The sequence below is a fragment of the Bidens hawaiensis genome, unplaced genomic scaffold, assembly GCF_021521415.1.
Source record: "Bidens hawaiensis isolate Kalapana, Puna unplaced genomic scaffold, B.hawaiensis_p1.1 tig00027518_1, whole genome shotgun sequence".
Classification (NCBI taxonomy): domain Eukaryota; kingdom Viridiplantae; phylum Streptophyta; class Magnoliopsida; order Asterales; family Asteraceae; genus Bidens; species Bidens hawaiensis.
The window spans coordinates 211,375-283,463 of record NW_027494448.1 but is presented as its reverse complement, the minus strand read 5'-3'; the positions used below and the strand labels follow the sequence as shown (position 1 = coordinate 283,463).

General features: G+C 35.7%; 3 protein-coding genes across 4 annotated transcripts; 2 read left to right on the top strand and 1 right to left on the bottom strand.

The window, feature by feature from the left end:
• Positions 1–20,888: 20,888 nt before the first annotated feature.
• Positions 20,889–25,519, top strand: LOC143575463 (putative LRR receptor-like serine/threonine-protein kinase At1g63430; the record flags this gene model as incomplete). The annotated part of the gene is made up of 10 exons (XM_077059839.1): positions 20,889–21,076; positions 21,148–21,219; positions 21,305–21,448; positions 21,526–21,762; positions 22,467–22,531; positions 22,609–23,069; positions 23,531–23,663; positions 23,806–23,963; positions 24,043–24,258; positions 25,114–25,519. Coding segments are annotated over 10 exons (1,920 nt in total), but the record flags the coding sequence as incomplete, so codon positions are not given.
• Positions 25,520–25,555: 36 nt separating this feature from the next.
• On the bottom strand, positions 25,556–27,150 carry LOC143575467 ((+)-neomenthol dehydrogenase-like). The gene is made up of 5 exons (XM_077059844.1): positions 27,137–27,150; positions 26,761–27,016; positions 26,601–26,675; positions 26,053–26,235; positions 25,556–25,978 (listed from the first exon to the last, which is right to left on the bottom strand). The coding sequence occupies exons 1-5, from the start codon at positions 27,148–27,150 to the stop codon at positions 25,601–25,603; spliced, it is 906 nt and encodes a 301-aa protein (XP_076915959.1). The 3' UTR covers positions 25,556–25,600.
• Positions 27,151–37,755: 10,605 nt separating this feature from the next.
• On the top strand, positions 37,756–39,892 carry LOC143575466 (uncharacterized). Of its 2 annotated transcripts, XR_013142762.1 has the most exons (3): positions 37,756–39,189; positions 39,555–39,624; positions 39,655–39,892. XR_013142762.1 is itself a non-coding variant. In XM_077059843.1 (2 exons), the coding sequence occupies exons 1-2, from the start codon at positions 38,690–38,692 to the stop codon at positions 39,670–39,672; spliced, it is 618 nt and encodes a 205-aa protein (XP_076915958.1). In that variant the 5' UTR covers positions 37,756–38,689; the 3' UTR covers positions 39,673–39,892. The 2 variants fall into 2 exon arrangements, 1 of the variants encoding a protein (XP_076915958.1); XM_077059843.1 differs by having other exon boundaries at positions 39,555–39,892.
• The last annotated feature ends 32,197 nt before the right edge of the window (positions 39,893–72,089 follow it).

Sequence of the window (72,089 nt, the reverse complement as noted above, 5' to 3'; positions counted from 1 at the left end):
CTCATCATCTCCCTCAGCATCTGGCGCGGCCCGCTCCTCATCTCCGAACTGACCATAGTCAAGTTCTTCCTCCTCAATGGAGTCTTCTATCACGACGGTCTCAGGAGCAGATTCTTTCGCCGCGCCAGAGCCGCTGGCAGGGGCAACATCCCCCGCGCCACCATCATCGCCACCAGCCCTCTCGCATTCATCGAGTAACTTCTTTAGTGCGCCGAGGTCGGGGCTGGTCAGCAAGCGCAGCTATCTGCAAATCATTAGAAAAGTATTGAGTACAAAACACTTGGAAAATTAATCAAGAAAAACTCATTAAGGTCGAGGGTACCTGCATAAGGATGGGGATGGGAGTATTCATATACTTCTCCCCCACCGCGGCCATGTCCGCGCAGGCCGCGTCGCTCTTGTAAGGGTACTCGGATGGGTTCTTCTTCAACATGCAATATTCATACCCATCCGTAAACCCTTCAGCTCGACCCACCAAGCGCGCGGCAGCATTGCAGTCCATCACAAGGGCCTGAAACTCGGCGGAATATTTCATCGCCAAAGCGCAACGAGTCATGCCCTGTGACACCAGCCATTGGCGATCCTGCGCGAGGCCAGCAACAGACGTCTCGAGGGCAGGAACCTGGGAGTTTAATAACTCAACAGTTTCCTTGGTCTTTTTTAGCTCCTCTTTATCAGAAGCTGCTGCCGCCAAAATTTTTTCTTTCTCCGCCTGCGCAGCATCAAGTGCTTCCTGGCTGGACGCTGCCGTCGCCAAGGCCTCATCTCTATCGGCCTGCGCGGCCGCCAACTCCTTCTTCAGGCGCACAACCTCGCTCTCCAGTGATGATTTCTCAGTGATACTCTGGACGATAGCTTGGTCACGCGCCTCCGCCTGCTGTTCCAAGACACGCACTCTCCGCGCGTACTTGGCAACTTCGGCCTCCGCCACCTGCTGCTTCTCCCGCGCAGCTTGGAGCTCATGCCCGCGCTTAATAAAGGCGGTGTTGGCACTTGCTCGGTTTTCGCTGAGCTCCGCCTGGAGTTTCTCAGCTCGGGCGCGAGCATCAGAAAGGTTCCAGGCGGCCACCTTAGCCTCTCGCTGGGCTTCCACAAGAGCATCGCGTACTTTAATATAATCACGACGAAGCTCCTGGGAGGCAGCAAAGAAAGCCGACCCAGCGAAAATATGGTCATTCAGCAAGTCCGCGCGGGTGTGCTCCTCCTGATACCTCCTTTCAGTAGGAGGCACGGCATGAGCCCAGAAGTCCTCGCATACGCCCATGGATTGGAAGGAACTGTCTTCATTAATATTCCATCTCGGACGGTAAACGTGGTCACCTCCCTGCAAAACACAAGAAATGTTCTAAGTCATAAAACATACTTATATGGAGGTATGCGCAGCGGAGCAACAAATTAAAACATACCTGCGGGGATGAAGCAGAAAAGTCAGCGCCAGCCCCACCTGAAGTCTGCGCTGCGAAGTCTTGTGGCATCGCAGGGCTGGCGTGGTCTCCCAAGGAGTCCTCAGCTTGAGCCCCCTCATCCTCCTCATCTTCTTCAATAGGCCTCTTCTCCTGCGACCTGGAGGGCTCCAAACCAGTTTCGCGGGGAGGGCTGCGTGTAGGAGGAGGCGAGGGAGGTCTCGGCGTCGCCATTTCGGCGCGCAATACGGCTTCCTGCTCCTTTGTAATCCCAATAAGGGGAGACTCAGCACTAGCAGGAGCAGGAGCAGAACCAGCGGCGCCGGCAACGGCGCCAGGAGTGTCACCAGCAACTTGTACGCCAGCTACAACTCCTATGAACAAATCAACAAGGAAAATTGGTTTATGACTGGATCCAAAAGAAAAAATTCAGAAGACAATGTGCAAAACATACCTTGGCGCAATTCTGTTCGCGCAGCGAACATCGCCATAAAGTTCATTCTACCCTTTTCAGAGGGTAGAACAGGGGACTCCGAAGCAGCCCCGGCGCAGCCTCAGCACCTTGTGGCGCCTGCGGCTGATCTGCGACCGTCGCCGGTCCTGCAAACATTCAAAGGAGCAAAGGTTTAATAATAATTCAATCAGATGAAGATAAGCAAAGTATACCGGTCGCAGGCGCGGCACTGCTTCTCTCTTCAGCCGCGCGAACGGAGGAGGTGACGCCACCATACCTCAAGTGGACAGGAGGTCTGCCCACTTTCACAGGCAAGGAAGCTAAAGAAACCTTGGTGTAAACACTTGGGTTTCCTTAGGTCCCTTCGTTTGAGCATGGGGATGAGCGACAGGGGTGTCATCTTTCTTCTGTTTCTTACTGCCCCCTGCGCCAGATTTCCCCTTAGCTTTGCGCTTTAGTAGGGGCGCCTCCTCTTCCTCCTCCTCCTCTTCCGCGAGCTCCAGCTCGTAGTTTTCGAGCGCATCTGCAAATACAAGCAACAGAACTGTTAATAAACTTTGGTATTCTAAAGGAATAAGCATAAGTGCGAAGGCTTACCAGGCGCGTCACTATCGAAGTCAAATTCCAGATCCACTGGGATGAACATGTCATCGAAGCGATCTGGGAAACCAACCTCTCCAGCGCCAAGCGCGACGGAGCCACCCTCCACTTGATCATCATAAGCGGCGTGGATATAATCCTTGGTGACTGCGCAAAAACAAGTCAAGTGATATCAGCCAAAGAATTATGTTCGCGCAAGAAAAGAAATAAAGCAATGAAATAAACTTACACAACTCGTCGACTTGGATAACGGGCTCAAGCGCGCTGTCGGCCCACAGCCTACTCATGCCGACCCCCACCAGCGCCTCCTCGCGAATTTTCTTGGCGGGGGATGGTTCGGCGGTCAGTTTTCTTAACCCAGGCGCCGGTTGGGTTCTTAATAACATCCGCATCCGTGGGCGCAGAATCGATCGCGCGCATCGTCATGCGGATGGGGATTACACCAGCCCTGATGTAGAAGAACCTCTCAGACCAGTCATGAAGGCTCTTGAATGATACGGTGCTGCATTTAACCTTCTGACTGCGAGGAATAAAGGAGATCCAAGAATCTTGGATCTTGGGCTTCTAAAAAAATTGAAAGCGACGAGGGGTGGGCTCCTCGCGCTGTGATTTGCACATGAACTCGAAATGAGTCATGCGCACAAGTCCAAACGGATGGACTTGGGATATATGAATCCCGAAAAAACGTAACACCGCGCCTACAAACCTTGTCATCGGAAGACGAAGGTTGCAGTGGGTGAAAAAATGGGTGTACAGTGAAATATAGCCGGCAGGCGGGTCCGCCGCCGTTTGCCCGGCCCCAGGCAACATGCAGCCAAACAGGGTGGGAAAGCCCTGAGAGGCGATGAGGCTGTCGAGATCGGCCTGCCTCAATTTGCAGGGGATTTCATTCCACCTTTTTGTGGCCTTGGTCCTCCCTACTTCCTCCGATGTGGTCTCAACAACCCTCTTCCCCTTACCCTTTTGCTTCAATGTCGACATCACCACAGATTTCACACGGCGTCTTCGAGAGGCAATAGAGGTGATTGAGGGGCTAGACGAGTCTGAACTATCAGACATACAACTGCAGCAGCAGATAATCGAAGATTCGAAACGATGAATACACTCAAATCAGAATATGAAAGGCAGAAATTCGAAAATTAACAACAATGAAGATGAAGATAAAAAATTTCCTAAGGGCCTGCTTTTATAGGCCCAGGAGAGAGAAATGTGGCAACTGATCGGATTTCACGCGCCCCCACTCGCAGGTGCAAGCCAACGAGGGCGCGACACGTGTCCCTAACACTGTTGAGGGGACATAAAAATGTAACCGACCTGCCACGGAGCAGAGACGCGCCCCCACTCGCAGGTGCAAACCAATGCTGAGCGCGACACGTGTTCCAGACAGCTTGTGCGAGGGGACATGAAAGGCAACTGTAGCACCTCGAGCACACGAAACGTCTGACACGTTTACGGCGCACGTCACCACCAACCAACCACGTGTTTGGACCCTTCGTTTCAACCAAATGGATAGAACTTCGCGCAACGATGGAAACAACCAAGAAAACGACAACACATTAAAAAGACCAAATCAGTAAGTCTAATATCTATCTTACCGCGCTAGAGCGAGATAAGATACACATTAGACTGGGGGGGCTTGAAGAGGTATGTACCCGCCTCAACACCGAGCAAGGCGGGTCAACCCACAAGATAAAGACATTATGAAGGCACAAAGCCAAAACCTTATGCGCATGGCGCATACAAAACATGCTCAGGCATCATATGCCCAGGCACACATATGCTCGCGCATCACATATGCGCGCGGCGCATATCACATGCTCGTGCATACCACATCTGCCCAGGCACACATATGCTCGCGCGTCACATATGCGCGCGGCGCATATCACATGCTCGTGCATATCACATCTGCGCATGAAATATCTGCGCGTGAGAATAAAGAGAAGACCTCACGCATCCTCAGGATTGGCGCATATCACACATGCACATAATCGACCTCGTCCTTATCCAAATGAGGATTAGGGCAACCTTGATTGTGCACGTCAGACAACCTTCCAGAAGGCATCTTTTTAAGGAGTAAGAATATGCTAATGTTGACAGCTGCCAAATGAAAGGTCGACAACTCAGCATGACGCATGTGCTACCACGTGATTACAACCAACGAGAAAGCGCCAGGTGTCGTAGCGCAGTGCGATTGGAGGAGGCCAACAAGGTTGAGCCCAACCAGTGGAAACCCTAGCACTATAAATACAGCATCAACTCCACTTTGATGACACATTCATACTCAATCATTAACAGTTACAGGCAGTGATATCACATTCAATCATATTGAATTACATTCACTCACAGTCAGTTACATACAAACACAGTCTCACAATCATAGAGTATTCAGCTATTAAGCAATACTCTTGAGATTCCCTGACTCACACATTATTATCTTCTCCACCATATACTGATTCTCACGCCGGAGGGTTACCCCAAAGAGGACCCCTCTGTCCCTTTCTGAGGGGTAAGTAGCGGCGCTGTTCATTTTGTAGGTGGAAGAACACAGATCCAGAAGAATCATCGGTGAAATAGTATAATCACACCCGAGGAAAGTAGATCTGCTACCAGTGAGTAGATCCACGTTTCTTCAGGTATTGTCCCAAGTTCATCCATATATATGTACGTAGTTGTTAAAAAAATCTATCAAGAACTATCTTTGTAAGATTATATTTAAAAATATACCTTTTTTTTATTTAAGAGATTCCTCCATATAATAGTAACCAAGTTTGAAAGTTGTTTCAATCAGGTTACTGATAAAAAGTTTTGTTCCAATCAGGTCATTGATGTTATTTTCGTTCCAGTCCTATATATTTTACCTAAATAGCATATAATCTAGGTTTTTTTTATTTTTTAATGTTTTGACTATGCATAATAACTTTTAAAGGTCGCGAAAATTAATAAAAATTGCGAAATATAATTTTAAATTACCGAAATTTACAAAACAAAGTTCAAAAAATTGCAATAAATTGCGAAAATTTAAAACAAAATGCAAAAAGTTCAGTTTTATATAAAAAAATGCAAAAAGGATTGTAACTTTTCAATTTTTTGTTAAATAATTGATATTATTTATAAAGGTTGTAATATTTATAAAGAAAGTGGTGTTTTTTGCAAATTTTTTTATAAAAAACAAAACATTTTCGCATTTTTTTTAAAAATTTTCGCAATTTTTTGAACTTTTTTTGTAAATTTTCGGAATTTTTAAATTATATTTCGCAATTTTCACTATTCGCGACCTTTAAAAGTTATTATGCAAAGTAAAAAATAAATAAAAAACCTAGATTACCTGCTATTCAGGTAAAATATCTAGGATTGGACCAAAGATGAAACTTCAATGACCTGATTGAAACAAAAGTTTTTATCAGTGATCTGATTGGACCAACTTTCAAATTTGGTTACTATTATATGGATTAATCTCTTTATTTAATCATGAGAACTATTATAAGATATTCAAGAAATGCCATGGTCATTAATCAGATTAGGTAAATAGCCGTTTGTGTTGGACATACAAGGTTATAGGGGTGTTCATCGGATCGGATAACGGGTTATTCGTGTTATTCAGTCCGGGTTATTCGGATTTGAAAATTTTTGGACCCTATTCGAAATCCGATCCGATTCGATTTAGGAATATTCCTATCCGATCCGAATCTAAACAAATTCAATTCGGATCGAATTCGGATAATATCCGAAATTATCCGAATAATCCGAAATAAACCTAAATATATTTCCTATTTTTTTTTGTTCATAACATTTAATTGTTTTGAATCACAATAAACATACAAATCGAAAAATACAAATCACTCTTAACACAAATTTAAAGTTTAAACTTCAAATAATAGTCTAATAAATATACCAAATCGGAAAATACCACTAAAAACATGTTTTTTATTCGGATTAAACGGATATCCGAATAATTCGAACAATCCAAATTTTTTAAAATTCCATATCCGAATCCGATCTGAATCCGAATTAGTTATTCGGATATTCAGATTGATCCGATTCGAATATCCAAATAAGAATTCGGATCTGTTTATTTGGGTTTCGATTTAGGTTTTTTTGGATTTCGGATTTCTTGAACACCCCTACAAGAGCTTTGAATCATGAGAACTGTTATAAGAAATTCACGAAATACCATCTTGATAAACGAGACTTATTAAGAGGTAGCATATGAATCATCGAGTATGTCTTTGAAACTTAATCATTAAAGACTTTACAACTATTAAAATGTGTTTTTTTAATGAATCAATCACACTCTACCTCTGACCGGTTTAGAGATAGTCTTTTAATGAAATTATTAACATGATACCAAACAAGCCCGCAACCTATAATAGGTTACGAAAAAAACAAATTTTGATTTGCTATAGGAAGTAATGCTTACAACTACAAAACGATATCACATTCTCTCCTTCACCTTTAACAATGTATTATTCTATTGTATTTATTGTATATATTTGTTTTTCAACGTCAAAGTTCCCTTTTGAAAAGAAAGAAATAAAAAAAAAGAATGAAAATGACGCACAAAGACAAGACAAGATATTTGTCACATATGATATTCGGTATATAAAAATGGTTCTATGGTTATACCCTCTTATCTTTAATTAATTAATGATTAAAAATAAATTATTTATTATTTTGAAACATGTACGCCTTTAATACCCTACAATTTTATTGAATCTTATGGTGATAATTTAATTTAAAAATATATAAAATTTAAAATGTTACCTTACTATTTGAAAATTATCAGAATATATATTTTTTAACACAAATTTATCAAATAATATATGCGATTGCAGTCGTATTAACATTTATTTATTGAACAAAAGTAGATTTTCTGACATATTTTGAAACGACGGTTTAATAAAACAAACGGGCGAAAGCCCAAAACACACCACAAACAATTTACATAGGCAAACTGAATCTATACATAAATATTACCATGTTTGGATCTATGTTGCAACCAAAACGAGACATACTCATTGATCAATTAAACAACTTGGAAGTAATAATCCTTAAAGTATAAAATATAAAACTATTTCATCTTTTTCAAAGATTCCAATGAGTTGACATAACAACGGCCGTGATCACCTTCTTCTTTTCTGTATTTGCACATTGGTCGTTCCCAAAGTCAAGCATTTGCCTAACCATCACGATATCGAGTGGTATTGGGATATTTAACCACAAACAAACTTGCCATGACACCTGTTTTTGCAAACATACAAGAAACCAACAAGTGCATGTTAAGATACCATATAAACTCCTATTTTTCATAAAGTTGAAAAAAAAAACAATTAATGTCAAATAACTAAGTCTTAAGCTTACACCGTTAGAAAATAAAAAAGAATAAAAATAAATGGATTTTAATTAAGGGATTGTCTAACATGTGCCCTTAGGATACATGTAAGAAACATTGATTAGGTGAATATTCTTGTTGAAATTTTATTTTCATATTAGTTACATTAATCATGTAAGAAATATTAGGTGAATATTTTTTTTATCGTTCAAAAAAAAGTTACATTAATATTTTAATAACTACCATATTTAACTTTTTATTCTTCTCTCATAAATCTTCCTTCCATTTATGACTACTAAATAAACTTTTTCTAATTCCCTTTAAAATACTCTTTAATCGTTTTTAATTCCCACCATTTTTCTATAGTTTTTTTATATTAAACAACCACTTTTATTACCTTTCTATCTTTTTATAAGATTAAATGATATACATTACTATTATTCTGCAAATGGACATGTTCTTTTGGATCTGAATGAGCTTCCTGTTGAAAAAGATGATATTAAAGAACAAAGTGAAAACAAGAAAATTCAATGTTAGAAACCATTCGTTGGTCAATGTTTTCTAAGTGAAGAAGACGCTCTTGTTTTTTTTTAATCAGATCTAGGCAAAAATGAGTGGGTTTTCCATTCCAAAAGGGAGGTTTGTGAACAAGAAAGAATATATGAAAACACGTCATTTTTTTGTCATCGTGAAGGAAAACTGGAGCCTAAAAAGGACTACACAAAAAAATCAAGAAATAGAGGTTATGCAAGATGTGAATGCAAGGCCCACATGCATATAACATTGAGAAGAACTAACGAAATTTTTTTAGATGAGTGGCAAGTCGTTAAGTTTATTGTGGAGCATAATCATTAGATATTAATGAAATTACTTGTTTAGATTTTTAAACTTTTATATTATAATGTTAGAAAAATCACTATTAGTTTGGGTGTAAAAAAAGTCACTTTTATATTTGAATATTCTTTACATATAAATAAATAGAAAATAATGAGAAATTATAAGTGATGAAAGAGTATTGTAAAGGGAATTAGAAAACATTTATTTAATAGTTATGAATGGAAAAAAGATTTAAAAGAGGAAACAATAAAAAGTTAAATATGATAGTTATTACAAGATTATTTTAATTAATATGAAATTATAGTTTTAACAAGAATATTCATTTAGTATATGCTTCTCACATGTTATAAAAATCCCTTTTATTAATAATAGTCTATATGAATTTATAAAATTATTCGTATATTAAAAAGCAACATTTATATATGAGTATAATTATGTGAGGGTAATCTGCTATTTATTTATTTATCAATTATATTTATTACATTTGATGGGCTATTACTTATTAGTTTGTATCATTGCCCCCCCCCCCCCCCCCTCCCCCCACAATTACTCTTTTTTTTCCTTTTCAAACCAAATTGTAGGGCAAAGTGTAAACTCTTGAGTTCATAATTTTACATGCATTATTTAATATACTGTTTTTAGAAATATAATAATAATACACACAATCTAATCATGTTTCTGACCATCATGATATGTGAGATTGATTTCAGTTAACTAATTATATATATATATATATATATAAACAAAAACACAAAAATCCTAAGTGTCGTAATATGATCGCTCCCCCTTTTTTTAGAGTCACCAGATTTGCTTGATTTTTAAATGGAGGCTTCTCATGCATTTGACCCGAATTCACGGGTATGAGTCTTATCAAACCCAGATATTCCTTAAACGGGTTATAACATCTCATTAAATTAAAAATTAATCTCACCAAATATTTGATGTAAAAATCCTATAAAATAGGGATATATTAAACATTAATATATGATTATTTTTAAAATATATTATTATAATTAAGAAAAAATTTATGTTAAAAAAAATAAACGGGTCTTGGGTCTCATCAAACTCATATAACTTTTAAACCGGGTTATAACATCTTATTTATTTGTGAAACCTTTTATCATCAAACCATAAGTATATTCTTAACTAACATACAATAAATAAAATTAAAATTCAAAATATTATATAAATACTAGAAACAAATAATATAAAACAATCCCCATAATACGGGATAAAAACTAGTGTGTGTGTGTGTGTATATAGGTGGGATCAAGAGAGAACTCCTCTAAAAAGAGAACTAGAAAACTAAATTATGTCAATTGATTTCAGATGATCAAGGGCTGAAAATAAAAGAAGGAAAAATAGATAAATAAATGGGGATTTTTAATGAAGAGGGGTAAAATTGGGATACACTCCAAAAATCCTCTCTCCCGTCCGTTCTTCTCATTACTCATAGTTAGGGTTTTCACTTGGTAGAAATAAATCAAGCAGATCTCAAGCAAATCGTTCGATAATTCAAGCGGATAACATGAGAATCAAGTGAATCGATCTCAAATGCCATCTGGTTAACCTAATTTCACATATTCTGATTATGTTACACATAAATTAACAGTAGACTTTGTTCGTATATGTTTTTTTGTGTTAATTTTTTCAATTCGGAACAATATATCGTAACGATTACTAAAGAAAGTCATGGACAACTCATATGCTGACATTAGTTCATTTATTTGCTTATTATTGCGCATATGCAGTACACGAATCTTGTTTTTGGCTGCACAATTTTTAGATTTGTTAGTCGAACACAACAATCTGGTTATAATGCGTATGTGTATTACATTATAAACTAGCTATGTTGATGCATCTAATTGTATTTGTTGATTATTGCACATATATGGTACACGAATCATGTATTTGACTGCACATTTTTTTAGATATGTTAGTCGAACACATGCAACAATTTTACCGTATTTGTTATTATCCGGTTATAATGCATATGTGTATTACATTATAACTTAGCTTTGTTGATTAATCTAATTGTATTTGTTGATTATTGCACATATGCTACTCACGAATCATGTGTTTGACTACACATTTTTTAAATACGTTTGTCGAACACAACATTTTTACTAAACTAAAGAACTCTTAAAACTAGAGAACTCCACAAGAACCATTGATTTTACTTGATCAATGAATAAAAAAAGGGGTAGAAATAGAAAAAAAAATGTTCGGTTTTTAATGAATAAGGGTAAATTTGGAAGACGCACAAAATATAATTGGTCTTTCTTCACTCCTCGTCACTCATCACGCAGACTAACGAACCTATGTTTTTGACATTCTACCAATTGGTCATCTATTTTATTAAATCGACTATGAATTAAAGTAGAAAAAGAAGAACACTATTAGGTAAGCAATCATATTAGTCAATTTCACACATTACCAACATCAATTAGGCGTGTTCCTCTTAAATCACTTTCAAACGTCTCTTTTTTGTTTTTTCTTGTTAATCGGAGAGCATAAGAGATTTGTTCATCGTTTAAGTGCGTGACACGCAAATTAGGGTTTATTGGAAGCATGTGGCGAGTTTGCAGCGTAATTAGGTGGAGATGTTAGTTGTTTTATTAATTTTCGGTGAGTCTTCATGTAGATCTTGCTTGATGCGGTGATTTATTTTTGTTATTTGATGTTTATCTATTTGATCTATGTTGTTCATGCTAGGTTTGATTGATTAGATTGGTGACCGAACTAACTTTGTGTAACGTGCTAGCTTGAAATTGATTATTCGTTAGCATGTAATGGTTTATGACATGGTTTGATACTAATGTTCAGCTATGATGATAATGGCCGAGCTAGGAATACGAGCCAGGGCATGTAGTATGTGTGAGCAATGAATGACAATTAGCTATTTCAGAAACACTATTTCGATTGTCTATGTCTGAATCTGCTGCAAAATCAATCATAAATCAAAAGAAAAATAACATGTAAACGTTTGTAATGTTCAATCTCACACGTGATGTCATAATTTAGGCTTATTAGGAACCTAATCGAGCACAAATAGAGCTATCGCATTCGTGATTCTATTTTATAGCATATATATACAATACATATGTATTACATATATGCAATACAATTGTATTACATGTATATGTATTACCAATGTACACATACTACAGATGTATTACACACATACGCGGTTATCGTGTACCACATATATGCATTCTGGTTGTGTTACATGCATATGCATTGCATTAATAATGTGCACACAATACAGATGTATTGCATAAATGCAATACATATGTTTGCATGTATGCATTACTAATGTATTACACGTATACGCGGTTCTAGCTTATTACATATATGCAATATGCATGTATATAGTACATAAATAATGTTTTTGAAGGAGTTACGTAGGACATGTTGAATGTGTTTTATGTTTTAGGCATAAATATATAAACATATTGCGTACACGCGGTACATAATATTGCATACAATTAGTTATATCATATGCAGTAATGTTGTTGCAAGACTATTGTATTACATATAGACAGCATTGCTATATTACATATATACATTACTACTATATTACTTGCAAATATTAATTTTTTACTTTATTTTATATTCAAATGATGAAGATCTTAAAAAAAGGTATCTATAGAAGATAAATTATATGTTGGGAAAGAAACTAGAGATGATCAAAAGGTCACAAAAAATTAAAAAATAGTGACATTGTTGAGTCACATGAGCATGACGAAGAAAATGAGAAGAGATGATTGTATGATCTACATAATGTAAAATTTCATTACATATCATCACTATTACATATATGCAACCCTTAAAATTACATGTATATACAGTAACACCACATTACATATATGTAGTACTAATGTAATAAATAATTACACATACAATGTACTGATGCATTACATGTAGTCTTGATGTATTACATACATGCATTATTTGTAATGATGTATTACATACGTTCGTTACTATTGTATTACTACTGTGTTGTATGTAGATATTAACTGTCGACTTTTATTTATAAACAGGTGCTGACGAATATGAAGCAGAAAAGGAATAAAAAAAAGAATTAGAATATTAAAGAAAGAAGTTGTTGGAAGATGAAAGAAAGACATAAATGGAAGAAGCAACAAAATACTAGCTAAAAAAGTGTCAATTGTTTGGTAGAGTCGGGTCAATTCGTGTATGAGTTGTTAGATTGGACATGTTAGAATATTACGAATATGAATGTGTATATTATGATATGTGTATATGGAATTGTTGAAGATTGTATACAATATGTAGCAAATTGTTACAATTTAAACTTGCATTCGTATGTGCATAAATGCATGTGGTACAAATGAAAGTGAAACATATAATGCACGTATATAAAACGACTTGTAAGGTTGGACGAGGCCATATATTATGGAGTGCAAAGACATGATGCTGAAAATGTAATGCTAGTGTCTCTAAAACGTTTGTTTATAATGTGTATTTTTTAGTTGCGATGCGGATATGTACTTTAGCTTGTTTTAGTTGTGTTGCATATATGTTTAAACTGTAATATGGAGTTCAAAAGCTGGTGTATAAAAATGTTTAACAACTGATGCATAATATGGAGTTCACACACACAATCTTTAAAACTGAAGTAAAAGATATACTGCACATGTACATGTGTAATACAATAGCAGAAGCAACAGCGTTGCGAGGTGAATGCATATCAGAACAGTCAATGAGTTCAACAATACCATATAGAGCTTCTTTCGCAGCTTGAGCCTTTTTCCAATTCTGTGAGTCATGGTAAAAATCGAAAGGTTTAAAAACACGACTTAACCCTAGATCAGCACATGTATCGTACATATTGACAACATCTTCCAATTTTTAAAAATCATGCCAACGACAGATATATACTCTTCTGGTATCTCATGCTTCCAACATGTTAACTCGCTCGGTTTGCTGCATCCATAAATAATGTCATGATAAATAAATAATTAAAAAAAATTAGTATAACACAATTAATATGACTATGAAACGAGTACGACCCGAACCGGAACCACTTTGCAAGATATCTCAAACCTGGAGACCGACCTATTACAAATGGGTCGGTCCAGGTCTTTAAACCGGTTCTGGGAGAATGGTTTAGGGTCTTTGTGGCCAGAACCATATGCATTTTTTCTACACTAATACTTACTAGATGATGCATAATACTAATTGGATCAGAATCAACTCTTAATGTTAATTATTCATATATTTGTTCATTTATCTATGAGATCTTTATGACAAGCAGATATTATCAAGTTTTTATAAAATAACATAAAACATATTAATAATATTATTCATCACAAAACTTAAAATTGGGTATATGTATATTTGTTACCAGCTAAGCTTTGATTTTTAATCGGAAATTAGAGAATTTTTACTTTTGAGGTCAAATTTAGAAATTGATATCTTCACAGACATTTCTAAAGTTATACCAAAGAATAACATAAATCATATTAGTTATGTTGAACTCAAGACACACCTACCATTACACATTCCAAAACCATAACCTATTAGATCATAACATAACATAAATCATAATCTGTTGTTGTACATTAGTATTACCTTCATGTAGTTTGATTAACATCATCAGTTTACAAGAGAACAACATTAAAATTGCAGAAACTTGGAGTACCTTAAACAAGTGTACTCATTTGGGAAAAAAACACTTATAACCAAATGTGACGGTTATGAAATATACATGAAAGTACTATTATATGTATGTAATATAATGACAACATCATACGTACAATATATCAGTGTTGCACATGTGTAATACATGATTTTACTTGTTGTTAAACACTAACTAATTGCAAGATATTATATGTAAATAATACATAATAATCGTTTATAAATTTATATTACATATATGTTTTACATAACATTATATGTAGTATATTAATAAGATGTTACCTTGTTGATCAACAAAATAAGCTACAATTGAATACCATAAGAATCTCGAGAATTTAAAACAATATCAACATACATACTCGGTTTGGCACTCCGATCAAACAAATTAGGGTTTTTAATCGAGTAGCAACTATTTTTGACCTAGATTTGCCTAATTCTAGAGTTTCAACATCAATTTTACTTCTAAAACTATCAGATGAGCCAACAATTAATCAATTTAACATTGAATAAATGTATATATCAGTTATAAACACATTAACTATTAAGGAAGATAACAATAGCATTAGTAATACCTTCAATTGACAAGGTAAACATTGAAATACTATTGCATCATTTTCCAATAGAGATCAAGATGAAACAACACAAGATAAGGGAATCAATCTTCAACAATTAGGGTTCAACATCATCGAATTGTATGGATTTGCGATTTGTATGTCAATTCTATCACACAATGGAAGCATGAGTTCTATCCCACTGTTGAAGCAGGGGTTTTATCGAACAGGGAAAGCGTCAGGTGCATTACCTACAGGTTGAAAGCAATTTTACAATTTTAACCCTTAAGTTAATAGTTCCTTAGTTCTCTCTTTAACAATGAGTTATCTCTTGATCCTTCCCTATATATGTATATATATATATATATGATTTTTATCTTTCATTTATTATAGCGAGTACTCTAATGGTCTATGTGGTTTTGCTAAATTACGAATGCAATTAGGGGGCCTTTGTTTTTTACAGTTTAACGATTTCAACGCATCGCGAGCCTTAAATACTAGTATATTTTAACAAGTGTCATAATCATAAACATAGTTCTAACTATCAGAGTGAATTAAAACTTTTCGTGAAATCATTGAAAGTCAACCATATATTACATAATATCCATATCTTGTCCTAACATCATTCAAATTTGTCTTGCAAAATAAAAACATAAAAATAGAATATCATAACATTCTTCTCAAGATGTTAGTCTCTTCACTCCAATGCCATGTGTCTCCCTCAAGCCAGTTGTTTTAACCTTGTACATGTATGCATACTAAAAGTCAGTTACGCTGAGTGAATTCTGGTTAATCAGACAACATACATTACATTCACATACTTACGTATCCGAAGACATATATTACATACTTAACCTGCTTATCTATCATACGTACATTCTTTCTTTCTTTCAAACATTCATTCTTTTAACATACATAGTGCATACATAACTATCTCTACGTTTTAAAGATCATTTTGCCCAATAACCTCATAGATATTATAAGGGTCTGGTCCCTATCCTCTCAGATATTATAAGGGTTTTGTCCTTTCTTCCCATACAACCATACATTCATATATACATTTCTTCAAATCATTATTCATATAATTACATACATAATCTTAACCTTTTCTATATCATTCATTAAACATTTATATAACATATACTTACCACTTAAGGTGAGTGTATTAACTAAAAATATATGAGTATGCACACAACCCCGAAGAACGTAACTAAGAAAGGGTCTAGAAACTCACATGGATTCTATTTCTCTTGGAGTTAAGTGAACACCCCTTCTTAGATGTGCATGTCTAATCGTGTAACAATTATAGCTATCAGTTAACTACTCATAACCAGTTCATATCCTAAGTAAGTTAAACCCTTAACAAACACGGGTCTGGAGGCAGCGCCCCTGGAAGCGGGAGCCTAGGGGTAAAAGCCTCTAGCAGGGTCCAAGAGGCAGAGCCCCTGGCTGGGGTTAAGCTGCCAGGTTTTATGAATAATGATATGAAGAAATGTATGTATGAATGTATGGCTGTATGGTTGTATGGAAAGAAAGGACCAAACCCTTATAATATCTAAGAGCATAGGGACAAAACCCTTATAATATATTTTAGGATATATGGAGAAATGCTCTTTAAACCGTAGAGGTAGTTATGTATACACTATGTATGTTAAAATAAGAAAGAATGAAAGTTTGGAAGAAAGAATAAATGTATGTATGAAAGAAAGATAAGCATGTTAAGTATGTAATATATGTTTTCGGATACGTAAGTATGTGAATGTAATGTATGTTGCTTGATTAACTAGAACTCACTCAGCGTATCTGACTTTTAGTATGCACGCATGTACATAGGTTAAAACAGCTGGCTTGAGGGATACACATGATATTGAACTGAATGGGCTGACATCTTGAGAAAAATGTTATGATGTTCTATTTTATTATGTTTTTATTTTGCAAGACAAATTTGAATGATCTTAAGACAAGATATGGATGTTATGCAATATATGGTTGACTTTAAATTATTCCATGAAAAGTTTTAATTCACTATGATAATCAGAACTGTGTTTATGAGTATTATCTTATGACAAACCAAAAATAAATAAATAAATAAATATCTTCAGCAGAAAAAATATAGCTTCATCAGAAAATAATTTTTAACAAGAGTCTTATATTATATTACTAGTTTATAAATGAACTGATGAACACGAACGCTTAATCAGACAAATATTTATTTTTGTTCATGTTTGTTTATTTAAAATCTTAACAAACAGTTCATACTCATAAATAAACATATTTGAATAAAGATAAGCATACATACATGTATATATATGAACAATAGTCAACAAACACAAACAAACATATCAACACACTTAAATGAACATAAATGAACAAATATAAAATATTTTACGGTGATATAATTTGTGAAATACAAATAATATATAATTATTTTCTACTAATATGTAAACGAACATAAATGAACGAACATAAGTGAAGGTTCACGAACATAAGTGAACGAATGAAATATGTGTTCATGCCCGTTCGTTTAACTAAAAAAACACAAACTCTTTGTTCATGTTCGTTCATAAATTAAATTAACGAACACAAACGATCTTCTTGTCAAATTTTCACAACCCCCTGGCCGAAGGCGGAAACATTGGGGAGTGCGTAGATTGAAATAATGCACATGATATTAAATGTAAAAACTCTTATTAATATAAACCAAAACATTGTTCAAACCAAACATAATCCAAATAGAAAACATGATATAGCAATTTATTCATTAAACTTCTAGGTCTTACTCATCCCCTATATGAAACTTCTAGAATCTTCATTAATTTCCATTACCTGAAAAACATACGAGAGTGTCAACTAAAAATAGTTGGTGAGAACATAGATTTTAAATTTTAAAATAATTGAAAAATATGTTTTATGTTGAAAATATTCCATATGTGTTAAGTTAATTGTATACTTTTGTGATTACAACCAAACCTATATCATGTTTAGCGAGTTGTCTAATCCACGATTAGATTATTATGCTTAATGTTTAACGATAGTATGATCCTAAACACACATGCCTTTATCCGAGGTCTGGGTGGGCGGGTGGGGCCAATAGATCTATCATCATACTCCCATGTTTAGCGAGTTGTCTAATCCACGATTAGATTATTATGCTTAATGTTTAACGATAGTATGATCCTAAACACACATGCCTTTATCCGAGGTCTGGGTGGGCGGGTGGGGCCAATAGATCTATCATCATACTCCCATGGGCTTAACAAGTTACTGGTTGTACATGCGAGTAAGTATACACTTTTAATAATCACACACAATATATACCATGAAATAACGTTTGAATCAAATAACCGATCAAAGTTATGTTAGTTCGTGGGACATCTGACATACTTTGGCCTAATAGGTTCTGTCACACCCCGACCAAAGGCGGCGGAACATGCCGAGGTGTAACGATTGCCCATAAGAGCATGACACTAATTGAGCTTCATGTTACTCCTACCAAGAAACATGTCGGGTAAGGGCATCCCGATTGGATTAAATGGGATGACAATTTCTCATTTCGAATCTATAAAATCAGAATTTCGATCAAATCACACACCGCAGTATACTAGGTCTTCTAATTCGTTAAGAGGTTTATCTAAAAGATTCACAATATAACTAGGAAGACGTTTCAAATACCACACATGCATTACCGGGTATGCGAGTTTGATGTAGCCCATTTGATATCTTCGTATTCGAGAATCAACATCGGAACTTCTCCAAGAGGTTCCTTTCGATACTCTGCGCACAGAAGCGATATTGAACATCACTTATTGTCATTTCTCAATTGATGATACTTCATTTAGCTACTTAATAAGATAAGAAGATCCAAGAAAAGATCAAATAACGGAAGGCGGAAGGTCGATTAGGAAAGGAGCTTTTCAAATCAAAGAATTCGTTGATTACGAAGCCTTCTTTCAGATAAGTTGTTTATAAAAAAACTCCTTAACTCATTAACTCAGGATCGGTAAAGGCCTAGCGACAATATTTAACAAACTCATTTCATTTCACAACATCGAAAATGTCACATAACAATATTCAAGAGATAGTCAATACAAAATATAACAAATATAGCAAATCAAATATTGTTCATTTTTGTTAATAACTTAAAGGTCTTGACATTCGTTTTCACCACAAGCATCGTATCAACCGAGATGTAAACCTGTAACATTTCATAAAATAAAGTTTGTCAACACAAAGGTTGGCGAGCAATTCATAAGTTTGAGCAACAATAGTATTTAGTAAAAAAAGCCACAAAACTAGTATACGAAACAATAAATAAGAGCTATAAACTTGGATAAAATAGTTATCGCGAACAAGTTAGCGACACCCAACTATAAGGGGATGCCAAATAGTTTAGGATTTTATAGTTATCGTTAATTGCATTACGTTAACGACACCTTACCATGAGGGGTTTCCAAATGGTATAGGATTTATAGTTCCACCATCCAAAAGCGATAAACACATAGACAAATAAGCATAGAACACCAAATTGAGATATTATTCAAGTAAAGTATACAACAACGTTTGTGGTTTAAGACCCAAGTATAAAACATTTAGTTTAGATAAGATGAAATGTCACCCCCAAAGCAAAATATAGAAAACGGGGTATGAAGTTACTCACATTCAAGTAATAAACTTGAAAGATTGATTATTTGGAGATTTTCCGGAACGACGAATTTAACATATGAAGCCTAAATAAAAGAAAGTCTTGGATTTAGAAAGGTTGTCTTGAAGATAAAATAATTGTTGCAAAAAGTAAACAAATAAATTTCAAGGTTTATAATGTAACTATTTAAGAATTTATAATAATAACCCTTTAAAAATGTAAGTTTGCTCGAAACCGGGTTAAAGTATCTAACCTTAATATTTACTTAACCTATGTTAAGTAATAAGCTGAGAAAATGCTAAATGCAAGTTCCTTTGGGACAAAGATACTAAAACGGGTCTTTAACGAGTGTTTGGGTTGTTGGTTCGGGTGTTGATAATTGGCCAAACCCAAAGTCAACTTTCCAAAATAATGAATGTTATGAGATAACTCAATAAAACTTTATAAGACTTAACCAAGTATGTAGATCTATTGTTTTAAATCTAACAACGTACGTTAAGCGAGTATTCAATTTTGTCGGTCCAAACTATGTTATGAGATCAAGTTGGATCCAACATTTCCAAGTACTTAAGAAAATAACTGAAATCATTTTATAAACTATTTTTAGAGAAATATACAAGTCTTGATTGCTAAAAAAACACACTTGTGTGTCTTAAGCGAGTAAAAATCGGATTGGTTCGTTTTCCATCTCACAATATGTTCCTTGATGGTTTCCACATACCCAAATATCATAGATCTTGTATAATAATTTATAAATGAAAAATATTTAAGTTTTACAACTAAAAAGTTAACAACAAGTCTTTTAAGCAAAAGTTTCAGTTTGGTTCGGTTTCCATCTCCCAACGAGTTCATAGATGGTTTCCACATGCTTAATATCAAAGAACTTGTAAAAATGATTTTTGAACCTCGAATCTAACATTAAACATGCTTAAACAACTATTTTAACAAAACTAGTAAAAAGTTCGGTTCATGGTTTGGACTATTTACGGTTAAACCGAGGTTAGTCTCTACAAACCTCCACCATGAAACTTCATAAATATGACAAAAAAAAAACTAAAAAGAGTAGATGTTAGTCATGGTTAGTATGTGCAAACAAGTTATGTGTGTGTATATATATCAAGAACACGAAGTCCTCCATGAAGCCTTGCCTTACGAGGTCCGAAACATAGCCAACCGGAGTCGGAGAAGTAACTACCAAAGGAAACAGGGGTGTGTATTATATATATGTTGTATCACCATATTCATGTGTTAGTAATGTTAGATGAACAAGTTAGAATGAAAGACAATGGTTAGTTTGACTTGAGAAGTCAAACCTTCAAGAATACATAATAAATAACAGACTTTTAATCTATGGAGTTTTAGAGAGAATTTTTTATGTTTAATGTTAATTTTTTCAAGAACCTTTTAGGGGAAAGTTATGATTTTTAACGAAAAAAATGTAACCCAATTCTTGATTCTTGCAGCTCATGCTTTAATTTCATTCAAAGAAGGTATTGTTGAAGACCCATTTTTGGTTTTATCTGACTGGAATGTCTTTGACTCAGATATTTGTAACTGGCTTGGTGTAACATGTTCTGGAAATCAAGTTACAAAACTGTAAGAAAAGTTATTATTTTTTATTTTTTATAACAAAATTTTTTTAGGGTTTCAAATTTTTTGTTTTGCAGTAATATTTCTGGTTCTTCCATTATGGGTTTTATTGCTGAAGAAGTCTTTCAGCTCTCTGCCTTACAAGAATTGTAATCTTTTATTCCTTGTATTATATCTCACCTTAAAAGATTTTAAAGAAAACGAAAACCGAACGGTAAATTGTATTTGATGTAGGATTTTACATGGAAACAAACTCATTGGTTCAATACCTATGTCAATTGGGTCATTAAAGTACCTCAGGGTCCTAGATTTGGGGAAAAACGAGCTTTCCGGGCCGATTCCTGCTGAAATCAGTAATTTAGTTAGCATCATTACAATGTAAGTCATAATGTTGTTTTAATTTATATGAAGTGATCAAGCTTGTGTTTTTTGATAACGGGTTTATGTTGGTACAGAAATCTGGAATCAAACGGGCTAACGGGCCAATTGCCTTTAAAACTTGGTAATCTTCAAAACCTTCAAGATCTTCGGTTAGACAGGAATAGATTTCATGGAACAATTCCCGGTGCTTATGCAAATTCATCGGGTGAGAATAAACGAGGGTTTTGTTGTTTATCGCGTTTAAAGTTTGCAGATTTGTCGTATAATTTTCTCACCGGGCAGATACCGAAGTGCTTGGAATATCTTCCAAGGTATTCATCCTTTCTTTCGTGTGGAATTGTCGGTTTTGACCTGTTTATTGTTAATGGTCGGTTTGGTTGTGAATTATCTCAAAGGTCAAATCATGAAGCTTACCTGATGGCGGGAATAGGTAAAACTGGTTAAAAGCTATCTCAAAGTCTATTATAACAGGATAATAAAATGTTTGCGTGTCAACTTGACACGGTCCCTTTGACCCTACTTAAACATGATCTGTTTCGGCTCGAACCTGTTTTGACCCGTTACCATACCCATCTAGGGGTGTCGATTGTTTCATGTTGGCGGGTTGACTTGTTAAACCCGAACACGACCTATGTTTTTATTCTGTAAAAAATATCAACCCTAACCCGCACACTTAAAATCATGTAACCCGAACACGACTGGTTTAACCCGTTTATCGAAACGTGTCAAGCAGGTTGGCGGGTGATAACCAAGTTGTAAACTTGTTAATGTAGTTGGTGGGTTGTAAAAAAATGGTTAAACGGTTCATAAACCGGTTAGTGGGTCAACTTGTCTAACTAAACAGGTTAAACAGGTGATCCCGAACACAAACCATTTAATTAAACAGGCCAACCCGGACACAAACCATTTTCTAAACGGGTTAGATATGCCAACGCAAAACCTAACTGACCGAATCGTATTAGACGTTGTGAGTGGGCATGTAACTAATCGTTGTCACAAAATTTGATCTTTGCAGGATCGCCTTTCGTGGAAACTGCCTAAACTATAAAGATATCAAGCAACAGGCTCACGAACAATGTGGTATGTTTGCATAAAATTTTAAAAACATTTCTTGTACATTTACAAAAATAAATTTGATGTCCGTTTACTTAAAACAGCTCTTGTTCCACCCGCAAACGCCCATAACAACCGACCCACAAGAATCCAACCCTCTAAAAATAAAGCCACCAACCCGGCCCGTGACTCAAAACCTGCATGGCATTTAGCCGTTGAGGTTGTGACAGGTGTAATGGTGGGGTCTCTTGTTCTTATTGCCATTTTCACATTCGTTTTGAGATGCAAAAGCAAACCTTCGATTTTGAGTATGTGGAATAAATCCACAAGATATAAAGATCATATGGCGGTCTATGTTGATTCTAAGATGTTGATTGGTGTGACAAAATATAGCCGACAAGAACTCGAGGTTGCTTGTGAGGATTTTAGCAACATTATTGGTTCTTCATCGGATAGTTTAGTTTACAAAGGAATTATGAAAGGCGGTCCCAAGATTGCGGTTATATCTCTTTGCATTAAAGAAGAGCATTGGACCGGTTATCTTGAGCTCTATTATCAGAAAGAGGTGAATGTTAACAAATAAATATAATATCCTATTGCATTCTTATGAACCCGATGTTATCGTTAGTTCGTTATTTATGGGTGTACCAAACCAAAAACCGAAATATTGGTTTTTGAGTTTTTGAAAACCGTTTGTTTTAGTTTCTTTAGTTTTTGGTTTGGGTTCGGTTTTTTCAGTTTACATTTTGGGCTTGAAATTTATGCGCAGGAAAAGATTGGCCCAAAATCATGAATTTGGGCCTAACACTATGGGCCTAAATTTTTTTGTTATATAATATGATTAGTTTAATTATTATATGTTTGAGCGTAGAATATTTGGGTTACACTATTAATTACATTCTTACAAAGTACTTAACATTCAAAATAAAAACCGAAAATCTATAATTTGAATAACACATTCAAATAAAAAGATTTGATCGATCCATTCAAACAAATATTAATCGACTAAATTGTTCTGCTATTCAGGTTGCTGATTTGGCAAGGCTAAACCATGAAAACACGGGGAAATTGCTCGGATATTGTATAGATAGTAGCCCATTTACAAGAATGTTAGTTTTTGAATATGCATCAAATGGAACATTATATGAGCATCTCCATTGTAAGTCCACTTTATTCTATGTATGTCAAAATACATACTTTTTGGTTCGGGTCGAAATGGGGCGGGCCAGGCTGGGTGGGTTGGCCGGAAGTACACTTTGTTTCTTTTCTAATAAAGCATAGTGCTTTCTATTTGATCACAGATGAAGAAGGGTGCCACCTAAGTTGGTCAAGAAGAATGAATATTATTATAGGCATAGCTAAACGGTTGAGGTATCTTCACACAGAGATCGACCCACCATTTACTATATCCGAGTTAAACTCGAGTGCAGTGTATCTTACTGAAGATTTTTCACCAAAGGTAACTTTAGTAACACATTTGTTTGAATATTATGTAGATCTTTTAACGTTTTTATTAAAAAAAAAAATCTATCTTGAAGCTTGTTGATTTTGAAAGTTGGAAAACGATTGTGACGCGATCAGAAAATAGCGCTCATTCGATTAGCCATGAAGGTGATATTTGTGTTCTTCCGGGCTCATTTGAAGAACGCCATTTGGATATTCAGGGTAACATTTACTCTTTTGGAGTTCTTCTTTTGGAGATTGTTAGTGGACGGCCTTCGTTCTGCAAGGACAAAGGTTACCTTGTAGATTGGGTAAGACGGTTCTTTATGATTATAAGACACAAAATTATTCAGTTTTTTTGTTGTTATATTGAACCAGCTTAATAAACGGGTCGTGCTTGGGTTAATCTGTTTAACCCATTTAATTAAACAGGTTGACCCGTCAACCTGTTTACGACGAGTTTAACCCATTTGTTACAACCCACCAACCCGATTAACACATTTACAACTTGATTACTACACACCAACTCTTTTGCCACGTTTTGATAAATGGGTTAAATGTGCCATGTTCAGGATACATGTTTAATTAAACGGTTCGTGTTTGGGTTGACATGTTTAACCCGCTTAATTGACCAGAATGACCCGCCAACCACTTTAATTGAACTTGTAGACCCGCCAACTAGTTTACGACCTGTTTAACCAATTTATTAACCAATCATATTAACTCGTATAAAATCAAGCACTACCCGTCAAACCGTTTGCCAATTTTTGATAAATCGGTTACGCGGGTCGAGGTTATGTGTTTAACCTGTTTACTTAAACGGTCATCTTCAGGTTGACCAGCAACTCGTTTACGACCCATTTAACCAATTTATTACAATCGATCAACCTGATTAAAACATTTACAATTGCTTACTGTTTTCCAACCCGTTTGCCACGTTTAGATAATGGGTTAAATAGGTCGTGTTTGTGTCACATATTGAACTCATTTAATTATGTGAGTCAGGTTCGGCTTACACAATTTTATGCGTGTTTGGGTTAGGGTTTATGTTTTTGACAAGAATATCGGCTGAACGGTTCAAACCACCAACCTAATACGATTGACACGCCATTTAACATTATTTCCATTTGCAAATCGAAAATATTGAATAGAACTTGTTGAAACAGGCGAAAGATTATATTGAAAATCAAGAACAAATGGGTTCAGTTGTGGATCCTGCACTGAAGTATTATAAGGATGAGGATTTGAAAGTGATTTGTGAAGTGGTTTCTATGTGTATTCATTTAAAGCCCCGAGATCATATATCGATGAAAGATCTGTGCGCCATGTTGGAAAACAAAATCGACGCGTCATCTTCTGCAGAGATGAAGGCGTCTTCAGTCACTTGGGCCGAGCTCATGCTCTCCCCTTGACCCGAGTCATATAACTTACATCATTGTAGATTCTTCTTATATACTGACATTATACTAGGACGCGTTTAGGATTCTTGTGTTGTCCTTGATCGTACTCATTTGAGTTTTCGTATCAAGATTAACTATATTGTTATTATATCTAATAACTTATGCAATGTTAAAACGTCGTTTCTTATTGAAAGAAAAAACCACCACATTTGCATGGAGGAAGAAATGACCAAAAATACATTACATACGTGTTTCAAAAGGTCGTTTCTTCCATCTGAAAGAAGAAACGACCAGTAGGACCCTCATCGGGCACCAAAGCAAGCCGAACAGGACCTCTAGCTCCTTCCTCAACCGTGTACGTCCCTTTATTAAAGGTCATGTCTGTCTTTGTAAAACCAGGATTAACCGCGTTTATACGAAATGATGGATACTTTTTTGCAAGTATCTGAGTGTACGCGTTAATAATGGCTTTGGAAACAATATAAGCTGATATTGTTGCATTCCACCCTTTTTCTTCCAACAAACCATCTTTCACATCTTGCAGAAATCCGGTCACAACCTCATCCAAGACCTCATCCGTGAGCCAACCAACGTCGCTAAGCTTTTGACTCACACGGTCGTCTTTAATATGCTACAAAACACCATTATGAAGCTTGATCAATCTATCTGATGAGAGTGTGATAACGAGAAGAGACCGTATGTTACCTCAAGTTTCCCTGCTCCGGAGGAAACATTAACGATCCTTGGAGAAGAGGACTGACTGAGATATGGCAAGAGAGCTTCGGTGACGTGTTTGGTTCCGTAATAGTTTGTTTGGATGCAGTTTTCAGCGGTTTCATATGTTTGTGACGTTACTTGCTTTGCCAAATACGTCTTCAAGCTTGTATCCTGTACCAATAACTTTTCTTGATCAAAAGTAGGGAAGTTTTTTATACAAAGGTGATTCGAGAGTTAACAGACTCATACTTGAACCAACTAGATGCCTAGATACAAGCAAAACTGGGTAGAAAATGATCTAGCTTAAAAAAGGACATAACTTGAGCTACGTTTGGAGTTACGGGGCCCATAAGCAATGGATGAAAAGGTCTCTGAATGACCCAAATCATGTTATAAACTGCCGATCCCAGCTGTCAGACCCGAATTTCATCGTTTATAGCCCCGAAATAAATAAAATTGTTTTATCTTTTATGCTTCCGCTCTACGTCAGTTATTAAGTAACATGACTGAGTTGATTGAAAGAAAGAAAGACCAACCTCACCGGGCTGAAGTTTCAAGCTCGTAACCAACCCTTCATCGACGATGACCCCATTGACCCCCGCGTTGTTCACCTATCTCAAGATTTATAACCAACATCATTTTCCTCTCATATTGAACAAAAATTACAAAATCTTAATTTGCTAACATAAACCTTACCAATATATCGAGTTTTCCAAACTGAGTACCGATGAAATCTGCCAACGATGTGATACTAGCAGGATCCGTGACATCAAGCTGTCGGAAAACAAAGGCGCTTTCAGCCAAACCTGAGGTTTTGAGATTGTGAAGAGCCTGGAGGCCCTTTTGTTCATCTCTTGCTGTCACTACAACAAGAATATCATCACTAGAAGAAGCTAGTTGTCTGCATATCTCGAAACCAATACCTTTGTTTCCTCCTGTAACAACCGCTATCCTAAACTCGATTCAAACATCACATTGTTAGTTACTAAATAAAGGATTATGTCATATTAAGAACTAGAAACAAAAACATGAAGAAAACAATGAAATAGGAATATTATCAAAGAGAGTTGACCTTTTTGAGGCCATATGTTTTATGTTTTGTTATCTAGATTATAAGTTTTGATGATTTTGTTTGTGTATGATGATTTATATATTGAAAAGAGTTGGCATATATTGATGTACAATGAATTGAAGTACTTTTGACGGAAATCACTAGATGATATTATATCTTACGGTGAAGCCTATATGAAATTTGTATTTATTTGAGTTTTTAATAGTTTTCTTGTTATCATTTTGCATAGTATAATAGAAATACCAAATTAGTAGATGAAATCAACTCTGTTGTAATGTTCTATTATTAGTTTATATAAAATAGAAACTCTTAGTTTCAGAATATTAATATTTGTTACTGTTGGAAAATTTGGTGAAAAAGTGTTTTTTGTCACAAGTATAAAAGTGTAATTACTCATCAACTTTGAAAATAAATATCATCTAATTAGTATAAATTAGAAGTTTGGTGCCACAAACTCAAAGTGTGTTATTTTTGTTTTTATATATGTAATAAGAGTTTTGTCTCTAAACATATATGTTGGTGTTAATTGGATGGTTGTGATGATTGTGGTAAGTGTTTCTTCAAGATTGGAACTAGGGATCAAATCTCTAATGGAGCAAAAAGTTGGTTATTTTTTAGTATAAGTGTGTTACTTATGATTTTGGTTATTATTTTTTCAAGTGTATCACTTATGTTTATGTAAACGTGAGAACTGTTTATCAAATTAATTTTGGTATGGCCGGATGATAAGTGAAACCGATCGAATTCGCGTATGATAATCGTGTTTTGTTTTAGTTTCGGTACCGCAACGAACTTAACGAAAAAGAACGCCAATTTTTGTTTTGGTTTTAGTTTCGATACCGTAACGAACGTGACGAGGACCGACCAAATTTGTGTAGACTCATCACCTCAACACTCGTGATCGACAACACTTGAGTTTTATCAATTCCCGAGTTTTACTAACCGACGTCACCTCATTGGTCAACCTCAATTTTTATATTATTTTGTTTTATTTTTTTGTTTCAGTTTCGATATCATAATGCACGTAACCAAAACTGACAATTTGCGTGCACTTACCACCTGCTTTGGTTTTACCACCGTCTGGATTTTACCAAACTGTCTCGGCGCAACGCGCCGGGCAAAACACTCGTTTATATATAAATGTGGTTAGTATAAGTATTAATTATTTCATTTTTATTTTATGTGAGAGCTTCACAGCAGACTAAGCCGTGTTTAAAACGAAGTTAAGCTAAGATAAATGAAATATTGATTCTTGAGGTTGGATGTTTGAATCTATTAACTCCAATAAAATAATTGAAACTTGTCTCACATAGAAGGATAGACAAAACCTTGAAAGGTTTGTAAGGGAGAACACTCTATGTTATCAACATATGTTGCAAGGGCTTCGCAATATGTGCGATTAGCGCTGTGATGGCACATGTTGCACATCTCACACTTGCATTAGTTCAAGCTACCTTCATGTTCTTAAATGAACACTAACCTCGTTAATGTTTTGGACTAAAAATGTTATCAACATATGTTGCAAGGGCTTCGCAATATGTGCGATTAGCGCTGTGATGGCACATGTTGCACATCTCACACTTGCATTAGTTCAAGCTACCTTCATGTTCTTAAATGAACACTAACCTCGTTAATGTTTTGGACTAAAAATGTCATTCAAATTAGTTGAGAGGGTGAAAAAGAAAATTAAATTGTTTAACATATATCAAATTTTTCTCCAACCCACCCTAGATCAAGCATCACCACTCCATCCTCATCTATTACCACCACCACTACACCTCTGGTTCAACACGAACCCATCTACAACGTATCGATTCGAAGTAATTCTTTACTCGCCGGAAAATGAGTTGCAGGTTTCCGGTGAACACCATATCCATCATTTCACCGCCCACCGCCCCAAAACCGTAACCCCGCCCCCCGCCACCACCAGTGTCTCACCCAGCCACCTTCCGGGATCTTTTTTGTGCCGGAAAAACGAGTTGCAGGTTTCCGGTGAGCACCATCTTCATCATATCTCCACCGGTACACAATCTTCATGATCTCCATCACCTTTTTACACTTCTGAACCATCTCTATTTTCTGAAAGACGAGATAGCTGGAAAACTCAAATTCGCCAGAAAAAACGATGTCACCGAAAATGGAGGTTGTTGAGGTTTTACAATTACCACCGTCCCCGTCTTGTCGTTGTATTGGGAGTTCGTCGAAGAACAGGGAAGCCAAACCAGATCGTCACCGGAAAACATGGCAGACCATATTTCTCCCTCTCATCGACCAATCTCTTTCTCTCTCTGGTAGCTTATGTGTGTTAAAAATAAAAATTCTATTTTACCCCCTCAACTAATTTGAATGACATTTTTAGTACAAAACATTAACGAAGTTAGTGTTCCTTTAGACGGAGAGTTATAAGGAAATATGATGAAAGTTGGAAATGGTAGGCGACAAATCAAAAATTTGGAAAACAAGTATTAAAAACCAATATCTGTTTTTTAAATTTCAGGTTATATCGGTCAGGACCTACGACGTCCGGTTTTTATCGACAAAATAAATAATCGTTTTAAATACAAAAATTTTACACATGTTAATCAACCGAATTCACCTTATCCGCAACACGACTAACGACAGATCAGACCTGCCCCGTCCCGGTAAAACATCAGTTACTTTTGATATAAAGGCTATCTCTGTGGCCATGGATGAAGATGCAGACGAAGTTAAATTCGTTCCGTTTCAGTATTATTAACCCTAGACTTGTTCTTCAAATTGGGGATGAATGAATTTGTACCTTTCTACCTGTAAGTATCATCGTAATTGTCTATGATTTTAATAGCTGCTCATCATCATTACCAGTATATTAGTATTATCAATTTACCATTCAAAATGATGTGACAAATGCTACTTAGAAAGCAGGTACGTAGATATTGCCTGAAATTTTTATTAAACCATATAATTGTTAGTATGTCTGTATATAATGTGACAACATACCAGATTTTAAGTAGACAACTGTGCCAACACTTGTATCTATTGCTTTGACAATGACACACACACAAGCCGCTTAGGTGACCACATAAACGCCTTCTTTTTTTCTCTCCTGCTATTGATTGATAACTGTATCGGATTTTGTATGAATAGTGTTATTCTACTCTATCCAATAAACAATAACATATGTTTACATGAATATGTTAATAATCCCTATAGATTTTACTTTGAAGTTGAATGCAAATTCCTGGAACTGGTTCTAGAACTATTTCCACTTATAGTTATTAAGTTCAAATGGAACTCGATTTAAGCTGAATGCTTCAAATGGATCACAAGGGGTGAGCATTGACATTGTTGGTTCGGTTATTGGCTAAAACCGAACCAATGACTGATGTTTCAGTTTCTAGATTATCATAACAGATCGGCTTGGTTAGTTCAACTATTGGAGAAGATTATTTGATTGGACGAGGGTGGATCCAAGCTAATTTCAGTTAGTAAATATATGTTATATTGTGGACAAATAACATATTAACAATCCTTCTAGTTTATAAAGAAGAATAAGCAATAACTAAAATTATGTTATTTATAAGTATATTTTCTGACTTATAATATATTATCTATAAAATAATTAAAAAAGAATTATAAAGTTAGTTTTAAGACCTATCTTTATATTTACACTTTTGTCCACCACTGGACTAGAACTCTCTAACCACATTGGGAGGAACACCACTATTTACATACCTGATACATACTCGGTTCCAACATGGGTGGGTCAAGGCAGTTAATTAAGTGGGAATATGAAGAGGAAACGTTTAGGGAAATAAATGTTGCAATTATTATCCCAATTAGGTCTATATAAGTGTTCATGCTTTAGTTTATGGATATCCATGTTTATGATATAAAAATATCGGGGTTTAATGACCTTGTGTTTGGAGAATTGCCATCTCGAATCGGGTCAGCCATCCTTTAATTTCTTGTTTAAGTTTTGGGGCTCTATTATTTGGTTCCATTGCCGGGAATCACGATGGTGCATGCCCGGAATTACCAGAAGGAAGGTAATGATGGTAGCAGTATTACATCCGATCAAATCGCCACCCAATTGGCAGCCATCGCTACCAAGCTCGACGCCATAGTCTCCCAAATGAGGGGTGATGTTGCAGAAATCAAATCCGTGATGTTTGGAACACGCCTCCCGTGCAACAATCAAGATCTGGTCAACGAAAAAATCCCAGACAACAACCCTAGCATTGACGAAGATCGATTTGAGCAAGTTTTAGATCTTCAATCGAAGACCGGAGATCTGTCTAAACATGTTTCAGATGTTCAATCGAAGATTGAAGATCAGTCTTTGGGTGTTAAATTGAAGATCGGAGGTGGTATTCCATTGCAGGTCAGAGAAGATTTGGAAACAAAACAAAATCAGATAAAAATTCAGGCCTACCTAAGACATCATGAACTGATCACTTTTGAGGTTGGGGATGTGGACTTTCCACATCAGCCCCATAGATGTCTTGAAAAATTGTCATCCAGGTTTTTCGGTCCTAATCACATCATTCCAAAGACGGATCAGTCTCGGATTCATCAGGTTTACCGTGTAGCCCTGTTGAAATACGCATGGGTTCGAGTCCCAACAACATTTATAAGTTCCTCCCCACCGATTATCCAAGATTGGGAAACCGATCTTCAACTTCATTGAGTTCTAAACAGTCGCGGAGTCCAGAAAGCCGGTAAACCTACAACTGAATGGCTAATCGCTTGGCTATCAAATCGAAACGAGAGTGACAATAATATGCCACGTTCTATGAAGTGGGTCAATGAAACGTATGCGGCTACAATTGAATGGATGATCGCTTGGCAAAACTATTATCGAATTTCCGACTTGAGGACAAGTCGATTTTCCGGGTTGGAAGTATTGATACGAACCCGTTCGGATTCAAGAGAGTTGACGGGTCCAAGGATAATGAAGAGCTAAAGGAAGTTGAATGGTCTAAGTAACCGCTTCGATAATTACTACAATTATGTCTATTTATATGTTTGTGTTTTAGGTAATAGATCATCCATGTTTATGATATAAAAATATTAGGGTTTAATAATGTTGAGTTTGGAGAATTGCCATCTCGAATCGGCTAACCGGAGACTAGCCCATATCGAATCGGGTCAACTATCCTTTAATTTCTTGTTTAAGTTTTGGGGTTCTATCAATACCACTAGGCTACAAACCCTTGGGTGGTTTTATTTTGTTAACTCGATTACATGTATTACCATAAATAAACTATGAATCCTTTTATAAAATTTCATAACCAGATCACTGGTTTCTCAATTATTTGGTTTTTCTGCTCACCCCTATTAATTATTCAAGATAACTTTGTAATTTTGATATCTAACTAATAAGGAACGGGATGAACAGATTGTATATATTGAATGTAAATAGGATTGAAATTAGATTGATAGATAATAGGAAGGGAATTGTTTAATTGAAAGTAAAGGAATTACAAGGAAAGAGCAAAAAGTGATAAGGACATATAACAATTTCCAGGGTCACACCCTCTCTCTTGGCACGTGCCAGAGCCTACTCAATCTTAACAAAATTCATGAATGAGTAATCATAATATTCCCCTCCTATTTATAATGCTTTCTCCTCAAGATAACTATTAGCCACTTTTCACTTTGCCCCTTCGAGAATAGACAAGTAACTCTTTGGAACCAACCCGATTTGTATCATTTCCCACCCCTTCAAAATCAGTCTTGTCCCCAAGATTGAAATCAGGAAATTGAGTTTTAACCCATTCACATCCTCCCACGAAGCATCGTCCACCGTATGACCCTGCCACTACACTAACCATTGCTCTACCAAATCTGATCCATCCCAAACATCACGAGTGGCCAACACAGAATGAGGTAGCAAATGCGGAGAATCTGCCATATCTAATTCAGGAGGAAGAACAACCTCAACTGGACACGAGACCACCTTTTTAACAGAGAAACATGGAAAACAGGGTGGATTTTAGAAGTAACAGGAAGAAGCAATTTATAGGCCACAGGCCCAACCTTGTCCACAATCTGAAATGGCCCAAAAAATTTTGCTGCTAACTTCTGGTGAATTCGACTAGCAACTGAAAGTTGTCGATACGGTTTCAATTTAACATACACCCATTCACCTGTAGCGAATTGCACATCACGCCGTTTTTTGTCCGCCTGAAGCTTCATAGACCCTTGAGCGTTAGAAAGATGAAGTTTAAGTTGTCTTAAAGCTTCGTCACGGTCTTGTAGTTCCCTTGCAACAGATTCAACACGAATGATACCCAGAATACATTGGAACACCGAAGGAGGACGCCTGCCATAGACCGTCTCAAAAGGGGTCGTACCCGTGGACGCATGAAATGTTGTGTTATACCAAAATTCCGCCCATGGCAACCAACCTGACCACGTTTTAGGCTGATCAACTGCAAAGCACCGTAAATACGATTCCACACAACAGTTGATAACTTCAGTTTGACCGTCCGATTCCAAGTGATAAGCGGAACTCATTTGAAGTTGAGTACCCATGGATCGAAAGATTTCTTGCCAAAATTTACTTAAAAATAAAGGGTCCCGATCACTCACAATAGATTTAGGAATTCCATGAAGACGAATGATTTCCTTAATAAAAACCTCAGCCACAGATTTGGCAGTATATGGATGTTTTAAAAGGATAAAATGAGCATATTTCGATAAACGATCCACCACTACGAGAATAACCGTGTAACCTTTCGAAGGTGGCAGCCCCACAATAAAATCCATGGAGAGATCTTCCCAGACGACATCGGGAATAGGCAACGGTTGTAAAAGGCCCCCGGGTAGCACAGAACTAGCTTTACACCGCTGACACGTGTCACATTCCCGAATAAACTGCTTAATAGTGGTTGTCATTCCCGGCCAATAAACATTTGCAGCTAAGCGTCGATACGTACGATAAAAACCCAAATGACCACCTGAGGCAGTAACATGAAACTCATGAAGAAGAGCAGGAATGAACTTAGAGTTACGGGAAATGACCACCCGATCTTGATAAAATAACACGTTGTTTTTTACTGAATATCCCACACAAGTATCCGGTGTAGCCAAACATTTAGCAAGTAACTTTTGAATTTCAGCATCTTGTTTAGCCTCATTCAATAATAAGGCCCCCTGTAGCCAAACTGGAGAGGAGATAGCTTGAAGAAGTTGTCCCGACTCTGCTAGACGAGATAAAGCATCAGCTGCACGATTTTCGCGGCCCGGTTTATATTGAATGTCGAAATCGTAACCCAACAGTTTCACCACCCAATTCTGTTGATCATAGGATGACACACGTTGTTGGAGGAGGAACTTTAAACTCTTCTGATCGGTGCACACCGTGAACGTAGAACCCAATAAATATGGCCGCCAATGTTGGACAGCCAAAACCAACGCCATGAGCTCCCGTTCATAAGCTGATTTGGACAGATTACGATCGCTCATGGCCTTGCTAAAGTAGGCGATCGGCCTTTTATGCTGCATTAAAACAGCCCCAATACCACAGCCCGAAGCATCACATTCTACTACAAAAGGAAGAGAGAAATCAGGAAGAGCAAGAACCGGAGCCGAGACTAAAGCTTGCTTGAGCAATTCGAAAGCATGTTGAGCTGATGAAGACCATAAAAATGAATCTTTTTTTGTTAAATCGGTTAAAGGCCGAGCGATGGCACCGTAATTCTTGACAAATTTCCGATAATAACCGGTTAATCCCAAAAAACCACGTAGATCTTTCAAGGTTTGTGGAACCGGCCAATCCAAAACAGCAGACACCTTCTTGGGATCCATGGCAACTCCCTTGGCATCAATGATGTGACCCAAATAGTTTATAGAACGTTGACCAAAACTGCACTTTTCCGGATTCGCTTTAAACTGATGCACAAGTAAAATCTGAAAAATCTCCATCACGTCCTTCAAATGATCCTCCCAAGAGGAACTGTGAACAAGAATATCATCAAAAAAATATAACCACTTTGTGCCGTAAAAGTGGACGAAAAATGTCATCACCGCTTGGAAGGTAGCCACGGCATGACTAAGTACTCGTAGTGACCGTCATGAGTATGAAAAGCAGTTTTCTCAATACTATCAGGCCGCATACGGATCTGATTATAACCAGATTTAAGATCTAGTTTAGAAAAATAGGTTGACCCATGAAGCTCATCGAGTAGTTCATCAACAACCGGAATAGGATATTTGTTAGGAATGGTTGCGGTGTTTAAAGCACGGTAACAACACAAATTCGCCAAGAATTATCCTTCTTGCGTACCAAAATAACAGGGCTAGAAAAAGCACTCTTGCTTGGTCTAATCATTTCCATACCTGCTGGACTTGTCTTTCAATTTCTGTTTTCTGGACATGTGGATTGCGATAAGTGCGTACACAAATCGGGTCAGAGGTGGATAATTGAATGCTATGATAGTGAGAGCGGACCGGGGGAAGAGAAGTAGGTGGAAGAAAAATCTCAGCAAATTGTTGAATGAGTGAAGATAAAGCAGATTGTTGAGAGGTGGTGAGTGGAGGTGGAGCCGAAGAAAGTTGGTTATCCGAAGAAGAAACCAAAGTACCCTCCATAAAGAGCCACTGATGTAGTGCTGTGAAAGCCGAAGAACCGGCTTGCAGGCTGTGTAACTGAACCGAAACACCCTCATAAGTAAAACGCATCCAAGAGTGTTGCCAATCGTGGACAACTTCCCCCAAAGATTTTAACCATTCTAAACCCAATATGAAATCCAAAAGACCAGTATCAAAGACCAACGCATTGATAGTGAAAGAACACGGGCCGATAGTAACCTGAAGAGAGACACACCGCTCCGAGACAAACACAAAATGACCATCCCCCAATTTAATTTTGATGCCACTAAACTTCTAAGAAGATAAACCCAATGCCTCCACTAAACGTCTAGAAATAAAATTGTGGGAAGCTCCACTATCCACCAATAAACAAATGGAAAAACCCATCAAAGTACCTTTCAATTTCATTGTCGCAGAGAGTGCAATAGAAGCCAATGAACCCACAAATTCTAACCCATTACATGTACCCACAACACCATCCGTATCAACATCAGAAGGTGAAGACGGTTCAGCTTGTAACAAACATTGATCTCCAAGTGGGATGTCGTCCTCATCATCCCCTAACAACAACACCCGCAATCTACCCTCTGGACACTTATGTGTGGGCCCATACTGTTGGCCACATCGGAAACACAACCCTTTCTTTCGACGGTCTTCCCATTCCGTTCGTGAAAGAGATCGAACCCCACGATCACGTGGAGAGCCCTGCCCATTATCAGTCATTGGAAAAGGAAGTTTAGGGCTTAACACAGATCGGGGAGATTCCAACTTAGGAAAAGAGACCCGCTCACCAACTTTGGGAGAAAAGAAAGACCGAGATTCAGATCGGCCTTGTGGCCCCTCCTTAAGCCCGAACGTTCGACTACCCGTTGGGTTGAGATATCGAAAACGACCCAAAGAAGACTGACCCGACCCCGGGCGAAGCATCAACTCAACGTCTTTAGCCAAGTACATGGCGTCCAAACGTGATTGAGGGCGGTGGAGATGAACCCACTTTTTCACATCATCTTTTAAACCCGCAACAAAATACCCAATCGACTGTGATTCCGGCAGTCGTGGAACCAAAGAGAGAAGATATTCAAAATCATCTATATAATCATAAATGGAATCGCCCTGATTGATTGTAGCTAATTGCTCAAACGGGTTTTGTATTACTAAACCACTAAAATGCTGAAGCAATTCTGATTGGAAATCAATCCAAGAAATGGTAGGACGGATTTGCGTTATAATCGTAAACCAATGATGCGCTACCTCAATCATACTCAAACGAACCAAACGCAATCGAGCATCCTCAGTTGTGTGATTCATATCAAAATACAAATTGGCTTTCTGAATCCACCCCTGTGGATCAAAACCAGAAAATTCAAGGAGTTTTACCTTTTTGACAGCCCACGAAACAGAATCAGAGGTATCCAACATATCAGATCTAGGATGGGAGCCGGAAAACGTGAATTCTCCACCAGAGGTGCCAGATCCCGACGACTCACCCACAGTCTTCTTCTCTTGCTTTGACATCCAGGCGAGAACGACCTTACGAAATTCACCAGATTCCAGTCGATCTGTCTCTAGAGCCGCTAACGAAGTACGCATATCAGCTACATCAGTTTGCAACTGCTTGATTTGAGCATCTTGATTATCCAACCGAGAATTTGTTCGAGTTTCCATGGAAAAGAGAAAAAACGGAGATGAAAGAAACAATCGGCAGGTCAAGGCAGGTCGGACCAATAATAAGGAACGAGATGAACAGATTGTATATATTGAATGTAAATAGGATTGAAATTAGATTGATAGATAATAAGAAGGGAATTGTTTAATTGAAAGTAAAGGAATTACAAGGAAAGAGAAAAAAAGTGATAAGGACAGATAACAATTTCCAGGGTCACACCCTCAGAGCCTACTCAATCTAAACAAAATTCATGAATGAGTAATCATAATATTCCCCTCCTATTTATAATGCTTTCTCCTCAAAATAACTATTAGCCACTTTTCACTTTGCCCCTTCGAGAATAGACAAGTAACTCTTTGGAACCAACCCGATTTATATCACTAACTCATTAATGCTATTTACTATCCGCAAACTCTATATAAATAACCTACCCCAATTGCTTTCGGATCATCGAATCGGATATATCTACTTCCAAAACCCTAAAATCATAGTTGCCTATCACCACCACATACAAATTTTCAATGGCAGCAGGTAACCGATCTCTGATTGAGCTCCCAATAGTCAATCTGGAAGACATTCTTACAAAGGTGCCTTTGCCATCTCTCTTTGCTTGCTGCGCTGTGTCAAAATCTTTGTTGGAACTCATACGAAACGATTCTGAATTTGCACCAGTACATCTTGCAAATTCAGAACCCCAGTTACTGCTTCAATCTTCATGTATTCGCTTGATTGATTTGGATACCATATCTGCTTCGCGGGTTGAAGTTAAGCCCAATCTCAACAACCCATTAGATGGCTTTCAAATAAAAGATTCTAGTAACGGGTTAATTCTGTTGGAGCGTATGGATTCGCGTGATGATTCTCACTGTTGTATGATATACAATCCTGTTACAGGTGAATACACATTGCTTCCCAATATTGTAGCTTGTTGCACAAGTATTGTGTCCTGGTTCTTTTACTGTCCAGAAACAAATCAATTTGAAGTTTTGTGCACATTTTTCCCGGTGAAACCCGTTTCAGATGTTTCATCTGTGGAATCGGATGTATCTTCAGATTCAGATTCTGATTCGGATATGAATCCAGATGTTGTTTCCGATCATGAAATTAGCTCAGAGGGTTAAGATCTTGATACTGGGTCAGAGGATCAAGCGCCTTATTCAGATTCTGATCCGGATTTTGTGCATATAGAAAGTAATGCAATTGGGGAGATATATGTTAAGGGTCACGACTCATGGGAGTCCCTTGGCATTTTACCCTTCCGTCCCTATACTTTTTACAGTCCATGCCACTTGGAAAAAACTATTCATTGGATGTGCACGGACAAGGCTGTTTCAAATCTCATAGTTTTCTTCAACTTCGAGACACATAAATTTGGGGAAATTTCGGGCCCGGCCCATGTGAGGAAGGGTCATGGATATCGATATAGTATAAAACTAGCCCTGGTTGTTATTGGTAACCGTCTTTCAATCATTGATGGTTTTACAAAGCGGTCAAAGGTTAGTGTTTGGGTGATGAAGGAATATGGCGTGGAAGATTCATGGAGTAGAGAATATGTGATAGACGATCTTGCTTGGGCTTTCCTCACCCTCCTCTGGAATAGTACTCTAACATGCAGAAACAATGGGGAATTAGTGATAGTGACTGGTCTTGGTTTTCTTTTGTTTTATGACTTGAATAAGAAGAAAGGTAGAGTTGTAAATCATCCGCCACTTGATCTTGAATGGAGGGCATTGATGCATACTCCTAGCTTCATTTCGTTAAAGGATGTTATGAGTGATAGCAAACTGAAAGTGGTAAATGTTGCACCAAGGTATGAATATTTTCACTACTTTCCTCTTAATTTTGTGTGGGTCGGGTTGGGTGATTGGTGAACTAGGTTGACTCAAAAACGAGTTTTAAGAAAAATGAGTTTTGAGTCAAAACATAGATTTAAAAAAGTGTCAGTTTGGATCCGTTTTAATAACAAGCTTTATAAGAGTGGCCCGTTGTACTATTTGAGTATACCACTATACCCAAATTGATACGTTATTAGATTTGAGTTAACCCAAATGAACTGACATGCAATTTATTTTGCTTGTAATAATTAACCCATTCTTTGTTGATTGGGCCATAATTACCATCCCTAATTGTTGTTTTATTTTATAAAAAGTATATTCTTTTTTTATTATTATACAGGCTTGCTGATCCAGTGTTGATCCCGGATAACTATCTAGAGATAGCAACAAGTTTCTCACAGGAGGCTGAGGCGGAGGCGGAGGCGGAGGTAGAGGCTGAGGCTGAGACTGCAAGTTGAGAAATGGGATGTTGTTGACCTGACCATTGCCAGCTGATCTGACTAGTTTCATGGCGGCTTGCTCATGCGGTCAAGTGGTTCAATCCTAGTATTTTAGTTTTATACCATTGTGTAACTTTTTATCTGTTGTACTAATGTAGTGTTAAAATGTATGATGACCAATTTTATGGTTCCTGTGCTAGTCCTTCGTTTATCAATTATCAGTAGTAGTTTGGTATCATCTTAGTTTACATTTTGTTTTGTGATGTTATTTCTAAGTGTTTTTGTTGATATAATTTTTGTCGGGTTAGATTGGGCTGTGTCGTGGGCATATGTTATTAATTGGTTTCTTATCGTCAGATATGTTAATGGTCCATTTCTGCCGGCTTCATATGCGTATCTCATGGATATTTTGGAATGGTTCTGAAATATTTAAGTGTTGGTATGATTACATGGCAGGAAGCTAAAACTTTGAACTACTTTTGAGCCATTTCAACCTGATGAGAATTTGTTTCTTGGTGAACTTTTGGTGGGTGATAATTAGAGGGCCATACAATACTTCGTCATTCTTCTATCCACGTGAGACAGTTTGTTAAAGACTATTAGTGTATAAAAGTTTATAACAATGTTACTGATATGTGATAGTAGAGTGAACTTATGCAGCCGTTTACCACTGTCACTATTGTTATTATATGCACCACTAATTATGCTACTATGAAATACTTTTATTGTGTGTAGTTTATGCTGCACAAGTGGTGTGCTACATTTCATCTCCCCTTACAAGTATAAATGTTAGCATTTTCATGTCTATACTTTATGTGACAGATGTTTCTAATTGTTGTGTATCCATTTTATAAGAAAATATGTGTTAATAATTTCAATAGATTTGACTTAAAAGATGAATGCATCAAATGTCTAGAACTAAAATATACATGTTCTGCTTTCTGTAACTGTTTCTGTTAAGAAACTATGCATTATCTGTTCTTATTTTCAGAATAAATATTATATTCAGATGTCATTTTAGAATAAATGTATAGGTTTTTAATTCTATTTTCACTAATCTGTTATGTGCTGTTTTATCCAGGTTAATCACTTGCTATGTTCTGTTTTAAATTTTAATCACCTGTTATGTAACTTATCTTCTATTTTCTGTTTTGTGTGTCCTGTTTAGATTATAGACTATTATTTATGTTCTTCTTAAGAATATTTTAAGTGTGCTCCAACTTCTAAGTATGTTTTTATGTTTACTCTATGTGATTATTGTGTTGTATTTATGTTCTATGCATATGTGTTTGTGTTTATGATTGATTGACAAGTTGAATGACCTAACTTTGCTTGTTCTTGGTGGCCGTCTTTCAATCTTTGACCGTTTGACTTTTGTTTGGGTAATGAAGGAATATGAAAGTCAAACCTTCTTTCTGCAGCCGTTACAGTGGAGATCATGGATGTCGTTTTGTGCGGGGCTAACCTCTCATTACCTTTGTCTCCTATGCGTAGCCGTTGTGGTCCCACGCGTACTGTCTGTACAGGTGGCTTCGCCCTGATGGTGCATTTTTCTGCAGCATTTAGGTACAGATAGTGGTCATGGTTGTACCTTCTCTTGCATGATGTTTTGGACGTATTCATCTAGGTTTGCGCACTTACAGGCGTGTTCCTCTTATGATACTTAATTAACCAGTTCGGATCCGTGTCGGACCCAGATCCCGGACCATATCTCTTAAGTTATATTTTGTTTTTTGACTTGTTAATGAAGAAGGGTAGAATTGTAATTCACCCACCACTTGAAACTGTATGAAGTGTAGTGATGCATGTTACTAGCTTCATGTCATTGAGGGATGTTATGACTGGTAGCAACTTGGAAGTGGTAAATGTGTCATCTGCATTGTTTTAGATAGAAGCATGTTAATTTTTTTTATAAAAAAGATATGTTTTTTATCGTAGAGGTTTGCTGATCCGGGGTTGAGCCCACTTAATTAACGATCTTGTGTTAGCAGTAACTTTCTGAAAGTAGGTTGAGACTGCAAGATGTAAGTCGAATAGAAACCAAAAATCGACACAATGTATAGCCTCATATGTTTGGTTTCTTAGTTTACATTTTGTTCTGTTTTGCTGAGTTGATGCTTGGGTCTTTCATCTTTGTTGGTAGAATGGCAGCAACGACATGTTGAGTTGTCATTGTAAGATAGATATAGTTCGCATTCGTTGATGTTGGGTCATATGTATTGAAGTGTTAACAGTCCGCTTTAGTCCGTTTGGATAACAAAGCAAACCGGTTGGGTGGACTGGAGTTTGGACAGACTAAAATGGTTTGTCGGTTTGAGCTATCTTCTTGTGTAAATTGTTAAGCCTCCTTTCAAACATGGACATTCTACCTCCACTCAACATTAATGCTCCGTCACGCTTTCATCCATTATGGAAAATTCCCCGTAGTTGCTTATTGCAAGATGGTCATGGCTGATTATCCTCTGGACCATCTACTGATCATCGTCTTTGTGAGCTATTATCTCACCAACTAGCTAATCAGATGCGAGCCCTTTAGACGGATTCCTCCTTTTGCTTCCAAGTCTACAGTGAAATATGAATATTATCAAAGAGAGTTGATGACCTTTTTGAGGCCACATGTACTATTTTTTTACTATCTAGAATTTAAGTTTATGATGATTCTATGTGTGTAAATACACTGACACATGCATTATACATGCATACATACATATTGATTGATTTATATATATATATATATATATATATATATATATATATATATATATATATATATATGTTGTTGAAAAGAGTTGGCATATATTGATGTACAATGAATTGAAGTACTTTTGACGGCAATCACTAGATGAGATTATATCTTACGGAGAAGCCTATGTAATTTGCATTTATTTGTGTTTTTATAGTTTTCTTGTTATCATTTTGCATAGTTAAATCTCGGTAACAAATTAGTGGACGAAATCAACTCCAATTATGAATATGCGAATTAACAAATTTCACGATTGACATGTTTTACAATTAAACGGAATAAATCAAAATCGTGAAAATTGGGGGAAAAAGAATCGCCAATGCTACAATTGAGGCTTCATGAGAAATTTGGGTTCGAGAGTTGGACACATTGTCACAACACTTGAACTGCTTTTCCGTTATGATCCATATTATATGCGCTAACTGCATATGGATAAAAAATAACTATCATGTTTAAAGTTGGACTCTTTTAAACACACTTACTTTTATCAACATTACCCTCCAAAAACAAGTCCTGCAATTCTTTTGTCAACTTTGTATCATTCTCCTCACTTAAGAACTTGACATCATGTTCTCACATTAAACGTCCTGGAGACGAAACATATGTATTATAGTTTATCATCCAGAGACTATGTAAGGAATGCAATTTTTTTCTTGCTTAGTTTAATACCTACTAGGGGTTCAAAACATCACTTAAATACCCCCAATGGAAAGATACAATGCGAGAAGAAATGGTGGCTCTTCATCAAAACTACACCAGGACACTTGTTCCTCGCTTGACTTCGTCTAATATTTATAGTTGGTTCCATGTAGGTTTTTTTTGTACAAAATACAACTCGGATGCATGGCACATTGGATCGATATAAAGCACGTTTAGTCGCCCGGGGTTTGATTTTCACACACCTTTAGTCTTGTGGTTAAAGCTTCCCCTGTTCGACTAGTTCTATTGGTTGTGGTCATAAACCGTTGGTCTTTACACAAACTTATGACCAAAATGCGTTTCTAAATGGAAATTTGAATGAAACAGTTTTTATAGAGCATCCACATGCTTTTGTCGACTTGCAACAACCAAATTTTGCGTGCCGTCCAACAAGGGAACTCAAACAAGTTACAAGAGCTTGGTTTCAATGTTTGAGTACATTTTTGTACGTTACAACAAGGATTCACTTGCAGTCAAGCCGATACATCCTTGTTTGTTTCTCATCGAGGTTCATGCCTATTTGTTAAAAATATATGATTCTCTCAATTTAATATCAAATTCTTATCTAATGACATGGTATTATTTTGTTTGTTCCATGTACTTTTGTGGGTTTCTCTCATTGTTCTTGGGCTACTCAAGTTGAACACCTCAAGTTTGTCCAGCCCACTTTCAGTTCCAGACTCAGGCCCATTTGCTGCATATTATTTGCTTCCTCCCAAAGTTACTAGAAGACTCTCCTGTAAGCTGTCATCGTGGAATTGATTGAAGATCCCTTGATTATTGGAATTTATTTGTGGAGATTGATTACTTTTCCATTCCATGCTACCTTATGCCAATTATTTAAGCAGGCCAGAGTTTGTTGCAATACACAAGCGAGAATTACAAATCTCATTCTTCTATTTTCTTGTAATCATTGGATTAGAAATTATCCAAGTATTTTATCACCCGACTAAGTTAGTCGGTTTTCTTGTTCTTTGTTTCTTGAACCATTGAATCAATAAAATTATCTTATTGTTTTTGACATGGTATCAAGAGCCTGTTAAATTGACCTCTATTTTTAATTCGGGTCTAAACAAATTGGGAGACGCCAATCGCTATTGTTTCTGGTGAAATCAATTCATTTAGTCACCGCTCAAATACTAATTTTGGATGTCTATTGAAGCCCTGGTTGCTGAAATCAGTTGAAGCACTGTTTCACGTTTCTATCTCTTCCGCTGCAACTTTGGTAAATCGTTTCTTTTTTCTGCTGAAACTCTAGTAAACCATGGTCTAATCCACTGTAAGTTTTTTTTTATATAGTATAATTCTTTAAGTTCTGCCTTTAAAAAGTTTTTTTATTGTCATATTTTTGGTTTTTTCGCATTATGGGCACTCCCGTTGGTAATGAAACTTTGATAAGTAAACTTGATGCTAGTTACCCGTTATTTCTTCACGCTAGTGACTCTAGTAATCTAACAGTCATTAGCATCAAGTTAAAAGGATCTGAGAATTACACCGTTTGGTCAAATGCTATGAAATTAGCCCTTCAAGTAAAAAAGTAAAATTGGTTTTATTGATGGGACATGTAAAAAATCTACCACTAATAATGTTTTGGCAAACCAGTGGGAACGATGTAACTCGGTTGTAATTACATGGATTCTTAACTCTATATCTGATGAATTATATATGGGTCAAGTTTTTTCAAAATTTGCTTATGAAGTATGGGACGATCTAAAAGAAACTTATGATAAAATAGACGGTTCTGTGATTTTTGGTCTACAAAAAATTAACTCCTTAAGTCAAAACGGAACCTCTGTGTCTGAATACTATCATAAACTTAATACTATGTGGAAACAATTTGATCAAATGGTTCAACTTCCATCCTGTACTTGTCAAGCTTCAAAAGATTTTAATGATTTTAGCCATATGATAAAATTAATGCAATTTCTTATGGGTCTTGATGATGTGTACCAACCGGTCAGGACAAATTTATTAACAAGTGATCCTCTTCCCTCGGTTAAAACTGCTTACTCAATCATCTCTAGGAAAGAGTCGCACTTAAATTCTAAAAATCTTTCAAAAAGTCAAACCCAAAATGATGGGTTCATCTCAAAAACTAATCAATTTTCCGAAAACAAGAAAAAGTTTGGAAGTCCTAATACTAACCTGAAGTGTACACACTGCAACAAGTTGGGACACACTGTGGAAAAATGTTACGAAATTGTTGGTTATCCACAGTATAGTAAATCAAGAGGGAATCAGGTCGGTAATTATGGAACCAGATCTGTCACCTCAAATAATTCTGTTTTAAACAATCCTGATCCATCCATTCCCACTCTAACCGCCGATCAAGTTTCTAGACTGTTGGATCTCTTAAATGAAAGAACAGGTGAAGGCTCACAAAATGCCAACATGGGAGGCAATATTCTTGATACTTTTTGTTCAAATAGTGACTTCAAACGTGTCTTTAGTTTTTCAAGTAATATCTCTAATACTAGTAGTATAAATTGGGTAGTAGATTCTGGTGCTAACCAACACATGGTCATGACAGAGAATGGTATTTTTAACAAAATTGATGTTTCTGAATTTAATATTAAAGTCAAACACCCAAATGGTTCTCACGCTACTATCACAAAAATTGGAAGCTATAAATTAAGTGATAATGTGATTCTGTCAGACGTGTTTGTAGTACCATAATACTATGTAAATCTTTTGTCCGTTTATAAACTTGCCAAAGATAATAAACTAAAGGTGTTGTTTGATGAGAATAACTGTTATATTCAGGACTCTCTCGCAAAGAACACCCCGGTGACTGGAAATCAAGTTGATGGTTTATATTTTTGTGGAGATACACCAAAGACAATGAAGGTGTGTTTTAATAGTCATGATACTTTAAATTTATGGCACTCTAGACTAGGGCACCCTTCTGACCAAGTTCTAAATGTCTTAAAAGATAACTTAAATCTAAGAAATCTAACGGGTAATTTTCCATGTGAAGTTTGTCATAGAGCAAAACAACATAGGGCTCCTTTCCCTTTAAGTGATCACACATCCTCTTCCTTATGTGAACTTATTCATCTTGATGTGTGGGGGCCCTATAGGATTCAAAGTAAAGAAGGGTATAAGTATTTTTTGTCCATTGTGGATGATTACACTAGAGCTGTGTGGGTTTACTTAATGAAAAACAAAAATGAAGTTTTTGACAACATTAGAAGTTTTCACAACATGATTAAAACCCAATTTGAAAACACCATTAAAGTTTTTAGAAGTGATAATGGCACTGAATTTGTAAACTCTCAAATGAATAACTATATTTTAAACAATGGTATTATTTATCAAACGTCTCGCCCATATACCCCACAACAAAATGGAATTGTTGAAAGAAAGCATAGACATCTTTTGAATATTGCTAGGTCTCTCCTATTTCAAGGGGGTCTACCTCTTAGTTTCTGGTCTGAATGTGTTTTAACTGCTTTATATCTTGTTAACAGGACTCCATCTTCCATTCTGAATGGCAAATCTCCGTATGAACTAGTTCATGGTTTTAAATCCTTCCTTAAGCATCTTCGTAACTTCGGTTGTCTTTGTTTTAGTACGGTTTTATCTAATTCAGATAAATTTGGGAGTCATGCAGAAAAATGTGCCTTCTTAGGCTACTCGATCAAAAAAAGGAATATAAATTATGGAGCTTTGATAAAAAACAAGTTATTTTTTCTAGAGATGTCAGATTTTATGAAAATGTTTTTCCTTTTAAACATAATAAAACTCTTTATGAGCATGTGCTAAAACTTGATAATTCAATAAATCATGTAAACGTTTTTAATCTTTTTGATGAAACCTAAGCTTATGAAGATGTTAATATTCCCAATGATGAAGGGAGGGTACAAACTGAGTCCACTAGTAATGATCAGCAGCCGACTACTAATGAAACTATAGGCGAGGCTAATGAAGAGCAGCCTAGAAGTGAAAGTAGTAGTTTTGGCGAGGCAGACACTACCGGTAGGAATTCTGATAACATAAGATCTCCTGAGGGAACTAGTGAACCTCCTTTAAGGAAGTCCACTAGAAACACTAATTTTCCAAAAAATCTTCAAGATTTCATAATAGAAGGCAAAGTTAAATATGGTCTCGAAAAATTTTTAAACTACTCAAACTTGTCTCCTGAAAATTTGTGCTTCACCTCTGTTTTGAATAAAAGTGTCGAACCTAGTTCATATAGAGAGGCTGCTAGTGATCCTAATTGGATTCGGGCTATGAATGAAGAGATAGAGGCCCTTAATAGAAACAACACGTGGCAGTTAGTCAATTTACCCAAAGGGAGAAAAACTATAGGATGTAAATGGGTTTATAAAATCAAATATGGGGCTAATGGTGAGATACAAAGGTATAAAGCCAGACTTGTAGCAAAGGGCTACAGTCAGAAGGAAGGTATAAACTTTGAGGAAACCTTTTCTCCTGTAGTAAAAATGATCACGGTAAGGTGTGTAATAAGTTTGGCCGTAGAAAAAATTGGCCCCTTTATCAGTTAGACATCAATAATGCATTTCTATATGGTGACTTAAAAGAAGAAATCTATATGAGTCTACCAGAAGGGTATTTTTCAAAAGATGAAGCTAAAGCATGCAAACTTGTTAAATCTTTATATGGGCTAAAACAAGATCCTCGAATGTGGAATGAGAAACTGGTAAGTGTTCTTCTTGATTTTGGTTTTACACAAAGTAAGTGTGATTATTCTTTATTCATTAAATCTACAGATTCCACATTCCTTGTTCTCTTGGTTTATGTGGATTATATAGTCTTGACTGGTAATGATGTTTATGAAATTAATAAAGTTAAGAAGCTACTTCAATCAAAATTTTTAATTAAAGACTTGGGTCTATTAAAATATTTTCTTGGAATTGAGGTAATTAGATCCTCAAGAGGAATCTGCCTTTCACAAAGAAAGTATTGTCTAGAACATTTAGCCGAATTTGGTCTTACTGCTTCCAAACCAGTCAACACCCCCATTGAACAAAACTATTCGGTCACGTCTTTATGTAAACAAAACAATGAGTTTCTAGTAGATATAACCGGTTATCAGAAACTAATAGGAAAACTCATTTATTTATCTCACACTAGATCGGATATATCTTACTCTGTTCAATTTCTTAGTCAATTCATGCATAAACCCTCTAAAGGCATCTTCAAATTGCTTTAAGACTTTTAAGGTACCTAAAAAGCTCTCCAGGAAAAGGAATTCTGTTTGAGAAAGGGACCTCATTTGATTTGACTGCATATGCTGATTCAGACTGGGCTAAATGCTTGGACTCAAGAAGGTCAGTAACCGGTTTTTGTATTTTTTTAGGGAAATCCTTAATATCATGGAAAAGTAAAAAACAAAGTACGGTTTCTCGGTCTTCTGCTGAAGCTGAGTACCGTGCAATGTGTTCAGCTACAGATGAAGTCATATGGTTGGTGAATCTATTAAAAGAATTAAATGTTCAGACAACATTGCCAATCTCTTTATTTTGTGATAATTCTGCTGCAATTTCTATTTTAGCCAATCCGGTTTTTTATGATAGAACTAAACACTTCGAAATCGACTTATTTTCTCTAAGAGAAAAAATAGCTTCTGGTTTTATTAAAGTCTTCAAAACCGAATCAGAAAATCAGTTAGCAGATATGTTTACCAAAGGACTCTTGGTAAACCATCATAAAAGCATGTGCAACTCGCTTAATTTATTTGATATATTTGGATATTAAATTGAGGGGGGTGTTAAAAACATATGATTCTCTCAATTTAATATCAAATTCTTATCTAATGACATGGTATTATTTTGTTTGTTCCATGTACTTTTGTGGGTTTCTCTCATTGTTCTTGGGCTACTTAAGTTGAACACCTCAAGTTTGTCCAGCCCACTTTCAGTTCCAGACTCAGGCCCATTTGCTGCATATTATTTGCTTCCTCCCAAAGTTACTAGAAGACGCTCCTGTAAGCTGTCATCGTGGAATTGATTGAAGATCCCTTGATTATTGGAATTTATTTGTGGATATTGATTACTTTCCCATTCCATGCTACCTTATGCCAATTATTTAAGCAGGCCAGAGTTTGTTGCAATACACAAGCGAGAATTACAAATCTCATTCTTCTATTTTCTTGTAATCATTGGATTAGAAATTATCCAAGTATTTTATCACCCGACTAAGTTAGTCGGTTTTCTTGTTCTCTGTTTCTTGAACCATTGAATCAATAAAATTATCTTATTGTTTTTGACACTATTGTACTTGTGTATGTTGATGACGCTATACTCACCGGCAGAGACGAGCTATCTATTAGCTGGCTCAATGCTTGACTACAAACCGAATTTGCAATTAAGTACCTCCGGAAACTAAGTTATTTTTTGGGTTTGAGGTTTCTTATACAGTTATACTCATGACGGTTTGTTCCTAAGCCAAAACCAAATATGCCTCTGGCATTGTTAGTCATGCTGCACTATTAGATTCTAAGCTTGTGGCGAATCCTCTTGGAACTAATGATGTTTTCCTCAGCACCGTTACGCATTATTCGGATCCCACTCACTATCGCTCATTAGTTGATGCACTTTGGTACCTTACTATTACTCGGTCTGACTTATCATATGCTATCAAACAAACCAGCCAATTTGTTAATTCACCAACTTTAGATAATTTCTAGTTAGTTATATGAATTTTGCGATATGTGAAGGGTACAATATCTCACGGTCTACGATTTTCTTGTCATATGATATCCAAACTTATAGGACCTCCTAGGCATACTGGGGTCGTTGCATAGAGAAAAGTCATTCCATTTACGGTTATTCTATATCTTGTCTCTCGATCTAGTTGTGAATATGACAGGGCCATGGCAAATACAACTCATCTTCTACAGGATCTAAATGCCCTACCTTCGACTCAACCAACAATATACTATGCGACAACCTAAGTGCCATTTTCTAAGCCAAAATCCGGTGTTGCATCGCCGGGAAAAGCATAATGATATAGACTATCATTTTGTTCAAGAACTTGTTTCATTAGGCTAATTGCACACCGAGTTCGTCCCGATCAAGCTCCAAGTGGCAAGCATTTTCACGAAACCTCTACTAAAACCGTTGTTTGAAATTTTTAGAGATAAACTACGAGTATGTCCGCCACCAGTTTTGCCTGAAGGGGGTAAAACGAATTATGCTAAGCAACTAGAGATTATCTTATATCTGTAAATAATCTCATGTGTTTAGTTTACTTGATTATCTCTAGTATTTATGTTGGTATTTATGTTGGTAATTCCTGACCATGTTCACAAGTTGGTGAATATGGAAGGACCTAAGTTGGTTTAGTTTCCTAATTGTAATATGATTATTATGATAATGTCTTGGTCACCAATTTAGGGTTAGATTATAAATATTGGGCTTGGTGAGAGGTTTTAAATGTCTGATCAATAGAGAATTATTGTAATGAGTTTTTGAGTCAGTGATCTCTTGCAATAATAAAGTATTTGATCGTGCCTTGAATTTATACTATTCTTAAACAAAGAATTATTTTGCGTGGCGAAAATATTCCTTTCTAAACTTATCAACATTACAACATTACAAAGAATTATTGTAATGTCATCAATGGAAGTTTCAAATACTGAAGTGACTTGGGATGGTTATGTTTAATCGATATAAGCAGGGATAATTAGTTCTAATCAATATGTGACAAGCATATTCTTGAATTGCCTCTAAACAGAGATTGGGTGCCATGTTCTAACATTCAAAGCAAGCAAAAACATCGCACGACGCAAATTCATTATCAAGATCTAATGCAACCAATATAACGATAGAAACCACACAGAGAATTTGCGAGCACCCCTTGTATTGTGCCACCATCAACAAGAACTAAGTAATGATCAGTGAACACATCAAATATTCCCTTATTACCCACTCCAATAAACTTCTAGAAGTCTAACCCTACAAAACTTGACTTTTGAATAAGGAATTCTATAACAAAAGAGTGTGTGTGGCAAATGTTTACAGTGCAATCTTTTGGTTTTAACACTCTGATAATATGTTGTAAAATGGGGTTACAAGTTGTTTATATATTTGATTGCCATATGTCTGGTCATATAAATACAAACTGTAAGAACTTAAAGGGGGTGAATAGGTATTTTTAATTAATTTTATTTTTAATAGCATCTTGTTCTTGGAAATATTATGTGAGTTGCAACTATATAAAAAGATCAAAGAGAAATAACACCATATGTAATTATGTATAACAGTTCTGATGGATCTTAACAAATATATGCAGTCATTCATATGCCTTATATGAGAGTTTGGCTTCATTAAAAGTTTCTCTCTAAGGCATTAGATATAAATATTACAATGTCTCATAAATAAAGGGGTGTTTGGGATTCCTTATTTAAGGTAAAAAGTCTTTTTTGTGATAAGTTGAAGAGGTCTTATGACTTTCAAATAAGTAGTTTCCAAAAAAGTGTTTGGATTAACATAAGACAATAAGTTGTTATTTAAAAAAGTGTTTGGTTTAACTTATTGATTTAGATGACCAAAAAGGACATAAGTTAGAAATTGGTGGAATGGAACTTGGAAGGGTGTAATAGGTATTCTAATCCTATAAGGAGATAAGTTAGTAAACTCCAACTTATTGAAAACCCTTATTTTGACTTTATTGATAAGGAGAAATGAAAAAGACCTTATGTGTTCCCAAACATTTTATTAACATAAAAATGACTTATTCAACCATCATAAGGTAATGGATACCTGTCACATGGGTATTTGCATTTATCACTATAACATATCTGTAATAAGGTAGAGATCACATATATATGCTTCTCCATTGTTATACATTGGAAGGGATCACTAATACAACATCTCATTAAGAAGACAATTACTTATTCAAAGTTCACAATTGTATGGTAGTGATCACCAATTTAGTGTTTCAGTAATCAGGTAGTGATCACCTTTATAAAAATTTAAGTTCAAAGTCTTAAATGTTTGTTGTTTGGAAAATATTTTACTAATGTTATATACATATTTGATGTCATGATTTTAGATTAGTAACATTTTGGTTTAATAAAAATGTTGGTTCAAAGTCTTAAATGTATTTTGTAAAGATTCATTTCACAACAAATTTCATTTGAGTGTCATTTTATTAATTTACAAAACTTTTGCCAAAACTTTATGAATGTTTTTAAGTAATTTTGCATTATTTACAATATTTTATCTTCTTATTTTGAGCTTCGTTACTTGGTACTCAAGTTTTTTCTTTGTTTTGTTTTGTTGTATAGTTGAAAGATCTTTAAACATGGTACGAATGATACACAATAGAACCGATGAGTAACCGTTTATCTTCTATGGCTTGACCGCATCCCCACTTGGCAAGGCCGATCGACGATTTAAGCATGTCATCAACCTTGATGCTCCTATTTACATAAACATGTTTTATTCAAATAAACAAACACTCATTTACTTCTTCTTACTCCAAGATAAAGTCTACTCTAATAATACCATATTTTATAACCTGATCTTCACTTTTAAGAAAGTCTTTACCATTCAACCGAGGTTAGAAGAGGTATTATTGTGATTTTCCATTTAAAACCAGTAATGATCAAAATCAAACTCATGAGAGTCAAAAGTTATCATTACATATTAATGGAAAAGACCAAAAGTCAACCATGACAACTCAAATAGACTATATTGCCCCTCAACTTCCACCACCCCGTTTGTCGTTCACATTAATCACCACTTGTTTCAAATCTCAGATCCACATATACCCAACACAGAATCAAAGGGTCGAAAACAGCTTCATGAGAAATATCACCCATGAGGGGTATTTTCGGCAACAACAAAACTATATAAAGGCCAATCTTGTCTTTTCACATATAAACTCACTCTCATCAACCCATCTTAAAACACTTCACACCTCTCCATTCTCATATTAGCATATACTAACTCTTGATCACCATTCCATTACCATCTTCATGGGAATACAATACCCCGGAATCGCGTTTCTTGCAATCGCGGTATTCATCCTCGTAGTCTCCCCGGTTATCGATTCCAGAACTACAATTCAAGATAAAACTCAAAGATTCCAACCACAACATAATTCAATTCATCAATGGCAAACACAAACTCCAGCAAGTGCTCCTAAAGAATCTAGGAATGACAAAACCGACCCGATTACGGGTGTCTCACAACGAGTGACTCTGGGCGGGCCAAACCCGCTTCACAATTGATTGGTAGCTTCATCATCACTGAGTCTGTAATCATTTTATACAATTTGTTATATTTTTTTATTTTTGTTTTTTGTAGTTTTTTAAATTGTATATCAAGTTTCTTGATAGTTGATACTCTTTTCATATATTGTATTTTCATCACCAATGTATATTACTAGGTCTTGGATTATATCATAATTCATTGTAACTTAATAGGAATCTTTTTATGAAGTTAATAAATAAGTTCCTGAATTTGAGTGTATTTTATATACTTTTTATTTTATGAAACTCATCATGTTGACAGTCACAGTCAAAGATCCAAAAAAAAGGTAGGCTGTTGACTTTAACCGTCAATTGGACCTAAAATCAATATTTACTAGAATTATTTTGGTGATTTTTTACATTAATCTTTTCACACTAATATTTTAATGTTAAAAACTAAAATGTACTGATTTTGACAACATTTTATTAGGTAATGTTGATTGTAAAAAGTCAAAGAAAGTTCTTTACTTATTAAAACTGATTAAATAATAATATAATATATAAATAAATAAAGATAACATAATTTACAAAATGAAGCAATTATTGACCTACTGGTATGAACATAAGTACTAACTGCAAAGATAATCAGAGGTCAAAGTCAACAACTCATGATATTAAATTGAACTTGATCATAATGTGTTAAGACTTTTGGTTGGATAGCAAAAAAGCTATTTTAAAGCATATTTTAATTGTTGGTATGTGCATTATTTGTGTATTTTGTGGGGCAAAGTTGTAATACAAAGGAATCCAAGATACAATCAACACATAAGAAAACAAAACAATTGATCAAGACTTGTAGCATCATGTATGTTAAAGAAATGACATTTAACAAACTGAATTAAATATGTTTTCTGTATTCAAATAGTATATACACAAAAGTCCAATGGAGTTTTTGACCCAAAATGGCCGCAAATACTGAACTTGAGAACAAATAAACATGTCAAGTCATATTAGTCTTGTAGGAAGACCACTCTGTCAGTTACAATACCTCATTACGCACATAAGTCATCTATAAAAGATTCTACCACTATATTAAGAGATTGTACTTCAAGTCGGCATGCACGACTCGTTTGTCTCACAAGCTTAGCCTAAGACACGTACAGACACACATTTCGCTTCCGGCCTAGATTCTAACTTAAAGGCATCCATTTTTCTAAGGTTGATATCGACCAAACAATTTTAATTAATAGGTACGAATGCGAAATATCATGCGGGTCAAGGTTTTAACCCTAGGAATATGAATTTATTTGTGACAAGACATATGGTAAAATGGGTTCCTTGTTTATCAACATGGCAAATATAAAATATTCAAAAAAAAAGACATCATGTGCAGAAAACAGTAAATCTTCTGCAGGCTTTTCCATGAAAAGCAGCAGAACATCCATGAACAAAAATGGCTTGTTTTGTAACACTGAAATCATGATTACATAGAAATATTGATAGTGTGCAAACAAAAATGAAAAGTGTTCATGGTTTTTGCCTTTATTATAACCATAATCATCATTTAATTTTCTTTAATATTTTATTTATATCCAAATTTAATTTTGAAAATATTTTTTTGACTTTCAAAGTCAAACTATGCTGCAAAAAAACTTGGAACAAACCTAAAATCAATGAAACTTTCTACACAACTCAAATACTACAACACATAGTAAAATATAAACAAAAGAACCCCTTACTTTTCTTCCTTGATCACAAGTTTATATAGCCTAACCAAGATCACCATGTAACTCTTCTGCAACCAGTCGATGAACCACTAGCTTAAACTCACATTTTTTAGCTATTCGGTTTGGTTCTTGAGAAACTGTAACCATTTTTGCATAAAGAGCACACATGACACATCTTCGCAGGGTGTTGACTTTATGTTGCAATCTTGAAACACATTACTAGTGGTTTAAAGACAGTGGTAGACTTTAGAAAACCGCATCACTCTACTGCAAAACCAAGCCCAGGGTGAGTCCCAGTGACAAACGGATTCGAGCGGGCCCACTTTTTGGCTCCAACTCCTAGGCGCTCTTATTACTGAAAACGGGCCGTTGCGGACACCATGATCGTCTGTCTCTCGATCGGGCTTTTTGAGTTGTGGGTCGGGCCAGAAGCAGGTTTCTTGATTGGGCTTTCTGAGTTCTGGGTTGGGCCAGAATCGGGCTTCTTGATTGGGCTTTCTGAGTTCTAGGTTGGGCCAAGATCAAGTTTCTTGACTGGGCTTTCTGAGTTCTGGATCGGGCCAGATCAGGTATCTTGAGTTGACTTCTTGAGCTTTGGGAGTTCTGGATCGAGCTCGAAATGGTTTCTTTTCCACGTGCTTGACTATCCAATTGGTCACAGCATCATGATTGTTGGGTTGGAACATCAAATCCTTTTCTATTTAGATCAACAATGGAGAAGAGCGAGTTCAGAAAATGATTTCGCAAAAAATGGATCTGATTGATTACCATGAACATGACTGATTTCAACTTGAACATGTTTTGACCCGCCCGTCTTTCCACCAACAGAATGCACAAAAGGTAACAATCTCATTAAAAGTAACTAAGTAAGCCAAATGGTTCTATTTGGAGGATTAAAATAAATCTAAAACTCCAAATGAAAGAAAACAGAAAGAGATGCAATATTTAAGCTAGTGCACCATGAATAATTACTATTAACCTCCATTGTCGCATAACCGCTTTTGAAGTCATTCTCATTACCAAACGGTATCCAGCGACCATCGGCCCGCCTTGTCAATCCCAGCATAGAAAAAAATCTCACGTGAGCCGCCTGCCTGCAGCATTACCAAACCGCCAACTTGTGACATTGCTTGAGAGATCAATGATATGAAAACATAAATGAACTAGTAGTAGTACACACAAAGTCAAGAAGTCGTAAAAGGCCAAACTAAGGGGGTGTTCGGGGTGAGCTTTTAAAATTGCTTATATGTTTTTTCAAAACCAAAAACCACTTTTGAAAAGCTTCAATTTGAAGCTTTTGGAGGAGCTTTGTCAAACACCATTTGCTTTTCAACAAATACGTAAGCAAGTTTTAGAAGCTCACCCAAACACCCCCTAAGAATTATCAGTTTCATTGTTGAAAGATTTGGATATATATATATATATATATATATATATATATATATTGGTATTGGATCATTTGAGAAGTTTTTTAACAGAGAGAAGTGAATGTGTAACTCCATTAATCCCTATTTTCACTCCCTTTGTTATTGTGTAGGTGCATATGTACGTGTAGGTATGTATTTTTGTATATGTGTATGTATGTTTGTATGTGTGTACGTATGTAGGTTTGAATGTGACTCGGTACGTTTGTATGTGTGTAGGTAGGTTTGAATGTGGTAGGTGCGCATATATATGTGTGTAGGTAGGTTTGAATGTGTGTATCTAAGACATAAATACAACCAACCAACATACATGTAGGTAACATCATAGGAAAGAGAGTGAAATTAGAGATTAATGGAGTTACACCTTAACTTCTTGCACTTCCCGCTGTAATATCACTTCACGCAAGATCCATATATATATATATATATATATATATATAGGGTTTGGATCAAATACAAATGAAATGAACGTGCTAAACGTGAGAATCAAGTAGAGTAATTATGCAATTACATTATAGAATAATTACATAATTACTTTACTTGTATTTTTAATTACTCTACTTGATTCTCACGTTTAGCACGTTCTTTTCATTTGTACGTTAACCTTCCCCTATATATATATACAAGTATAGTAATTATGTAACTACATCGTAAAGTATTTACATAATTACTCTATGATGTAATTACATAATTACTCATGTATATAATTACTATCCTTGATTCTCACAATTAGCACGTTAATTTCACTTGTACGTTAACTTCCCCCCCCCCCCCACCCACACACACATATAGGGTTGGGTTATAATGAAAACCTGGTTGAGTTGTGAAAACCCAAGAAACCCATTCTAGACCACATATTCAAATAATTCAATTGATTTGTGTGGTCTATATTAAAAGTTAATAAAAAACTAAAATCAATATTAATAAGCATTTAAATAAATACAAAAAGGGCAATCTAGTAAATTAACACATAACCACTTTTTATATTTCTCTTTCCTCTATCAAATCAACATTCTCTTTCCTATTTTTTCTCTTTCCTACTTTTTCTCTTTTCTACACCTCTTCTCTCTCTCCCGTCTCTCTCTATCTCTCTCTTTTTACAAGCTCATGTTAGGTTTTAAACGACTCTGCGTTTTTCCAGCACTCTTTGAAAATCTGTCACACCACAAGCCGATCTCTTATCAGGTTTCCGATCTGGAAATAATATAAAACAATGTTAATTATATAAATAAAACATACGTTACTTGTTTAAAACGTAGGTTACTTGTTTAAAAACATATGTTTTAAACATAGTTTTACAAAAAACATATGTTACTTGTTTCACATACTCAGATCAGAATATATATGAAAAAAAACACCCCGAGCTGTTTAATCAACAAAATCACTTAAATTGGTGGAATATACATGAAAAAAACACCCAAATCAGTGTGACTCAAGCATTAAAAAAAATAACAACCATAAAACATTTACAAGGTGGGTAAGGGTTGTTAAAAAAACCCAAAATTCATAAACATTGTTAACCAATTCATCAAAGATGTACCCCTAAAAGCAACAGTAACTTGAATATAAAATCAAAACTAAACCAACCAATTATGAACAGAAATTGAAGATTTGAAATAAAGATTTCACCTAACCAGATTTTCCTTCAAGTTCTAAACATCAAATTTTCTTCAAGAGTTTCCTTCAAGTTCTTAACATCAGATTTCACCTACCAATATCAGTAAAAATAAAAGTAAAAAATAAGCAGAAAAACTCATATATTAAAGAATAAGATTCAAAATAAGATCAGAAAAGCTCTTATATGGAGTGGGTTATCGTCACCGCTGGCTAATCGTCGCTGGCTAATCGTCGCCGGAAAACTTCAAAATTAGATCAGAAAAGATCATAAAAATAAGCAGAACCATCGCTGGCTAATCGTCTTCGGAAAACTTCAAGCTCCGATGACAGGTGTTGGTGTTGATGGTGCCCGATGGTCGCTGGTGTTGATAGTTCGAGAATGGTGGTGGTGAAGAGGGAGGAGGAGAGAAAGTAGATCTAGATCTAAATATGAGGTTATAGAAATAGAAAGAGAAAATGATTAGGTTAAGAAAGAGAAGAAAGAGATGGCAGGTAAAAATACTAAAATGCCCTTTCCATTTTCTAGATTTAAATAATAAAAGATGGAGATGTGGCTAGCTCTAGACCACACAATTGAGTTTTCAGGGTTTTCACAACTAGAGTGGCTTTTTATTCTAGACTTTCCATACATATACATATATATATATATATATATATATATATATATATATATATATATATATATATATATATATGGTAAGGGTTCATTGTGAAGAGGAGACCGAGTCCTCAGAGTATATGTGAAAAGGAAACCGACAACAGCGCCAATATCCCAAGTCACATATATATATGTGTGTGTGTGTGTGTGTGTGTGTGTGAAGAGGAGACCGACAACAACGCCAGTTAGAGTAGTGGAAGCCTCCATTGTGGAAGGAAAGAGGAGTAGAGGCAGACCTAAATTGACTTGGGATGAGAGAATTAGACATGACTTGACAGAGTTGCACCTCTCTGATGACATGGTCCAGGATAGAGATTCGTGGAGACGTAGGATTAAGGTTAGCGACTTCTAGGGAAGGCACCTAGTTAGCTTAGCTTTCTATTTAGGGTCTAGTTGGCTAGTCTTGATCCTTGTTTATGAATATTTTTTTATTTTGATGCTGCTTTTTGTTTCTTATGCCCTTTTCTTAGTAGGTTACAGATTCCTTGCTTTTTTGGTAGTTTGTTATCTATGTATTGTTAAGTGTCTTTTGCTTGTAGGATGTATGTTTACTATGATTACCTGTATGTTGCTTTATGAGCCGGGAGTCTCTCTGGAAGCAGCCTCTCTATTCTCTCAGATAGAGGAAAGACTTGCCTACATCCCACCCTCCCCTAACCCTACCGATAGCGTGCTATGCGGTGGGATATACAGGGCTTGATTGATTGATTGATATATGGTAAGGATCCTAAGAGAACCCTTTGCAAATTGAGAACTTTGAGAACCATTTTGGACCACTAAAAACACATTTAAAAAAATATTTAAAAAAATCATAAAACAAAAAATAATAAAAAATTTTAAAAAGTAAAAAAACCAAAATTTTATCTTAAATTATACACATGTGTACAAAAAACATGTAAGTGTACATATATGTATATATTATACATATGTGTATATAATTTAGCTAAACCGAGTTTTTTTATGAAACCGGGATGATAAAATAAGAATTTTGGTTTGTTTACTTTTTTGATTTTTGTGTTTTTTTGTATTTTATGAATTTTTTTTATTTTTGGGTTTTTTGTGGTCTAAAATGGTTCTCATAGTTCTCAATTTCAAAAAATTTCTCTCATGATCCTGATCATATATATATATGTGTGTGTGTGTGTGTGTGGTGGTTGTTTCATAGATGTGGTGGTAGATAATGGTGGGAGGTGGTGGAAAGGTGGGGTTGATAAGGTTTGAGGATGAAGAGTGATATCAGATTTAACCTTTTATTTTATTAGTATTATTAATTTAAATCAATATCCTTTAATGATGTATAGTCTTTATTAATGAGTTAAAAATTACATTTATACCGACATGTGACTCGCACATGCCAAAACTTAACGAGGATTTTGGAAGATCATTAGTGTAAATGAGAAAAAAAACAATGCAAATTTTCATTTAAAGGACAATGAGTGAAATTAAAATTCTTAAAGGACCCAATCCATAAATTGATTATGTTTAAAGGACAAAATTTGTAATTCTGTGTAAGCTTGATATTTAATGTTTCTTCTACAGTCTTTACCCTTGAGTTAAAAACTCTATAGACTTTATATGTAGCAGAATGACCTAGAAAATAATCACAATCAACCTTGGTTGTAAATTTTGAAATTGAATCTGTTTGAATTTAAGATACAATATGGAAACTAGAGGCTTAGAAAAATGAGAATAGTGGTTTGATTTTGTAAAGAATCTCATTAGCTATTTTCTAATGCCTTTGATTTATCAAAATCCTATTATGAACATATCCAGTAGTGTAAACTGCTTCTGCCCAGAAATATAAAAGTAAACCTGGTCAACAAGCATTAATCTAGAAGCTTCAATATGTGTCATGTTCTTCCTTTCCAGTACTCCATTTTGCTGAGGCTGTCTTGAAATGTTGAATTGTCGGATAATGCCTTTTGAGATACAGAAAGTATCTAGCACTTAATTCTTGAATTCAGTTCCATTGTCACTTTTTAGGATTTTTACAGGCATATCAAATTGTCTTTCAGTTTTTGACTTTCTCAGTTGTTTCATTCTTCAAGTGCAAGAAGAATGATCATGTATATCTTGAGTAGTCGTTATAAAAGGTTCATTCGTTATAAGGGCCTGTTCGTTATAAGGGTCAGTTCATTATAAATGTCAGTTCGTTATAAATGCCAATTCGTTATAATGCCAGTTCGTTAGAGAGGCCAATTCATTATGAAAGAACACATGAGTTAGGAAATAACGAATGAGCCCCCCAGCTCGACCCCATCCAGGGGCTCTGCCCCTTGGACTCTGCTAGGTGATGCCGCCCCTAGAACCCTGCTACTAGGGGCGCTGCCCCTCGGAACCCCGTTCTTTAAGGGTTATAATGATACTAGAAACACAATATGGGTAGTGATAGCTAATTGATACGTATAATTGTTATACATTTAGTCGCACACAGCTAAAGAAGAGAATAACCATTAACGGTGAACGTAACCGAGTTCAGGTGAGTTTCTAGCCCCACTTCCTTGTTATGTTTTCGGGGCTGTGTGCATACTCGATGTGAAGTGTGAATACACTTACCTTAAGTGGTAAGTGTATGCTGTAAATGATGTACGAGTTAGTTATCATGTAGAGATTATGAATGAATGTTTGTTGGTGCGTGAATGATCTTCATATATTGCACGTATCACCAAGGGAATGATCTCCAAGTGGTTATTAGTGTGTGTGGATGTTATGATGTAACTTGCTTATTATATAAATGATGAACGAATAGGAAGTGTGTTGTAGACAAGTAGAGTAAAGTGTGATAGAAGTGGAAAGGAGTCTAGTAAGGGTGCCAGTGACATGACGACGGTATGTGGTAGGGTAAGCCTATACATGTCGTCGTTATTAAAGTGGCATAATGAGAGTACCTGGGAGGACAAGCCTCTACGTGCTTTCGTTAATAAGTGGCATAACTGAGTGTGTGGGAGGGCAAGCCTCTATGTGCTCCCGTGAAATAAGTGGCTAAGACATAGGGGACAGTCAAGTGGTTAAGCGGTAAGGTGAATAGGTTAGACAGTGGACTGTGTGTCTTCGGACACATATATAATTGCATGTAATGGTTGTATGGTAAGTTGCTTGATTAACTATAACTCACTCAGCGTAGCTGACTTTTAGTATGCACGCAGGTGAGGAGACTAAGAAGCCAGCATGAGGATGGCACATGGCATGGATTGTACGGCTGGCATCTGAAGATGGAAGAAATGATGTTTTAAATATGATTTTTATGTTATGGTTTTAAAGAAAAGATTTAATGTTTTGTAATGAATAGCTGAAGTTAAGGTTTCCGCGAAAAGTTTAAATTAACTCTGATTTGTAAGAACTGTGTTTATGAGTAAATCCGACGCTAAAGTAAGGCACCGGAATCGGGGCCTTACATTAGTTGTTTTTGATTTTCCATCAACACTTTAATATCAGTATTTTGTGAAACAATTGTTTTATTGGTGGAAACATTTGTTTCCCTTTGCAAGATTTTTGTTGGTGGAGCATATGTTACTTGAACTAGGAATATTCTTTAAAGCTACAGTATAAGGTGTTTCAATGCTTTCAAACTATACTTTTGTTTTTAGTTGTAGATTTTTTATTTTGAATAAACATATCTGGTATAACAACAATCTTGTTGTGTTCAACTACCTTTATAAATCTACAGTTTTCAGTTAAATGATTGTTTTTGTTACAAACATTACATGGGTTTGAAAACAATTGCTTCTTTGAACCATTTTAGATGTTTTCTTCTTTGTCACACCAATCTGTCAACAACAACTGTTCTGGGTGATCTGTATCCAGGTACATATGTTGGATAAAATTCAGTCTGAACATTGTCAGATGATCCATTTTTGAGTTGTGTAACAACTGATCTAGGAACCAATTCAGGAGCAGTTGCTACTAGGCTTGTGGATTTATTATTATTTGAAACTAGTGATACTTCTGAAGTGTCTGAGCTGAAACAACTAATGTTTTGGACTCATCAATTGTTTTGATTAAATCCTTAGTTGTTGATGGAACTACTGATGGAATATAGTCAACCATTGACTTTTGACCAGTCAACTCTGTAAAAGATATTGGTTTGAGTCCTTTTAATGTATTAGTTGTTTGAGACCAGATTCCATTTTTATCTTGATGAACATGCTTTAATAGAACAGTACTTTGTGAAACAACTAATAGAGCTTGTTTAGGAAAAACAACTTCTTCTTCAAGCCCATCAATTAAATTATAAGGGGTAATTGGTGAATAGTTTAGAGGTTACTCAGTGTGATTATACCCACTTCTAAATTTCACATTGCAATTGTAACTACTATTAGATTGAAACAAGTGCTAGTAAAACTAAACAACTGTTGAATAATGAAACGACTGTTGTTTATCTTTGATCAGTAATTTTGAACAAAACAAAATCAGTATTTTTTTTGAAAATACTGATTTTCATAAGTAGTTTTGATAAAAAAAAATTGTTTTAAATAGTAATTCCTGTTATTTTCTCAAAAGTAGTTAAGAAAAACAGTCTTTTTAAAAAACATTGATCAGTAGTTTGGAATAAACTGATGAGTCATTTTGAAAACAGTTGTTTCCATTGTTTTAAACATCAAAATATAAGTTCAAACAGTCCTTTTAAAAAATTGAAAAAACATTTTTATTTTCAAAAATTAGTTACACACAACTGTTATGATTTTTAATAATGGTTATTCAATTAAAATCAAACCTTTAATAATCTCTAATGAAATGATGTTTGATTTCAATATGCTTTGTCTTTGAATGCTTAATTGGATTTTTTATGATGTTCAAAGAAACTTCACTATCCAATTTTAATGGAGTTTTTAAAGTTGTTATCCCATAATCCAGTAATTGGTTTTGTAGATTTGAGCAGTGCACCTTGCATAAGCTATGTACTCAGCTTCAACAGTAGTTTTCTTCTTACTCTGTCAAGACATCAATGCATCTTCAAATAACTGACATCCTGTTGATTTTCTTGTCATTGACAACCTGCATATTCACTATCTGCAAAACCAACAATTTGGGTCTTTGTGCTGGATGGATACCAGATTCCCAAGGAAGGTGCTCCTTTGAGATATCTAAATATCCTTTTGGCATGAATCACATGATATTCCCTTGGCGAAGCTTGATAACTTGCACAAAACAAGTTGCATGTATTATATCAAGCCTAGATGAAATTAGATAAATTAAAGATCCAATCAAGCATCTATATAAGGTTTGATCAACATATTAACAAGTTTCATCAGGTGATAATAGATTAATTTTCTCTTGGGGTGTGGAACTTGCTTTAAATAAGTCATTTTAAACTTCTCAAGAAGATTTTTAACATACTAAGATTGATGTAGAAAAATCCTATTTTTAGTTTGTTTGACTTGCAAGTCCAAAAGGTATTGTAACTCACCCATGTTACTCATTTCAAATTCTGATTTCATGAGTTTGTAAAATCATCACATGATTTTGGATTTGTGGATCCAAATATGATGTCATCTACATTTGGAAACCCTTACTAGATTCAATCCATTTCTTGCAATTAACATGAGTGTTTTCTAATGTATGCTTGCATTCATTGTATTTGCCTAACACATTTTCAGCATAAGCATTCTTATTAGAAAAATCATGTTTTAATTTCAAAATCTCTTCATCCTTTTCACTAAATTTGAGATCTAAATAGACTTTGATTTTGAAGCGACTGTTTCAAGTTCTGCATCTTGTTTTAACAGTTTCATGTTTGCTAATTTTATGTTAATAAATGCAATGATACACTCATTAGAACACAACTTTTGACACACTTATGGAGTTACCTCATTAACACATTTGTAAGTGCCTTTTAATCAGTATAATCACTTGCTTGAAGTGTTGTTGTTGTTCCAGCAGCATCTTTTTACACCATCATCACCTTCATAATTTCATCTTGAAATCAGACTTCAACTCCTTCTCCTCTGCATATACAATAGGTTTTTTTATCTTCAACATCTATCATCACAAGGGCCAAATCCTTGGAACTCATCTCCTCTAATAAACTACTCCAGTTTACAAGCCTAGAGTGAAAAAAACTTGTTTTAGTGTTGTCTTGGGTTGAGGATGATGGACCAGGTGCAGAATTATTTCCAGGCTGAACTTATGTATGGATTGGTTGAATAATAAAAGTTTGAACATAATGCATTTGCTGAATTTGTCGAGGAGTTTGCAAATACTTATAATGAGGGATAGTATTTGATGTGTGGGTGAAATGATGTACTTTTAAGTGTTTAATACTTGGTGTTTTAGTTGTATATATGCATCGAACACAAGTACTTTGATTGGTTTTATGTATCTAGGTGCTCGAAGCTTAGAGGAACTTATTTAAAGTAGTTAGGATGGTGAGGAATCAAGTTATGCATAAAAGGAAGCAACATGGGGGTATAGAACGGTGAACAAGCATCAGAAAGCTGGAAATAAGAGAGTTTGGTGTTGAGTCCACCGTAAGCTACTGTGGCTCCACCGTATATTACGGTGGAGATTGGGCTTGTGGTGCTTAATCTGATCGTAAGACAGAAGAAGTTCACCATAAGGGTGGAGTCCACCGTAGCTTATGGTGGACTTGACAGAAAAAAGTCAGGTTTTGAGTTTTTCTTCCATATCTAGGCTCGGTTAAACCCTAGATAGATTATGCTTCATACCCACTTGAATGATTTTTGGGCCATTCTCCACCGTTTAACACCCTCTAATCACAAGAATCATCCATGCTTTCATCCTTCCGATCAATAATCAAGAATTTCAAGATGCCTATGCAAGGCTAAAGCTCTCGTAACCATCTCTGGGTGTAGGGTTGTGTTTTTATTTGGAGTTTATTGATTCAAACCTTCACTTTGGAATTGGATTTGGTTAAGTATTCGGTTATTTAAATCTTTATGTTTGTTTGTATGATTGAATAGTTTTTTTTCGTAATTGAACGTTTGGAGATTTTATGGGTTAATTGACTTGAGGTCATCAACGTTTAGGATTGAGTTCATATCATCATTGACCCGCTTATTCTTAACCATTGAATTAATCATATTCATCAAAACCTAAAATTGGTAATCATTTAGATTATTATTCGGCTGTGTCAATTGTTCAGAGTAAGTTCTGATAATCAGTGTGACATTCCCCATTTTCGGGTCAATTTGTATTTGTTTTTATTATGAAAACCGACCCATTTTGTATCCCGAACCTTTCAATTATATAAAAATGATGAATTTTATGTTACATGTTTTATGGTTGGCGGATCTCAAAAACATCTTTTACAACCCTTATAATGCCCATAAAACGCTCAAAACGAACTTCAGGGACTAAAACAACCAAAGTTGAAAAATCCTATTTTCCCTCTGCGACCTTAGCACCGCACTAAGTGGCAAGGGCAGAGCCCTTAGCGCCGCGCTAAGGGGCTCTGTAGCAGCAATAACGATTTTTGTTGTTTTGTGTTTGTTTGATTCCTTTTTCTCCACCCATTTGCATGCAAACACTTGAATTAAACCCCATGCATGACCCATTCAACTTACCTTATAAATAAAAGCCTATTCCCTTCATTTTTCCCAGCTCATTTTATCAAATCTCTCTCTCAATCTAAGATTTCTAAGGTTATTATTCAAGTTCTTGGTAGTTTGACTTTCCAAAGTCAAACTGAGTTTAATCTTACATTCTAACTAACTTCTTAGTAATTAAAGCTTGTTGCTGCAACATATATATAATATATACCCATTGTTTTCCTTCAGCTTTCACTTCTCCGGTCTCGGTCGGTGAAGTGTCAGGCTTATAAGGCAAGGCTACATGAAGGATTATTGCAATCCTTGATTATATTATATTCCATCTTAATGCTTATTAATCTTGTAGTTACTATTTATTTCAGTTTCTAATTTATATTTATTGAGTTCCATGGTATTGGGTATGTGGTGACTAGCCTCGGTTTCATCCCGAGTTGAGAACCGAACTGAAACTGAACTTTCGAGTAAAAGCTTTATGATTAATATTTTGAATGTAAAACTTAAGTATTATTATTTATAAGTTATTTTACAAGTTCCATGGTATTTGGGCATGTGGTAACCATCCTCGGTCTTATTCCAAGTCAACTACCGAACCAAAACAGAACTAAACCGAGTTTACTCGCTTAAGACACACAAGTGTGTTTTGGGCCACCGAAACTCATCTTTTTCTTCAAGATTATATTTTAAACTAATTTTAAATTATTTTCTCAACATACTTGGCATATCGAAATCCAACTTTATCTTATAACAAGTTGGGACCGATAAAACTAAATACTCGCTTAACGGACGTTATGGTTCTTCACAATAGAACTATATACCTGGTTAAGTATTTTTGGATTTTAATGAGCTATCTCAAAACATTTATCACTTTGGAAAGTTAGACTATAAGTTTGGTTAATTATCAAGTCTCGAACCGACAAATCCGAAAACTCGTTTAAAACCTCGTTTTGGTATTTATATAACAAAGGGTCTTGCAAAAGTGCATTATAACCCACATAGTTACTTAACATAGGTTGAGTAATACTATTTTTCAAGAAATATTTCTTTAATTTCTCAAATATTTTCATTTCAAACCCTAAACTTTATTTATTTACTTTACGTGTCATATATTTTACTTTAAACCCTTCCAAAACTATATACTAACTCAAGACCCATTTAATCTAGGTCTTGCTCGTTAAACCGATCGCTCCGATTATTCACGAAACAATCCTTCAAGTTACTTAGTTAACGCGAGTACATTTCATCCCCCGTTTTCATTTTTATATTTTAGGGGTAACATGCATACTTATTCAAAACAAGAATGATTTAATACACTATATCCTCAAACAACAAACTCTAGGGTGTATGATACTTAGAATACTTGCTCTATTGTGTGTTATATGTTTCATATGCTTTACGTGCACAAGTGTTTATTTTTATGTTGTTGTGGAGCCTCAATAAGTATGATCATATGCACCCCTAACTACTTTAGCCTTGTGCTAGTAGAATAGTGCCTCACTATCCGAGTATGTCGGTTGTTACCGATTATAAAGGATCCTCATTTAATTATGATTTATATACTGCAATTGTTGCTTTTATTTATACTCTCATATACGTTTGTGGATTTCGCCTCATATTATATATACTCAAAACTATGAAATTGCTCACCAATATACGTGTCGACAAATATTATTTTATGCATTGTTACAGGTTTGATTATTACTTGATTTGGAGTTTGAAGACGCTATTCTACTTGATACCGCTAGGTTATTAGAAGAATGAACAATATTTATTTTTTGCATTTGGTGTTTATTTGTATGAACTAGATGTATTACTTTTGTGATTGAATGAAATTAATGAGTTGTTTAAATATTATCACTTTAATAGTGTCTTGTGTCATAGGCAATCTATTGCACCTCGGCATGTTCCGCCGCCTTTGGTCGGGGTGTGACAGTCAGCATGGCCAATTACTTAGTCTTTTGATTATTTATTTAAACAAAGTGAGTTCTATATAGGTTTAATTAACTTATCCAATCTGCTTTGCAACCTAAAATCTGGAGTTTGGTTATCTTCTCATAATTGCTTACAAATTAATGATATTTGTTTTCCAAGGTATTTTATAATCAAATCAAACTATTTTAAAAGTTCGTTTGACATCGTCTATCCGACTAGCATAATTAGTTATTTAGTATTACTTGATTAGCACTTTTCACTGATTCCATTTGGATTCGGCACCTTTTTTGCCCTTGCTAGTAAAGGTAGTTTATAAACCTTTTTGATTGACCTTTCGACATCGATCAAAATGGTGCCATTGCCGGGGAATCAACATGCAAAGTGCTAGTTTAGTTTAGTTTTTATTTTTATTTGTTTGATATTATGTGGGTTGTTGTTTTTTCGTGTGTGTAGATAATCTTACAGTTTTATGCATACGAGGCACTCAAGAGGTAAAGAGATGCTTTATTTTGATCCTGAGATTAAAATGACAGATAGAGAAACCGTGCGGCTAAAAGAACGATTTTGAATAGAAAGTCTGAAGCTGAATCATCCAAGCTACAAGTTGATAGAATGAGTTAACACGAGGACCAAGACCACCCGTTGACCAACCCGAAAACCAAGATCTACCCATTAATCAAGAATACTCGATACCCAATAATAACCCATCACCACCACCTGGTCAGGATCAAAACCGTCACCGAAACAGACTTAACCAGGGGCGGTAACCAGAATCACAGACAACCCATTAACCTGATCAATGATCCTTCGGCCTATCAAAATTTTGAACCTCAAGCTTACCAAGGCCAAGTATTTCATCAAGGGCAGAATAGGAATAACCGAGCAAGTCGAGGGGTTGATAACTGTATAGTCAGATCAACCCCACATAATCATTAAGGGTCGTTAGAATTCAGGGATGATTGGAACTAGGTTAATCCGGGTAATGCAGAGGTTGATAATTGAAAGGAAGGAGAATATTGGGATGTGGATAATGAAGATGAAGAAGAATTTGAATATGGAAAAGGAGGTCAATATTATCAACATCACTAGAATCAGTATCCACAAAATAATCAAGCATCTCAACAAAATCAGAATCATCAGCAGTACAGTACCCGTATAACCAACAACATCAAACACATAGACTGTCAGTGAACATGCGACACCCCAAGTTCCGTATAACCAACAACATCAAACACATAGCCTTTCTTAATGGTAAAGTCGATGAGGTGGTGTACGTTGAACAACCTCCAGGTTTCCCTGACCCTGATTTTCCTGATTATGTGTACAAACTGAGCAAAGCGTTATATGGGCTACATCAGGCCCCTCGTGCCTGGTACTCAACCTTGTCTGATTATTTGCTTGAGAATGGGTTCGAAAGAGGAAAGATCGATAGCACGTTGTTCATCAAGAGAAAAGGAGGAGTTTTTCTACTAGTGCAAGTCTATGTGGACGACATCATTTTTGCTGCATCCAAAGTCGCCATGTGTCAGGATTTTGAAGCAGTCATGAAAAAGAGGTTTGAAATGAGCGCCATGGGCGAATTAACTTTCTTTTTGGGATTGCAGGTTGACCAGAAGAAAGATGGGATGTTTATTCATCAAACAAAATATGTCCATGATGTGCTCAAACGCTTCAAGATGGAAGATAGCACCCCATTTGATACTCCAGTTGGCGTCAACCACAAACTGGGTGCTGAGTCAGACATTGATGAAGACGTGGACCCCACCCAATATCGAGCAATCATAGGTTCTTTAATGTATTTAACTGCATCTAGACCTGATATTATGTTTGCAGTTTGTCTTTGTGCTCGTTTTCAGGCAAGCCCAAAGGAATCTCACATGAAGGGAGTGAAGAGAATACTGCGGTATCTCAAAGGCAAGCCTAAGTTGGGGTTGTGGTACACGAAAGGGGGAGAACTGGATTTGGTAGCCTACACGGATTCCGACTATGGAGGTTGCAATCAGAACAGGAAGTCGACAACCGGTGGATGTCAGTTTCTGGGAGGAAGATTGGTGTCGTGGCAGTGCAAGAAGCAGACCTCAGTAGCCATTTCCACCTATGAAGCAGAGTACATGGCAGCATCAAACTGCTGCTCCCAGGTTCTTTGGATACAACAGCAATTGCGCGATTACGGTCTGAACTTCACTCAAACTCCTATTTGCATTGATAACACTGCTGCAATCTCAGTAACTAACAATCCCGTCAAACACAGCAAAACTAAACACATTGACATTCGTCATCATTTTATACGGGATTGTGCTGAGAAGAAATTAATAGTGCTAGAAAAGGTTGATTCGTTGGATAATTTCGCTGATCTTTTTACTAAAGAGTTTGACCAAACTCGTTTTCAAAATCTTGTTGAACTTAATGGGATGATCAATCCCGAGTAACCTGGTTTTTCGTTTTAAAAAAAAAAAACATCTTTATCGCTTAGAATTATGTCGGTTGCTTCAGTTTGAAGGACATATCTTCGGATACGTTTGGTCCTTACTTCTACTAGTAGATTATGAGGATAGCCATTAACCAGATGACTGAAAGTGACCGGGGCGGTTTAAGATGTGTTTTTATTCTTTCGCTGAAAAATAGTCGTTCATACTTAGTTAGAAGGACCCATATTCGTATGTGGTCGGTCCAGCTGATCCATTGGATCTTCAGGATAGCCGTTTACCTGAAGACTTTGACTTGATCGGGGCGATAGAATTTAAAATATTTTAAGGGAGATGATATAATTTTTCAAGTCTATAACTTCATAGGAAGTTTCAATAAAATGTTTAAAAGAAAATTGATCCAACCTTGGAAAGTGATAGAAAAACTAACTCTATGTGCTTAACTAGTGAAGTTATTAGGCCTAAAAGACTCTAGAACAGCCATTGTATGTTCTGGTAGCTTTTTATGGTGCGTAAAAGTAGAAGTGATACTAACTAAATCTCCTCGATTTAACGTGGAGAATCATTCAGAGTTGTGCATGTCTCCATATACATCTTTCCGAATGATAGGCAGAAAAGTGATTACCCAGTCATACACGAGCCCGTGAGTGTTCTGATTCCCGAGAAGATAGTGTGTCAAGTACCTGTAGTGATCCAGATTCTGGACTTGCAGTCGTCTACTGTTTGAAGCTGTGTAAATCTTTATTAAAAAAAATGTGTTGTTAAGCCTTCTGAAACTTATGATGTTATACTTATCAATTAAGAGGCAAGAAAGAGAACGAGAAGAAGACTCTAAAGATCGATATGTACTTACTGTGTAATTAGACACTACGGGTCGAGGTCAACTCGGGGTGACTTGGGGAAAGCCAAATACGCTTTGAGAATAGATAGAAGACATCACAATCTCTGATGTGATGTCCATCTAAATTTTGAGCTTAATTGAACCTAATCCGTATCACAGAAGCGATGAAAACTATACTAAGTTTTATACCTGCTTACAACCTGCTTCTTTATGTCATAATATCGCTGAACATGGATCTATGTGACAGCCACTTAATTAGTATGATTCCTGTTCGGATCTTTTCTAAAACATGCTGGTCCCCGTCAAGACTGAAATTTGATCCCGTTTACTTAATTTCTACAATTTTCATTACATCTTTCGTTTTATAGTTCAAAGCTTGGTTACTTGGTTCTTTGATTATAAAGTTTAAATCTTTAACGGAGGATTTTAAAAGACAGTTGCATTTTGTTCAAATGTTTAAGGGCCTGTTTTGTAAATTTAAAGCGAAGTTGTTACAGGGCGAAGTTAAGGGTAAGCGAAGTTAACCTTAACTTCGCCTGTGTAATGTACAGCCTATATAAAGGTCAACTCAGTCAAACCCTGTACATATTTTCAAACACACAGCGAAGTTATATTATATTAACCTTCGGCGAACTTGCTACTCAAATCAAATCTTGTTATTATTTGATTTATATCCGAGTTAAAGGTGTGTACACTCG

Coding starts and splice junctions, on each gene's coding strand:
- LOC143575467 (XM_077059844.1), bottom strand. Junction 26,676..26,760: donor TTGGAAAACTCGATATATTG/GTAAGGTTTATG, acceptor ATCTTGAGATAG/GTGAACAACGCGGGGGTCAA. Junction 25,979..26,052: donor CCGGAGCAGGGAAACTTGAG/GTAACATACGGT, acceptor GGTGTTTTGTAG/CATATTAAAGACGACCGTGT.
- LOC143575466 (XM_077059843.1), top strand. CDS start 38,690: ATGTGCACGGACAAGGCTGTTTCAAATCTCATAGTTTTCTTCAACTTC. Junction 39,190..39,554: donor GTGGTAAATGTTGCACCAAG/GTATGAATATTT, acceptor ATTATTATACAG/GCTTGCTGATCCAGTGTTGA.